The sequence below is a fragment of the Oryza brachyantha genome, chromosome 6 (assembly GCF_000231095.2).
Source record: "Oryza brachyantha chromosome 6, ObraRS2, whole genome shotgun sequence".
Taxonomy (NCBI): domain Eukaryota; kingdom Viridiplantae; phylum Streptophyta; class Magnoliopsida; order Poales; family Poaceae; genus Oryza; species Oryza brachyantha.
In genome coordinates, this window is record NC_023168.2 from 9,509,659 (window position 1) to 9,581,747 (window position 72,089).

Consider the following 72,089-nt stretch of genomic DNA (forward strand, 5'->3'; position numbering starts at 1 on the left):
TACTACAATATACAGCCACCACACGTCCATACTGAAGCACAAAATACACTACATCGGCTGGCACCGTCAAGTTCTAACCAACACATGAACCTGAAGCAAACTACTTGGAACAACCAGCAGGTACCAGCATACAGGACCATCGCCACAGCCAGGATCTCCACCAAAAGCAAGCAGACCTGGCACAAAAACCAACCAGAGCAACTTGCCAAAAAAAACATTCACAAGTTTCTGCTATCACAAAAAGAACGCAGCTACCAGATCCTTCAATAAGTATGAGTAATTTTCAAACATTCATGCCACACGCAGACCACTGGCACCAGCAACGAAGTCAACCTGCTCTGTGATATTTGGTTCATGGACCATTCTCTCACTACCGACAATTGGGTTTCCAGTTGACGCTTCATCAGATCCAGATGTTGCCTGCATAAACAATATATGTTAGAAGACCAACATCCATTTTTTACTAATTATATGCTAACACGTCTCTCGTGCATAAAACTCACCAGATGAGTAAGTGAAGGTGGACATGGAGGCAAAAAGTCTATGTTGAGGTTGCTTTGAAGCGCCTACAATTTGTTCATGCAGCCTCCTCCCGAGTAATATCTTGTTTGAGAATCTTCTTATGGTAGTTAATCACAGCCCACATACGAGTTTCATAGAAAATATTTGTGAAGAGTTGCTTCACACAGTTGTGCACAACCATTCTAGCCTCTTTTTCTTTGCCCTCTGCCCATCTAAAGTAACGCTACAGCAAACAAAAAGTTAAGCAAAGAATATGCACATGATCGTTGTAACATGAAAGACACATCGCTAGTATGAAATACCCAAAATTCTTCTTCAACGCGATGAAGAAGGCTTGGTAAGCTAGTTTGATTCTCTTTGGGATTATCTGTTAGTAGACTGTAATGTTCAGCAGACCATGCAGGCTCATCTCTGCCATTGAACTTCGGCCTTGTTTCTTTCGGCTTAAGATTATTATAATCTAGATTATTGAGTCACATTACTATAAGCTAGATTGTTATAATCTGTACTAGAATAAGTTATGAGTTATTTCTTTTCTAGATTATTAGAGTCTAGATTATTAGGTTTACAAGTCTAAAGAGAGAGTGTGGTGGCATGGTGGATAATTTTTCACCCAATAATTTGGAAAAAGCTCACAAAAATGAGCTTATCAGATTATAATAAGCTGGGCTACAGATTATAATAAGCTACTTCAATAAGTTCTCTGTTTTTTTAACTTACTCCTAATAATCTATATTATAATAATCCCAAGCTGAAAAAAACAGAGCCTTCACCACTCCAGGGAAATACTCTTTTATCAGCCTCTTCGGAGTAATTACTTATCCCTCTTCGGAGTAAGCCTGGGTTTATCCTCCTCTCGAGTAGGCCGTGTTGGCACTCGTGTGGGGCCGCGATACCAGAATTCACCATCTTGCTCCTCTTCTTGATCCAGATTGGTAAGTTGCTGAGAGGCAGATGAACCATTCAACCGGAGGCCCCTCGTGTTGGCACTAGCTGAACCATTTGCAAAACTGGAGGCCCCTCTAGAGCCTGAGCTTAATCGACGCATCCTCCTGCAAAACATATATTCATCATTCAATCTTTTTTATGCCTATTGCTGCAAAGGAAACAAGAATTACAACTAGTCATACACCTGCTAGGTTATGTTAGCAAATTAGGATCAGCTAGCTATATAGTTTACATGATAGTTGCAATTATATGTAAGTAGTACGTACAACACTAAACATATTTATTTACATCCAAAAAATACAACTGTATTTATTTGTCCTAAAAGAGGAGAGCCTCTGTATGTAACAACACAAACACAGATCCTAATCTTGCCATGAAAAACACACGAGCACAGATCCTAATAGCCAATAATAAACTATTTCCAAATCCAGTCAGGAAAACAACTTTACCATTCACAATCAGACATTAAAGACTAGTATCATTCCTCATCGACAACAGAAAGATTTAGGGCCAGATACCTTCTAGTCCGGCTGGCGGCACGAATGAGCAGAGGGACAGAGGATGAAGGTGATGCCGATGGATCGATCCTGGAGTGCAAGAGGGGAGGGGCTTGGAGCTCCGACGAGATGGAGCGGAGGCGGCGCGGAGGGGAGCGGAGGCGGCGAGGAGGGGGCAGAGGCGGCACGGTGCGCAGAGGGGAGCGGAGGGGATGGAGCTGAAGCGGCGACGAGGGGAGCAGTGGCGGCGGAGCGTACCGAACGAGCAGCAGGCAACGAGGGGATCGATCTGTTCTACTGCAGTGGGAGGGGAGCGATCTGTTTTGCAATGGATTTTTTTTCTTTAACGCCAATGTATATTGTTTTTTAACGCGACTGACATGTGGACCACACCCCTGTTGATTGCCGTGCTCGGAACAAACCCACGCACGGGATGCTTTGCCGCCCACCCTGCTCGCTGCGCGCCAACATTTTTTCTTTCACGCCGACGATAATTTTCATTCGCGCCAACGAAGGTGGACAACTGCAAACGGACCTTACGGCATCTAATAATACGTCACCGTGTGGTCTTTTTGGAGGGCACTGTATTTTGTAGCATTACCGTGTGACTCCTTGTAACGCACGGTATATTTTACGTATTATCGTGCGCTCTTCTAGACGCACGGTAACGAACCATAGCACATGGGAAGACATCCTACCTTTAGTAGGGCGGGCTTATCTATAAATTAAATAGTACGGAAATTTTAATGATCATAACCCATGTAACTATATCCACCAAACCAAACACTCCTAGGCATGGTCTAGACACGTGAGTAGCCAATGTTCTCCAGTTAAATCTTTCAAAGAATCTGTTGTATATGACTGACCTTATTTTAGTTTCACGTTTTGCTACCGATTTTGTTCAGTTATACAATATACAATTGTTTTTTACTTAACTTGTACAATTTACCATCATCGTTCAATTAGCCTATGCTACTACTGTTCATATTTTGTTTTAATGATCGAAATTCTCATAATAGCAAAAAACTTTAAATTTTTCCAAATATTTTGAAATTTTATAGTGTAAACATTATATTGTAAAACATCTAAAATTTGGCAGAAAATTTAGAATTTTATATCTCAGATTTTTCTCCGAATTTTGGAAGTTCTCGATCGAAGGGTATTTTGGTCATTATAAAAAACAAACATTAGTGAAGAAAAACTGGACGACCATGGTAAATTGTAGAAGTTAAGTAAAAATCCAGGATAAATTGGAGAAGTTAAATAAAAGTCGATGACGAATTATAGAGCTAAATGATAAATAATGAAATTAGACTAAAGGATCAGGATCGAGTATCAGGACCGAGTGACCGAATGGGGCACATGGGATATATTGGACCGAGCGAGCGATCGAGACAACTTGCTCCGTACTAATTAATTAACGTCAAGTCACTCACATGCCCTATGCCCCTATGGTCCTCGCAACTTGCTCTTTTATCGTCGAGCGCAAGGGTGAACATGGTAGGCTGAATGTACCCTGTCCTGCGCCCCCTACCTATAAACAAAGGCTCGCCGTTGAGCATGTTGATAAGCAGTACAGCTTCCGTCGTGGTGATTTTTAGCTCGTCCGACTCGTGATAAATTTGACTTGGCTCGGCTTATTTTATTTTTCTAATGAGCCGAACTGGTATTTCAGCTCTTTAGAGATAATGAGGCAGCTCGAGCTAGCGCGCGAGCTGCTCATGAGCCTTAACGAGCTAATTGGAAGACATGCGATTCATGGTCATTCGTCGATTACACCCCAGAATGCATGTGTTTATTGCTCTATTGGTTCATCATGTGATTTGTCGGTTCAAACTCTAATATTTACATATAATTTCATATGATTTACATGTTTGAACTAAACTTTGATGGTATAATTTATTGGAAAATGTTTAGGTTATTTTTCATGCACCGGATCGCGAGCCTAACGAGCCAGCTCAAGCTTTATAACGAGCCGAGCCGAGCTGGGTTTTTACCTCGTTACGATAATGAGCCGAGCCGAGCCAACTCATTATCTTAACGAGCTGGACCGAGCCGAACCGAGCTAGCTCGTTATCCACCCCTAGTCATCTGAATTCCCAATCATGTCAACGTTAGTTTAGGCCATGTTTAGTTCCTAATTTTTTTTTCAAAAACATCACATCGAATCTTTAGACACCTAAATAAAGCATGAAATATATATGAACATTAAAACTAATAACACAGCTATGGGAAAATCGTAAGACGAATCTTTTGAGCCTAATTAGTATATGATTCGCCATAAGTGCTACAGTAACCAACATGTGCTAATGACGGATTAATTACACATTGAAGATTTTTATAATACGTCGACTTCTCTCTCAAAAATTTTTGGTAACTAAACAGGGCGTTAGACCTTGTTTAGTTCCCAAAATTTTTTTCCAAAAACATCACATCGAATTTTTGGACACCTAAATAAAGCATTAAACATAGATGAATCAAAAAACTAATTGCACAATTGTGGAAGAAATCTTGAGACGAATCTTTTGAGCCGAATTAGTCTATTATTAGCCATAAGTGCTACAGTAACCAACATGTGCTAATGACAGATGAATTAGGCTCAAAAGATTCGTCTCGCGGTTTCTAGGCTAGCCGTGAAATTCGTTTTTTCATTCGTGTCCGAAAACCCTTTCTGACATTAGATCAAACGTTTGATGTGATGTTTTTTAGCAAAAAAAAATTTAGCTAACTAAACACCACCTTAGCATCTTGACTTACGTTGCCACCGGCCAAATATTATTTAGTACTAAAGTACAGCTTCCTCGTCACAACTTGCTCTTTTATTGTCGAGCGTAAGGGTGAGGATGGTAGGGTAGGTGGCCGAGGCCTGAGGGGGTGTTTAGTTAGACAAATCAAAATTTTTAGACATTACATCAGACGTTTTGACCAGATGTTAAAAGAAGTTTTTAACATGAATGAAAAACGAATTTCACGGCTCGCCTAGAAACCACGAGACGAATCTTTTGAGACTAATTAATCTATCATTAGCGAATATTTGTTACTGTAACACTTACGGCTAATCATAGACTAATTAGGCTCAAGATTCGTCTCACAATTCCTATAAATATGCAATTAGTTTTTCGTTTCATATAGGTTTAATACTCTATTTAGGTGTCTAAAGATTCGATGTGATGTTTTTACGGAAAAAATTTTGGAAACTAAACAGGGGCTAAGTTAACTTACCTTACTCGTTTTCCACACGCACGTTTCCAGAACCGCTAAATGGTGTATTTTTATAAAAAATTTCTATAAGAAAGTCATTTAAAAAAATCATATTAATTTATTTTATATTTTTCTAAAAATTAATAATTAATTAATTATTTACTAATCTATTACCATATTTTCCGTAAAAGGGCACTAGCCGAGCGGCCTGAATGTACGCTGCCCTGCCCCCTGCGTATAAACAAATGCACGCAGTTGATCAGCAATACAGATTCCTAACCCTACATGCTCTAGGTCACCCAAGCCTGTCAACGTTAGCATAGCATCTTGAAGTACGTACGTTGCCACTGGCCAAATATTATTTACTATTAAAGAGAATCATATTGTTGATCTTAGGTGGTGTTTAGTTGCCAAAACTTTTTGACAAAAACATCACATCGAACGTTTGTCCGGATGTCGGAAGGGGTTTTCGAACAAGAATGAAAAAACGAATTTTACGGCTAGCCTAGAAACCACGAGACGAATCTTTTGAGCCTAATTAATCTAGCATTAGCACATGTTGGTTACTGTAGCATTTATGGCTAATCATGAATTAATTAGGCTCAAAAGATTCGTCTTAAGATTTCTTACATAACTGTGCAATTAGTTTTTTGGTTCATCTATGTTTAATGTTTAGTTAGGTGTCTAAAAATTCAATGTGATATTTTTAAAAAAAAAATTTAGAAACTAAACAAGGCCTTAATACATGCGTGATATCGGCTGAAAAACCTATACATAATTATACTATAGAATACAAGTAGTACACTGTATGTACTGTTTGGTAACCCTCTGTTTTTTCCTTTGACATAATCAATTAACTTTTGAGGTTTACGTTTAACAATTTATATTATTTAAAAATTTTATATAATTATTCATTATTTTATTATGATTTGATTTGTTTTTTGAAAACTTTAAGAATAATTTACTAATTTTGTATGTTTATAAAATAATTAGATAAGACGATCATGATCCAAAAGTAAATGGCGTAAAATAAAAAAGTGGAACGAGTGTTATAAATAGAGCCACGCAGAAGTAGGGGGCTAATCAGCTAAACAATTAAAGTCTCTCTCGCTGGCTAGCTAGGCAGTGTGGTGAGGAGCTAAGATGTGGAGGCTAAAGATCGGAGGAGGAGGAGGGCCATGGATGCAAGTTAATTTTTTAGTTTCATGGATTAGACCAATTTTTTTATCTTACCATAACTATTACTGATTAGCAACAAAGTATACGAATTATTCATAATAGAAATTAATCATAATACGATAATCAGTCATTAATGACCAAAGACAGTAATTGCCACAAATTAGATTGGGCAATCATCATTATCAGCAAGGCTGGATGTCATCAAGACAAATTGTTTGGATACATCCATCTAGCACATTTAAAACATATTCACTTAGTTACCACCAAATCCACCCTATGTCCACGAACCAAACAATACAAAAAAATCTAATGACCACATCTCATGTAACTATATCCACCAAACCAAACACTCCTAGCCACGATCTGAACATGTGAGTAGCCCAACGTTCCCCTGTTAAATCTCGGAAAGGATCTACCGTAGACCATTGACTTTGTTGCAATTCCATGTTTTGCTTAACTTATACAATTTACCATCATCATCCAATTATCATGCATTAAGTTAGTACTATTCACTTTTGTTTTAATGACTGGAATATCCATAGCAAAAAACATTCAGAATTTTCCAAATATTTTGAAATGTCATATTGTAAACATTATATTGTAAAACATATAAAATTTGGCAGAAAGTTAGAATTTGATATCTTAGATATTTCTGTAAATTTTGAAAGTTTTCAACCAAGAGGTATTTTAGCCATTATAACAAAAACAAACATTAGTGAAGGAAAATTGAACGGCGATGGTACATTGTACAAATTAAACAAAAGTCGATGACAAATTAGAAGATAAATAAAAGTCGATGACATATTGCGCAACCAAACAAAGTCAGCAATAAATCGTGGAATTAGACTAAAATCGGTGGCACGGAAGATATTAATTTCTCTAAATCCTTTTACACAAACATACTCATTGGCGCGTGTCAGGACCGAGTGAATGAGAATGGAGCACATTGGATATATTGGACCGAGCGAGCGATCGAGAGTTCGAGACTATAAATTTATTTATTGGAGTATGGTGCATGCGTGCTCCTGCTCACAACTTGCTCTTTTATTGTCGAGCGTCGTATTATGAATGCTGAACATGATAGGTGTAGGTCGCTGATGTACCCCCCATACCTATATAAACAAAGGCACGCATTTGAGCATGCTGATGAGCAGTACAGCTTCCTACTTGCACTTGGTCATCTCGATCAATTCCCAAGCACGTGAACGTTAGCATAGGCTGCTTTCAATTCCAAAATTTTTTTTTTGACAGAAATGTCACGTCGATATATGCGGTTATATATTTAAAGTATTAATTAAGCGTAGTCTAATTACAAAATAAATTTTAGGTTCCGCCTAAAAACCGCGAGATGAATCTTTTGAGTCTAATTAATTCGTCATTAGCACATGTTGGTACTATAAGTGTGTAATTAGTTTTAATGTTCATGTATATTTAATGTTTCATTTAGGTGTCCAAAGATTCGATGTTTTTGGAAAAAGTTTTTAGGAACTAAACATGGCCTTAGCATCTTTACGTACTTTGCCACTCGCCAAATATTATTTACTATTTATATCGTATGACTTTCTAGTTTGTTTAAATTTATCTATTGATAAATGTATTTAATTTGTATATATGTCTAGATACATTTATATATGAATCTAAGCGAAAGTCGACTTACATGTAAATCATAGGGAGTATTAAAGATATCATATTCTTGATCCTAATACGTGCGTAATATCAGCTGAAAAACCTAAACACATGTATATTATAGAATTAATAGAAGTAGTACGCTGTATATACCGTTTGGTACTTGAGCCCTCTGTTTTTTTTCCTCTCGCATAATTGACTTTTGGAGTTAATTTGTGTTTGACAATTTGTATTATTTAAAAATGTTATATAATAATTAGTTATTTTATTATGATTTGATTTATTTTTAAAAAACTTTAAGAACAACTTACAATTTTTTATATTTATAAAAAATTAAAAAAGATGAATAAGATCTAAAAGTCAATAGCATCGAACAACAAAACCTAGAGAGTATTATAAATAGAGCCACGTAGAAGTAGGGGGCTAATCAGCTAAACAATTAAAGTCTCTCTCGCTGGCTAGCTAGGCAGTGTGGTGAGGAGCTAAGATGTGGAGGCTAAAGATCGGAGGAGGAGGAGGGCCATGGATGCAGACGACGAGCAACTTCCATGGCCGGCAGGTGTGGGAGTTCGACCCGGACGCCGGCACGCCTGAGGAGCGCGCCGTGGTGGAGAGGCTCCGCCACCACTTCACCAGCAATCGCTTCCTCAGGAGGGAACCACAGGACCTCCTCATGCGCATGCAGGTATAATAGTAGTAATAAGATATATATAGTACTAGTAAACTCCATCTTAATTTCCCATGCATATGTATCCATGCACCAACTTATTCTTTGGCTTCTATCCGCACCACTTAGAAATATTCGTCGTTTATAGCTAGATTTGATCGAACCTATAGAGTTTCGGTAAACGATTTTGTGTTACAACAAATTTATAAAATCTAATAAATATATGATATTCTGGCAGTAATTTACGTAACATTTGTACTATATCTGAATTAATCATTTAAGAAATATCAATGATCAGAATTTTACGAAATTGACCAAACCTCATGATAAATATTTTTGACCGGAGAGAGAGAGTAGTATATATATGCTCTTGGATTTCTTTCTCAAAAAGGCCGGTTTTCTATATATAGACACAAAATGGGGAAGGGCAATTAATTAATTAATTAATTAATTAATCCGCCAGCTCTGTCCGTACCCGTGCAGTTCGAGAAGCGAATTAGCACGAGTGATCATGCAGATACAGCAACGAGCGCAGCGCAAAAGTTGGACGACGGTGAGGAGGTGACGGAGAGCGTCGTGGTGGCGTCGCTGCGGCGAGCCCTTGGCCGGATGACCGTCCTGCAGGCCGAAGACGGCCACTGGCCCGGTGACTGCAGCGGGATCATGTACCTCCTGCCATTCTGGGTATGTACATACTAGCTACTACTCCATGTGTCATCGATCGATCGCCTGAATCGCATGCTCTGACCAACCGTTCCTGCAGATCTTCGCCCTACACATCACTGCCACCATCGACGCCGCCTTGTCGCCTGAGCATCAACGGGAGATATGCCGTCATATTTACAATCACCAGGCATGCATGGAATTGAATTAACTGTACACACACATATATATATATATATATATATATAATATAAACTAACATGTTGACCCCTAGAATAAGCTTTTCTGTGCCTCCCCTCTCATAAGACCCAAAATCAGCTCACACCACCTTCCAAGGGCCCAAAACCCCTACGGGCCTAGTCAAAACTCTCCCCCAACGGTCAAACCAGTCTTTTGACCTTGCTCTACATCTCACCTTTGTCGACTTCCGTCTACTTAAAAAGTAAGACAAAAGTATATTAATATGACGTATAAAATACAGCGACAGCAACAAAATATAGTTATGATGGATCTAGTTTTTTAAATCACATTTTCAACCATTGCAATGAAAATTGTTTTAGAAAATAATATAAGAGACATGAGATATTACTCTCTAAAGATTGTGAATACAATCTTTTAGCTCTCTCACATGCATTAGTTGTACTGTAGTAACAGTATGCAGTCACACCGCGTGTTACTACACTAACATCATGATGTTACTGTACTTATATCATGATGTTAGTGTAATTATGCAGTAACACCGCACATGTTACTGCACTTATATTGCTATGTTACTTTATACATATTTTGTAGCAACATGATGCATGTTATTGCTACATAGAATGTATAACGTTACTGTAGCTATTGTCATAGCATTAGTGTATACTAATATAAATCCTATAGATATTTTTTAAGATTTCAAACTTTAAACAACTTTATCTCTCATTTCATATATTATTTTTTAAAAATGTTTATACCACATTATTAGAAAAAAGTGCTTTAGAAATAGATCCCTCATGTATACGTTTGAACGTTGTTGCTACAAATTAGTTGTCGTGTTACTCCATGTTTGTCGTCTTGTTACTGCATAATTCATATGAGATGAGGGATGAGCTTAGATAGACATGAGGGTAAGCTCATAGGGATTGACCCACGGAAAAATACTTTGACCAACCTTTAAATAAAATGAAAATGACTGTGGTTTATGGGCCTTGGAGTGAGGGTGGGAGATGGGAGATGGGATAAGCCTTAGGGGTTCTGTGATGGAGGGATATACAATAGCTTATACACTAAATAGGTGCACATATTATTCCTGTTATATATATATATATATATATATATATATATATAAATATAAAATTGTGAAAGGTGGAGTACAGAACCGCGGAAGAACACAGAAAACTTTGCCGTCGGACTTTCTTTTTACATTATTTGATTAAATTAAATAGGTGTATCTCGTGGAACACCTCGATCATACTCGAACATGCACTACTACTAAAAGAAAAGGTAAAGTTTTGTGTACAGGTCAATCGATTTTCATTCTCTTTTTTATTTAATTTATTGCAGTAGGCGGCTCTCTTGTTATTTATCGTAAACACGATTTTTATAGACCGGTGAACAGCTTGCTTCTAGCTTAATTAAGGTGCGCGAAATTCTTCATTTTTGCAAGCTGTTTCCACAACCGCCTGTAAAAAATGGATTCCCTAGGAGACGGTTCTATAGAAATCAATTTGCATACGAAACCAGGGGTGATTAGTTGGCTTTTTATAAAAAAAATCAAAACAACATGTTTGGAAATAAAAAAATAACTTGTGAATAAAACTATTTTATTTGTTATTAGTGATCCAAAAGTCAGTGCTAAAAAATAAACTACGATAAAAAAATTTAATAATCTACTTTAAATTTAAGGGTGAAATTTTATTTATTTTTTGTATATAAGTATAAGCTTAAAAAGATAGGGCGGCAGCGTGACACCATGTGATCAAAATCAGGTAGCACATTGAGTGACCTTGTCCAGACATTTATATTGATGTTTAAAAAATTTGGATCCATGCTTACAAATGAGATATCACTACAATGCACGGGGACGACCATGTCTACCACTCCAGAGGCCACGGTCACAGACATGTGATTGACTCGATCTACTTGTTCAAAGGCCATTGGCACTGGATCCGCCAGTCACGAGGTCACCACCGGCAGATCAAATGCTCGAGAGGCCAATAACATCGTTACCATCAGACAAGCCCTATACACGACTGTCTAGTTCTTGTCACTAATTAATGTGAAAGATCAAGCCCCTTCACCATCCGTGGAGTGGCAGGTTGATGGCATCGAACACCCATAGCTCATGTGGTGCATCTCACACACAATCGCTGTTCATGTGAGAGGAGCACAGTAAACAAATGCCATGAGAAGCACCAAAATACTGTAGCCACACTGATTTTAGGTACTGCAGCAAATAGTGTTTGATCTGGTCCGTCCGGTTTAATCCAATGGCAAAAGGATGCTCCAAATTCCGGTTACCGTAGCCCTTTGTAGTAGCACATCCTACTGCAGATGATCCGAACTATAAGATAGCTAAGGGGAGGGAGGTGTGGTGAGTGGCAGTGAAATGTGGATGGAGGAGGAAACTGAGGGATGTGAGACTTGATTGATCAAGGGCATTGTGGTCATTGCTCTTATGCCTTCTGTGGGATACCTATACCGGGGGTATCCGGAGATTACACGAATACGTACAGTCAACGGGGTACCGAATAGGCAGAAGAATATATCTGTATGGTATCGGTTAGGAGTCTGGTACGTACCGGATTGCATGCCGAGTACTTCGGACCTGAGCCGTAACCAAATTAGGATAGATCTTAGTCTTGATAGATTATGACTCTATTATATTCGTAACCCTTCCCCTCACTATATAAGGGGTACGGGGTGTCCCATTGACGGCAACAAAGATTCATCTGCGCAATACAATTGCCAAGCAGGAGTAAGGTATTATCTCGCCCCTTCGAGAGCCTAAAGTTTATTGCCGACATCAATCGTCACCCTATAAGTTTATTGCCGACATCAATCGTCGACAGTTGGCACGCCAGGTAGAGGGTGCGCTATCTTTTCTTTTTCAATTTAAAGCACTTTTGAGCGAAGTTCGATGGACTTCAACTCGGACATCATGAAGAGGAAATTCCCGCTGGGCTCGACCTTCAAGTTTGGCGGCATTAGGCTTCAGACCGACCGATTCGGTACGCTGTCGTACACAGAGTCGAGCTCCTCCGACTCCAACAAAGAGGTTTGCCCATTCCAGCCTAACGTGAAGGCATCAGGTCAGACCGAGATTCAATCCGGGTCACACGATACCAAGATGCTCTCCCCTGGGTTGGACAGGCAGGCAAGTCAAGGCGCGACCCCGATGGAGGTAGAGACCAATCTCGAGGCGGCGCCGACTCCTTTGGTCAACACTTCCGAGACTCGTAGCAGCACTAGAAGCTTCGTGCCGCCCCGAGAGGTCTTCGCCGCCGGTAAGCCGGTGTCGCCTTCTTTTGCAGCCAATCGGCAAGAGGAGGAGGCGGCCCGACTAGCAGAAGAGTGCCGACTCGAGGAAGAAAAAAAACGCTAGGAGGGGGATGAAAGGGAACGACAAGCAACGCAATCTCACGCCACGCTACGACTCCAATCTCGAAAGATGCAGCGCGACCTGCTCCAAACACAAGTTGATGGACACGACGTCTTCAAGACGCCCCAGCAGAACGTCCGTGCGGCCACGGATCTACTCGGCAACATCATCCAGCAACTCCCACAGCCAAATATACCTGCTGTAGAAACCATAAACAAGGTCAAGGCCATGGTGACTGCTGTTGCGATCCTACACTCCCTCTAGCGCACGACAGGTACCACAGCCGCTCGTTCGGAGGCTTAGTCGTCCAGATCTCCTAGATCTCGGGCGAACGTCTCCTGGCAACCGACTGGGTCCCAGCCACATAGCGAAAGCAGATCGCGTCGTTACTCTCCTGACTCGGCGCGGAAGAGGGACTCCATCGAAAGACAAGGCAGCATTGACGATGAGATTCACCGACTGGATCAGCAACGATAAGAGCTCAAGGCCGAGAAGCGGTGCCTTAATCAAGAGGACTTCGCTGACCTCCACCGCAAGCTCGAACGCCAACGCCACACCCGCCAGGAGGACCATCACCGCGATCGGGATCACCAAAGTCATAGCCAGGCGTCTAGGCATCGGTCACCCGAGAGCTCTGACACTGACATGACAGACGACGTCTTGGCCTTCACCAAGAACTTAAGTCAGTTGACTTGGCCGACTGGTTTCAAGCCCACTAGCATTAAGAAGTACGACGGCTCCACCGACCAGAAGGCATGGCTCATGGTATACTCCATGGCCATCCATGCCGTAGGAGGTGACACCAAAGCCATGGCCAACTATCTTCCGGTTGCCTTGGATGATTCGACCGAACATTGGTTGTCGGGGCTCCCCAAACGGTCCATTGACTCAATGGGACACCCCGTACCTCTTATATAGTGGGGGGAAGGGTTACGAATATAATAGAGTCCTAATCTATCAAGACTAAGATCTATTCCAATTTGGTTACGGCTCGAGTCCGAAGTACTCGGCATGCAATCCGGTACATACCAGACTCCTAACCGATACCATACAGATATAATCTCCTTCCTATTCGTACCCCTACGACTGTACGTATATATGTAGTCTATGGATACCCCTAGTATAGGTATTCCACATGACCCCTGTTATATTTTCATGGAGGAGTCTTGTTTATTTCTTCGGTAAAATACTAGTACACCTGATCACTCACTAGTACTATACCCATGCTAACACGCTAGTCTCTATTTAGCAATGTAAATAAGATATCCTAAACTCCATTAATTCCAATCCTATAAACTAAACATTCAAAGTTTTCTAACAACCAAGCATTTGATACTTTAGTTATCTAAACAAATTCTAATAACAATGTAGCAAACTAACTATTAATAGTGACTATTATAGCTTCAAAAAACTAATTATAGGTTAGCACACACTGTAAGTACAAGTTTCGAACGATGGATAGCAAGACCAAGTTCATACATAAATTTCTGAAACATTGCAGCAAGTTTAGACACTAATTTCAGAATCAATGCAAAATAGAGTTCACACGGTACATTGATAATTGCAATTAAACAATTTATTTATATCATCTAGTCTTAGCACAAAACTTAAACTTGTAAAGCTAAGTTTAATGGAAAGTTACTTTATGTCTCCTTAAATTAAATTAAAAATTATTGATTTATGTATATGTTAAATGAACAAAACAGTTGTGCAAGTCTCAAAAACACGTAATTCAATATCTATTGTTGAGCTTAAAAACAAATATCAATGTTTCTCCTCATAATGCATAAAAGATTTAATCACATGTTAATTGAATGTATAATACATAGCAAATATTTCTCACATGAGCTCTAACAAAGTGAAATTACCTGTGACACTTTCACTGGTTGTGTTTTCCGTTCACTATTATCTAGATAGGCGCAAACTTCCCATTCAATGATTTAATGATTAAAAAAATATCCTACAGTGATGCATCATTTGACAGCAAGGTGTTCGCTTATTTAACCTAAACTATGTTGTCAACACAATATTTCTAAAACTGCTCATACTATTTGGTGTCATTGTTAGTGATTTGGTTATTTGGGTGTCTAGAAACAATGGTGTAGAGCCTTGATCGATCAAACGATGAGCATAGCTACGTTGTGTTAATGAGTACAAAATTCGTTGTCTTGGCCATCGTTGCTTGCATTTTAATGGTGTGTCTGGTTGGCTTGTGCTACTGCGTCAGCCGCTCTAGGGCTGAGGTTGAACTTTAATTACGAAGGTATATAGTGTATATTTATGGGAACTTTATAATTAACCAGTTTATATCCTTATATCTATATAAATTCTCTGATATAGTTAATAAAATACATATAGAAAATGATTGGTTGATGGTTTTTTCTTTAGCTAAATTAAGATTGAATTATACAGAAATAAAACTGAGGCAATATATTGATTCATAAATAAATTATGTTCTTAACCCTTTAAACATTGCTGAAAGTATACTTTTCTTCATGAACTACAAAATCGACTCCATATCACCTGCAGTCTTTAAAACCAAATTAAAAAACACTATCAAACATATTTTTAGTGCTTTTATTTAAACTTTGCTCAAAGTATACTTTTTATACAGAGGAATCCAATGACAACTTGCTAATTTGTCATAGTTAAGTACTATTATGAATTGTGATGGAAAAATAATTTGTCATTAATTATAATATGTGCTACAAAGAGCTATACTACTAAAATATCCCTTGTGAGCAGTACGTATGTTAAGCCAGATGGCACCCATACATGTATAATACTCAAATGTTACCCTACATTGCCTTAATAATAGTTGTCACTTTTCAATATAACTACTTGGACACCGAGAGAAATATAAAGGCGATAAACACAAACAGGCTTGCCACTGTCACGCCCAGAAATTTCTTACATGAATTTCTGAACTTTATTGTTTAATAAAATCCCTATGCAGGACCAGCCGGGGTACACCAATAGACATCACCATTGTTCTTAAAAACAACAATAAATGGTAAACAAAGTCTAGCGACATGCAGCGAAAAGTAAAACAAAGGGCTTGTGGCTCCAGCGTAGCTTGGCTCCAATCCACAGGCAGCACCTCGACGGCGGACAAGCATCAAACCCTAGAATCGCCTCTATCTGAACAGTACTTTATCTCTAAAGGGGAAAATACGTAAGGCTGAGTACAACCACATACTCAACACCACACTGCTCAACGTTACACCATGTTACAACAGGCCCAATCCACTACTCAACGTTACACCACGTTGCAGTAGGCCCAAGTAAAAGCCAGTTACCCAAGTCATTAAAGGTTTACTAATCACAGTGAATCTGGGAGTCCGCCCGTGACCGTGTGCACGGCTATTCGAATAGATTATACTCTGATCAGAGGTGTACTATTGTACCCACAAGACACGACTCCACTGCATTTGAACGTGCACTGACATGTCACCACGACACGGTGGATAGGAGCTGTGATAGGACCCGTTACATAGCTATCTCTATTTAATCACACCGCACTTCAGGTTTCACCCCTCCTTTACACCAAGTCGGGCAGTCCCCTCTTGTGCCTTGGTGAATCCAAAAGCAGCATAGGCCATCGTTACACCACGACTCTCATACATACTCCATCACGTCCACCCTTGCCTTGGTACATCAAATAGTTCGAAGCCATGCTTTAAATCCCACCTAACCCATTTTGGCATGTGGTTAGCACTAGATTACTTCTAGGGCATCCCGTGAACTGGTCCTTAATTATCATGGGTGCATCTCTCAAAACCATGCACCCACGACCCACCATTATCAGTATTTTAGTTGGAATTAACCCTGTCGGGTAATGAATCATTAAACTAAATCAGTTTACAGGTGATTATAGTTTTCCATGTGCTACTTGGTCTAAGCAGGGCTAAGCATGGCTTAGTCCTAATACTACTTCAGTTACCCCAGGTTCATCAGGAATAGAGAATGGATAAACAACGGCATAATACAATAGGTTAAACCCAGAAAATAACATAAAGTAAAATACTAAATAATGCATGTTTGAATTAAATAAGCGGGAACTTTACAATAAATGGGATCAATATGGTCAAAAGGAGTGCCACTTGCCTTCCTCAGCTTTAGGAGGGATCTCTACGACGATGTCGAAGTACACGGGCGCTTCGGTGGGCTCCGAATCTAGGCAACAAAGCATAAAAATAAATAAACAGGTACAATCTCTACTGAAGCAGAAAAAGAAACTATTTTTAATGGATTCTTGATATTTTTCTGGATTAATGAAATTTGAATAGGCCTAAACGGAGACTAGATGAATTAGTTATGAATTTTAGAAGTTTTCTGGGTTTTTAATCTAAACAGGAAAAACCTTAATTTGATTTATTGCATAATAATGAGGCTCGCTGACGTTAGCCCGAGGAGAGGGTGGCACCAACAGGTGGACCCCACCTATCGGTAAGAGGGGGAGGCCGAGGAGGCTGACGGGTGGAGACCCGAGGGGAGAGAGAGGGAGGAGGAGGCAGGGCGGCTGACCAGTAGGCCCGACCGAAAGGGAGAGGCTGGCGGGTGGGGCACACGACGAACAACGCACATGGTCGACAACGGCGTGCGGTTCGGCGGCCACCAGCCAGAGATAAAAAAAAGAGGGCGGAAGGGGGGAGGGGCGCTCACCAGCGGTTGGAAGGCGGCGGTCACGTTGGCGAGGCGGCGGGACACGCGGTGACGGGGTCCGGTGGGGTCAGTCGTCGGTGGACAGCGTACTTGGGTTTTATAGGGGAGCCGACCGAGGGCGGCGGCGAGGGTTTTATAGGGGAAAAGGGTGCAGGGGTTTGGAAAGGGCACGGCGATGGAAGGTGGCGGGCGGAGGATATGGCGGCAGTGACGGCGGAGGCCATGTCAGACGCGAGGAAGGGGCAGCTGATAGGCGGGGCCCGCCTGTCAGCAGGCACGGCGGAGAGGGAGGAGGCCAAGCAGACCTCTCGGTGCGGTGGGAGCGAGCTGGGATGACAACCCAGTGGGGAGGGAGGGCACGCGCGGGAGGGAAAGGAAAGGTGTTGTGCTGCAGCCACGGCTGGGCTTGCCCGGGGAGAGGAGGAGAAGAAAGGAAGAAAGGAAAAGAGGGATTTGGGCTGCAGCCCAAACCTGGAAAAAAAAGGAGAAAAAGAGAAAAAGAGAGGGAGCCTCAACTTGCCAATTTTTAAATTAAATTTTGGGGTAAATTTTATAATTTAAATTTTAACTTTAAATCCAGTTAATGATTTTGCGGACTTCGATTTATATAAATTAATTCTTTTGAGGGGTATTTTCCTATGCTTTAGTTAGGCCAATTATTATTTAATAATTTCTTTATTTGAGTTGGCTTAGGATAGAAACTTGGGGTGTGAAAGCCACTCAGCCCCAATCATATATGTGTCCAATACAGAAAGATGTTGATTAACACGTAGCACATTAATGACTCGAACTAAGGACCTATCGGTTTCTTTCAGCTATACTCCACTGATACTTAATTTTAGCAAATAATTATTAGCAAAAGAAATTCTAACCATTCACGTTCATTTTAGCAAATAATATTAGAACAGAAGGGGTATTCAACTTGATTAAACACATAAACAAGTACAAATACACAATATTTAGAGTTTAGAACTATGTTAGAGTCCTTTAGAAGTATGAAACTATCCAAAATCCTCATGCAAACCGACTAGGGGCAAACCCCTCAGTTAGGACCTTCATCTATATCTTGTATGTTCACCCTCAAACCATTGAACGGTGTCGATCCATCCATCAAGATCTAAGAAAACAAGTACAGAAAGAAAGGATGACTCAGAACATAAAGTATTGGCAATGCCATTATGGTATTTTCTAACCTAAATGAAGGCTAGAAGCAAGGCATAGACATGGTTAAAGGATAGAGTTAGCATAAAGCAGATTTCATTTGCAATATTTCAACTTCAATAGGCATGGTAAAATTGAAGCTTAAGTAATAACATGGCATAGAAGTAATTTTCAAATCCATACTACAACTCATATGCACCATCTTCAAAGTCATCTCATCCTTAATTTCTCTTTAAACAATGTTCCCAACCTTCCCATTTATAAACAAAATCAATACATAAACCTACACTCAATGGACATAATCATGCCACCCATGACCATGAGTACGGCTAATCGACTAGATTTACTCTAAGTTCGTCTACTAACCCACATGATGGAAAGGAGTAATCATGCAACACATGACATATGATACTAAGAGTTCCTGATTTATTATCCATGACATAGTCTTCACATTACCCACCATTTAACCTTGCCCAACATGTAATGCGTTAAGCTAGATCGAGAGGCACTAGTGTCGTTAGGTGGCAGGTCCATGGTCGAACCTAACGCCACGGAAATAAGGGGTTGTTTAGATGGAGCTAAAAAATTTAGCCCCATGTCACATCGGATGTTTGGACATTAATTTAAAGTATTAAATATAGACTAATAAAAAAACTAATTTCATAAATGAGAGCTAATCCGTGAGACGAATTTTTTGAGCCTAATTAATCCATAATTAGCAAATATTTACGGTAGCATCACATAGACTAATTATGGATTAATTAGGCTTATTAGATTCGTCTCGTGAATTAGTCCAAGATTATGGATGAGTTTTATTAATAATCTACGTTTACTATTTATAATAAATTTCTAAACATCTGATATGACTAGGGCTAAAGTTTAGCCCCTAGAAACAAACACCCGCTAAGTATGCCTAACTTCTCATGAGGCACATTAAATTGTATTAAACAAACATAGACACCAATTCTGTTATGGGACATAGGTATCTCATCCGTATAGCATCTATCCATACTACCCAAACTACCTAAATGCAAGGTGAAATAATGAATAACATATTCAACTATGGATATCCAACAGTAGTAGATGTGGATGTACCAATTAACACAATATAAATGACCAAGTTCAGTCCTTAATTAACTTATACAAGTACTGCCCATGTCGGAAAAAAACTACACCATATTTGTGCCACTTGCTCGCCTGAGTGTGAAATCATGTCACTTCAGTTTTAGTTCACACTAGTTTTCATTGTTCCTCCTATACCTAATTACCAAAAATCCATTTAATCAAAGTTATAGAAGCGAGGGCTAAGCATATACATGTAAATAACAAAATCTGGATAGTTTGCAAGTTCTAATACCCAACCTAAGGTTACAAGTGGGAGCATGATAACATTTCAAGGGTAAATGTACAAAACTTAGCTGTAACGACCATTTAACCGGTTTTAAGTATTTTCCAAACATACATAGCATCCATATATGTCAAAACATAGGAAATAGAAATGTTCAAAGCCAGTGAGACTATTGGCTTCGGAGATGGATTCAGCTGTGTGTTCAACCTCTTCCACTACTTCAACTCCTATTGGCTCCTCTTCTAATTATTTAACGAGAATAAACTACATTCAATAAATATGCAAAAAATATAAAATGCTCTATTATGCATTATATTTATGATCAAGTGCGTTCATACTGATTTTATATGATTATTGGGGAAGAAATTTCCATTTTATCATTTACCAACTAAAATATATGAATTTTAAAAGTTCAATATGAAATTTGTAGAAATATTTAATTGATTGGTTAATTTTGGGTTGGACAAGGGTAACTTAAATTAAGGAACACAAATATTACCATTTTTAGGAACAATGAAATTCAATTCACATTTTTTATGTTAGGAGAATTTTCTGTGAATTTTTTAACAAGGAAATCTATTTAAACCAAAATGAGAGATAAATTCCTATGGTTTTACCAGAGGCTAGACGATAACTTGGTTTGGATGGAACATAAATATTTTACGTGGAATTGATTATATTCACTAATTGGCAAAACGGCTGAGTAGGCAATCCAAGATAAGTTGATATTTAAAATTTTAATGGTTGTTTTTTTGGTTACTTAACTCCACCTGGGACTTAATTATAGTGACTAATTGAAAACAAAAATCAGAGGTGTTGTTAACACTGTTAAGTCCACCTCAAAATTTTTATAGAATTCCGGTTAAGCCAAACTTAAAATTTTAATGTTTTTGTCCCATTTAAATGTATGAATGCACCCATGGTGGTCACCACAAATGCTGAAAATGGATGTGATGAAATGATGCACTTAAGGAGAGTTGTTTTAATTAATTTGTAATTTTATAACACCATGAATTTGGGTCTGTTACATATAAAGGCAATAACGATTGCATGCTTGTCCGTCAATATGAACCCATCACTGCTGTAATATAATCTGATGGCAAAATAATGTGTGACAAAATTCTAAATGAAATTGTAACAGTATGCTAATTCATCACTATTTAATTGTCACTGCTGATTATTTTTTATGATGATAATATTTTTTTGTCACAACCTATAAGGTAAGTTTTCTCAAATATTTTCTCATCACATCTGACTAGTCACCGATAACAAAATTTGTGAAGATGTGGTATTTTGGCAGTAGATGCAATGGAAATAGTGAGAAAAGTTTAATTCGCCACAGTTCACCCATCACTACTTGCATTTTTTGTCATGAGAAAATAGTTTACGACTGTTTGCTTATATATGAAACAGTGACAACAAGAATACATTTAAGTATTTACCACCTGCTACAGTACCTTATTTAATGACTTGCCACTCTCGTCTATGGCATATGGGTTTTGGACCTACCTGTCATACACACACAGATTAAGTGTCACTTCTAAGAGCGAAAATTTCTTTAAAATCCCACAAAAAAGAGGATCCCGCTACAGTTCATATTTGAATGTCCTTGGGTTTCATTAGTTAATTTCAAGAACTAATCTAATGTTTAAAAAATTGACATTATATTCAACCCTAAACTATAAAAACATTCACTTTTCAATTAACCTTGTACATGACATGTGGTTGTTTTGGATGACGTGGCGGAATCGTATACCAGTATTGTACTACTCGTTTCAAGTTTTTTTAGGGCGTCATTGATTTTTAGCTTACGTTTGATCATTTATCGTATTAAAAAAATTATATAATTATTAGTCATTTTGTTATAATTTAATTTATTATTATAAAACTTCAAGTATGACTTATAATATAGTATAAAACTTTTGAATAAGACGAATGGTCAAATATAAACATAAAAGTTAACGCTGTCCTGTAAAAAACATGGAGGGAGTATCATTTTTTTTTTGGTGCTAGGGTGTATTTAAAATAAATAGTACATAGAAAACAAACTATAATGATTGACTAAATAATATTTGTGTAGAACGAGGACGGTGGATGGGGCTTTCAGATCGTGGGGCCAAGCACCATGTTTGGCACTTGTTTGAACTACACCACATTAAGGCTTCTCGGTGAGGTGAACAAGACTGGTGATGGTGATCCACTGGCAAGAGGCCGGGCTTGGATTTTATCCAACGGAACTGCAACTGCAGCTCCGCAGTGGGCCAAGATATTACTCTCGGTACGGAGACTTTATCCGAATTTTTTGGATTTTTGGTTTTATTTATTAAATAATTCACAAATTTGATTTTGTATTTGAAAAAATCGTACTTCTAACCTCCTGCCGCCCTCTGGAAGGGCGAAAAGCCTACTTGGCTAACATCTCGGTGGACAGCAGTGGAGGAGATGACGGCGGGGTAAGAAGAATTGCGTTTAGGCCCTTGCCGCCCGGGTTTTTTTTGCAAAACGTGCAGCCTTAGCCGGGAGGGGAGGCTAGGGGCTAGAAAATTTGTAAAAAGGCCCGACAAGGGCGTAAACGTAATTTTTCTTGTCCCGCCGTCATCTTCTTCACTCTTGTCCACCGAGACGTTAGCCACATAGGCTTTCCGCCCTCTCAGAGGACAGCAGGAGGTTAGAAGTATGATTTTTCAAAATACAAAATCATATTTGTGAATTATTTAATAAATAAAATCCAAAATCCAGAAAGTTCGACTTTATTCTACTTACCTAAATGAATATACTCCCTCCTCCATGTTTTTGGCTTTTGCTAGATTAATCTGTATATGTTCTACATATATATATAATATATAGATGTTTTGATTCTTAATTATTGATATAAATTTAGTGCACGCTAAAATATCTTATGATCTGGAACGGAAAGATTATAATTGTTAGATTGTCAGCATATATTGTATAACAACAAATGATTGTTTGATGTACGGAATACTATGTGTATTATTAAGCAATTCATTTATCTGTACTAATTAAATTGCAGTAATGAACATTATATTTATTAACCCCCTCAGGTTATTGGTGTTTATGATTGGTCCGGAAATAATCCAATGATCCCAGAACTTTGGTTGCTTCCACGTTTACTGCCAATTCATCCAGGTACATTATTTTCGTAGCTCCTTCAAATGAGTAATATCAAAAGTCACTATCTGGTTTCACATCACAAGACATGAGTTCAAACTTTTCCAAATCCTGGCCTTTAGGCCTTGTAATAGTTCCCAAAACTTTTTTCCAAAAACATCACATCGAATTTTTAGACACCTAAATAAAGCATTAAACATAAATGAACCAAAAAACTAATTACACAGTTATGGAAGAAATCTGGAGACGAATCTTTTGAGCCTAATTAACCCATGATTAGCCATAAGTGCTACAGTAACCAACATGTGCTAATGACCGATTAATTAGGCTCAAAAGATTCGTCTCGCGGTTTCTAGGCTAGCCGTAAAATTCGTTTTTTCATTCGTGTCCGAAAACCCTTCCGACATCCGGACAAACATTTGACGTAACACTTCTCCCCAAAATTTTCTCAATCTGAACACCGCCTTAATTTATTTGCCATCGCCATACCTTAACACTAGTACCGTAGACAATCACCGAGAAACTTTTGGGATCATTAATTAACATAATGATGTAAATAGCAGTGCTATAGCGTATAATCGACCCGACGGCTTTGTCCACAACTATATTGCCCAGTTGATTAAGACCAATTTTACAGTTCGTACCAAATTTTTAGGGTAAAATTTAGTATCTCCCGTTATCTTCCCAACACCGTAAAATTGCTCACTACCGGTTCACATTTAGAAATTAGAACACATTATCACTTAATTGCAAAAGAAAGAAATTGTGATTTTTTTTAACATTTATAAAGTGATACTAATTTAGGATTTGCATAGGTTCGTGGAAACCAATTTGGTACTTGGAGAGGTGATGTTCAGTTGTTAATGCTATATCTGTATTGCTAAATTTATGTTTAACATGCCCCCGATATAAGTTCTTCTCATATGCATATATATGTAAATCTTCAGAATTTATGGTATATTTGTATTGCTAAATTTATGTATTGGGGTACGAACACAATTTTCTGGTTACCCACAACCTGAGATATCGACAAGGGTTCAGTATGATTAATTAACTGATTTGGTTTTGGATGGCAATGATACGACAACAGGAGTAGATGTTCAGAATATTTTTTTTATCTGGTAACAATAATATTGGGTGAAAGCAAGTATCATCATTAATTTTGGCTGAAGGTGATTTTTTTCATTTTTTTATAGGGCGATTCTGGAACTTCACGCGGACCGTTTATATGTCGATTTCTTATCTTTATGCGAAGAAATTCGTTGGGCCAGCTACTCCAACAATATTATCATTAAGGGATGAACTGTACGATACACCATACGCTGAGATCGATTGGAACAAGGCTCGTGGCAGTTGTGCGAAGGTTTGTTAATTGATTTTCTTTATCGATCTTGAAAAGGTATATAGAGGTTTTTCTCGTGTAAAAACGTACGTGTTACCTTTAGACACTAGCTAACGATACGTCATAGAATGTATAGTAAAAATAGTTGTGCCATAATTCCGTACAATCAAAGGAAATTATTGTCGATAACATGATCTTGCTCTGCTTGGATCCCCATATTTCTAAGTATTAAATGGCACTCAATCTGACTGCTGATATCAATTTGTTTCGACCGACATGTCAACTTTTTTAATTCAAAAGTCAAATTTTCTGTTCCGGATCAATGTAGAATTGCAAAATTCAATCGGTCGTAGCAAGAAACCAGAAGTTCTGCAAAATCAAAAAGAAAAAAAAAAGCAGGAGTTCGAGATGCACAGCCCACCGGATCAGGGGAAAGAAAGCCGAGATAGAATCTTCAAATTATTTTTTTTCCGTAAAAAAATTGAGGTAGTTATGAGGTGGACCTATGGAATTGCATTTAGATTTCGTGATTTGAATCGACATGGTCAGAAAAAACAACCCTATCTCTAGAATCTATTTTAATTTCTCAATTCTTGTTCCAATTCATATGATTCAAACTGGTCGAAGACATCAAAATCAGGCATTAGACATGGTCCAGAAATTGCCAACACGTACCCTATGTCTTCGTTTTAACTTTAATGCAAATTTAATATTGGTATTGTGACAAAGGGCGCATTCTAAATAGGAGCTAGTTTGAGCTGATTAGCTGCACGAAAAACAGCATGTTATTTGGGAAGATTTCACATAAAGAATGAAATAATTAAGAAACTAGATAAACTCATGATGTAAAATATTGTAATTGGGCCATAGAATAGGTTAAAAAATTAAATAAAACTACCACCCAATCTTTTACCCTATGTTTACGGTTACCAATCAAAAATTTTATTTTCAATCTTAAATTTGGGGTATATTTTGGTATTCTTTTAAGATAATTTCTTTTCCACTTTTAACTTTTATATCGCTAATTACATATATATATATATATATTATTTATAATTTTTTATTTGCAATTATGCCGTTTGACCTGAATAAGCCAATATATCACCCTCTGTATTGATTTTTTTCCTTCAACATCACGATTCCACAAATTTCTTGCACAAAAGTTTGGATAAGCAGTGATTCTGTAGGGGTATTACTGTGGACCATTTAATTAAATGACAAAAAAAGGACCATTAAAAGGACAGAAGTGTGAAAAGAAAATTTGTATTCACTGAACTTATATACTCCTCTGTTACAGATTATATACTTGTCACTCTAACTTGGTCCTAAGTCAAGCATTTATATCTTTCAATTTTCAGAAATTCATACGGTTTAACAACATATGAATTATATATTATGAAAGTATTTTTCATGGTGAATCTAGAAATTTAAATCTTATTATGTTAAGCTATATCAATTTCTAGAAATTGTTGGTAAAAGATACAAATATGTGACCTAGGAGAAATCTAAAATGACATGTAATTTGAGACTGGCACTAGATTTGTCTTGATCAGCAACAGATGATTTTCTTTACCGCTGTAAGTTTCTTTTTGGTAACGCACTGTTTATTCGACTTTCTGGATTGCACTCTCTGATTACTTCATTTGCAATTTTGTTAGGCGGACATCAGATACCCACCTTCAGTAATGTATAAAATTATTTCAACCTGTCTGAACAAGTTCGTGGATCCAGTCTTGAATTTTTGGCCAGTCTGCAAACTAAGACAACGAGCTTTACAACACATAATGGAACATATCCACTATGAAGATGAGCATACTCAGTTCGTTGGTCTTTGTCCTGTAACCAAGGTAATGTCTAAAATCGTTGAACTTCCCGTGAGTGACGAATTTATTTATTAGATTTAATTAATCAGATGTGTTTTTTTTTATTTTGCATGTTGGGGCAACATTTGCAACAAATTAAATTGCGTAAGCTCAGTGGTTAATATTATACTTTGACCAATCAAACCAAGTATTCTTTTATTTTGAATCCAAACATAACATCTAACTGATCAAATTAATCTATTCATTGAATATGAGTATTTAGTTGGTTATAAATAAGGAATTGATGTTGTAATAGGAGTTAGGATAGAGTTAAAGTCAGATTCTGTCCTAGACTCTGTTTAAATAGAGGGATACGTCTGTTACAACAACTTCATAGCAACTCCTCGTAGGTGAGAAAACGACTTGCCGATGGGCATAGGTGAGGGAACGACTTTTCAGTGGTGTCATCCGTCAAGGGTCATTCATACTTTGATACAATATAATTAATGGATCGGGGAGGAGCGATCATAATTAGTAACATGGAGATGCAGACAAGGTAATAAATAACTGCCAGAGGACATCTCCTCTAGCAAGACCCCTCTTCTAGAGTTCGGTCTAGGGGACGCGGTCGAAGAAGAACTAGTTGAAAAATATGAAGATGGTGGATGAATGATTTTATAGTTTTGAGTCGCACGAAGACGTAATACATACTCCTATAACGAGGTTGATGGTATGAGAAAGTGTTTTCTCTGTCCCTCCCTCAAGCTCGGCCCTCCTTTTAAAATTAAGCGTCGCACGAAGGCGTAATATATACTTCTATAACGAGGTTGATGGTATGAGAAAGTATTTTCTCTGTCCCTCCCTCAAGCTCGGTCCTCCTTTTAAAATTACTCAGGGTCACCACAATACATGGGGGAGGAATAGCGACAGCAAAGCAATAAATATCAACCGATATACTAAATGCTTCTTTTGGCCTACCCGTTAGCCATTTAATGTTCCCATGTTGCTCCTGCTGACGCACAGTGTCATGGTTTCCACACATAGCCTAGTATTGATTTTCCATTTTGGTTCCTGGTAGTTATCATAGCTCCCAAGTCTGGCGACTGTATCCTATCGCTTGTCTTAGATAGCACAAACATCATGCTGATCCTTTTGAAAATAGGCACACACATAGCCATTAAATGCTCCGACAAGGGGGCACATAGGGGATTTGAGGGCAGCTCTAGTGTTTGTTCAGAGGAATGAAGCTAAAGTCTGCCACGCTAATTTATGTTTTTTCTCTCCAATGTACTAGCACCATCTGGCGGGAACTAGGAGGTATAAAGAAGTTTATTTCAGTGATTCACTCCCCCATCTCTCCTTGTAGGTAGGTAGACTAGGAGCAAACAAATAATTTTCTAACCCTTAGCTTGGGTGCTAAATCTAGCACCGGTGCCAAAACATTTCTAACTTAGCACCACCCCTCCAATGTATGGCACCTCAACTGGTTCTCTCTCTCTCCCCTCTTGGCATCCTCTTAGAACTAACACTGGAGCTGCCCTGACACCACAGGAGTAAGTAATCAGTTTAGACACCCACCCGTCTAGGGCAGGTGATGGTAGGTGTCAGGCGCTAACTGGCCCGACGCCGTCCTACTGATTTGGCTGGATCGGGCATCAAGCTATCTAGATGCCCCATCTCATAGGGAATCATTCAAGAGGTCCCATCTCACAAGGAATCCTTCGGAGGCTATTTTTTCTAGAGTGGTTACCCTGATTCCCATATTATGGACGACAACAAATAATGGGTTAGTAGCGGATAGGTATCTACGTAGCAGATTATTGATAACAGGCACTATAGTAGGCGCTAAATTCCAATAGCGGTATTGAATTAGCACACATGATTTGGATTTTACATATAAAAATAATGGCTTTCCAACACATTAACAAAACAATTTGAGAAACAAATTCCTGACAAATATAACTTAAGGGCATGAATAGAGATTTAATTGCACTCAAAAGAGTTGGTTTCTATGGCTTAACTCTATTAGCAAATATGGTGTACTAGTGTCCTTACTAATATTGGAACATTTAGAGACTGGGATTAGAGCAAAGCAAGCAATCAATAACGGTAGCAGTCACCTATGGAAGTACTGTAAAGCTATATCAAAACAAGTGATTGACAAGAGTGATCGGTTTTTGTTCCGACCCCCCATTTGAAGAATGAAGTCTACAAAATGTGAATTATATATACCCTTGAGTCCAGCTAGGTTCACTTTCTTGGGAGCAATACTACACCCTTTTTACAATGCTGCAACTGCCTCATGTAAAAGTTAAAAGTATTCATTCAGAGGCTCTAATATAATAATGTGCGTATATAATAGGAACAATATGAAATGAGTGCACCATGGTGCGTGGTCTCCAGAAATTTATGTCACCTATTGAGTAGACCAGTGCAAATATACCAAAAATGCCCCATCTCTTCATACCTCTCCCAAATTTTGTTGAAGGTTTGTTTGTAAGGTTAGAAAGGACATAGCATCACATCCGTGCTAGCTGTAGGTGTGAGGCGTTGTTGATACCGCAGCATTGTCGAGTGTTGGCCCTAGGCTCTAGGGGAGCTCAAGCAGAAAGCAGTATAGCCATATAATTTATGCATGAATAGCCTAGGTGGTGAGAGCTCATCCACCACCAACAAAGTCAACTAATTATATATATGCACATTATCGCCCTAGTATTGATGTAGGTAGATGGCCTTGAGTAAAGGGCTCAATGACATATGCATCAGCGGTAGTAGACGATGCAAATGCTAGCAAAACATGGAGTGAAGATAGGCAGGGAGTGTGGTGTATAGCAGATGATGGCTTGGACATTGAGGAGCTAATTATGAATGCACTATGTCGGAACCCCTCATCTGTGACCGATCAAATCCGTTATCTCTAAAGGGGATAGCCACTCATTACTGGTTAGGGGTCCCTAGTAAGAAATCTTACCTGTTACGGGTAGACGCCCATCAGGGATGGATAAATCACCTGTGATGGGTGATACCATGTATGATGGGTCATCTCTAATAAGTCATAACTTACATTGTCAGATTATGTCACACTTGTAATCGGATAGTTGAGACTCCACATTAGGAAGGTTCGGCCGCAAGGTTAGTGAAGGCCAAGTTTTTCGTAACGAAGTGAACATAGAGGTTTATACAAGTTCGAGCCACTCAATCATGTAACACCCTACTTGTTTGGTTTTGGAGTTGGCAATGCAAATGTGTGGCCTGTTTCTTAGTAGTACTTCCTTTGGTAGGGTTTTCTCTATTCTTTGATAAAACTTCGTTTATCAATCGGTATTACATGGCTTGACCCCTCCTTTTTGTAGTCCAAGCGGCTTCTATAGTGCCACTATCATCTAGGGAAAAGTAACAAGGAGTCCTATCAATGTCCCCTCTGACATCATAGGGACATCACGTGGCTCATCGACTCTTGTTGTCACCGTTATGCCCCAGAAACCCTGACCAGACGTCACAGGTTCAGTAGACCCCTTTGTTGATGACATCTATCCATAGGTATCCCTAATGGAGCCAGGCGTTGCCGACGTGTAAGCAGTGCAAGCATCCTTGATAACCAATATATGTGGGACATGTGCCCCTCTCTAGGTCTTGCCACATCCCCAAGTTCCAAAAATTCCAAGAGAGGTGGCGTCATAGACAACCCTAGGTCTTGACACCTCCTGGTTGCATTTAGTTGTCCAGTCACTTAAAACCACAACTCCTCCATGTCGCCCCCTATTATTGATGGGGCGCTGTTATTCCCGAACAAGTTGTAAGTCCTACCATCAGACACATCCCATTGGTGGCACCTTTAGGCCTTACCTACACATTATGCCCCCCTTGTAGGGATTGTCAAGAAAGAACCCTAGGACAATGTGTGTGTAGGGCACCTGGGCCCCTGGTGTTACCTCGGGCTCTTGACACCTAACATTTTTTATATGAGTTTGTATTGTGTTGAACAAGATTCTCAAAGATTTCTCCGAAGACAGTGCCCTTGGTACATCTAAGAGCTACTCAAAGATGTCCTTGGTGAAGGATTTCATGACTGACAGGGCCTTGAGCAACTTACCGTCTAAGTAGCTATATCCGACGTATTTTACATATGTAGATTTTGTAGGTCACAACACTCTTCTTAGGCATAAGAAGATAAATGACTAAGATAAAGGAGAGCAACCATGCCCCTAGCGATGTGCAGTTGAAGTTATATTGGCACATACCTTATATATTGATGTATATCTTGTATGTCTCCACACTATTCTTGAAAATTTAAGCATGAAACATCATGTGGGGGGGGGGGGGGGGGAGGGGGGAGGTGCCTCGGGCATATATTGCAGGCATTGGCCCCTATGCACTACCAACTGTTTTTTGTATTGCATATCACCCTGCTGACATTTGTGTTATTGCGATGAGATGACAACCAAAGTAACTAAACCCAGGAGGAAGAGGAACCCTAGTCCCCATTTGACTAACATACATAGTTTTAGATATTACTATGTTGTACAACTTTCATATAATGAATATCTCCATCCCATGTTATTTAAAGATTTCAAAATTTGGTTTTTCAAAATAAATCTCACGTTATAATGATATATAGGAGCGTAATTCGTCTCAAAAGAAAATACTGTGAATTGTAAAGTTGTAGATCTAGTTATGATATACAACTTTGCTATCGGATATGTCTCCATCCGAGGTCATTTAAAAATTTTAAAAATTCATATTTGAAATTAGATCTCGTCTCATATAATGCAAATTTGAGCATGTAAAAGATCTTGGATGAAAATATTTTCAGCTATAAAGTTCTATATCATGATGGGATATTAAATTTTCATATATGGCATATTTTCGTTCGAGACTGTTTCAAACATTCAAAATTTTAATTTTTATTTATCTATGACAGGTTGTAACTAACACCCATCAGAGGTAACATTACTTGTGATGAATGGTATTTTATGACCTATCAGAGATGATTGCTCTCATCTATTATAGTTTCTTCCACTACACCCGTCACTGATAATGTGACTTCTTTAACGGGTCATGTGACCCATTATAGATCGTCTTTGATAGGTTTGAACTACAACCTACCATAGATTCCCTTGTACATGCGATGGGTCATCTTAAATAGCTCTATCTCAAACGGGTTACATTTTAATCCTTAAAAGCTGAGTCATTTGTATCATACGTACAGATCTGTTACAGATGTCGTGTCATGGGTCACTGGATTTGTAGTAACTTTATTTAATTATCAGACAACACAAATAATATACGCAAACTAGAATATTTCAGTAACCTATGAATTATAAGTCCAAACTATAAGGTTTTTCTTAACTGAAATTAAAGATAGTCATACTTATGATACATCCAAATATCGTTGCTCCCAAGTAATGCCACTAGTATTTTTATATCTAACATTATATATTTGTTCATCAACATCATCAGGCATTAAATATGATTTGCTGCTGGGTAGAAAATCCAAAGTCTGATACAATAAAACGACATCTTCCAAGAATACATGATTATTTATGGATGGCAGAAGATGGCATGAAGACCAAGGTATTGTTATATAATCTCTCATGTCTAAAATATTTTTCATTTAAGATAAGATTTGATCAAACTTCTAAAATTCCGATAAACAATTTTGTGTTGAAATAAATTTATAAACTCTAATATGTTTATGATACAATGATAATGCTTTTTGAGTATAATCTACGTGTATCTCATTTATTTTATAATTAAACTAAACATTTAAAAATTATCGATGGTAGAAGCTTGACAAAATCTTATCATTGACGACAAATATTTTTGACCGTAATATTTAGTCTGTTTTTCTTGTATTTACAATTTGTGGTAACAGTCGCATTGATCTAGAATTATCCTTGTAAACATTCCGTGCAAATAACTTGTGTCTTTTGTTACATATCAAGTCGGCTTGAACTCTTATACAATAGAATATAGGTTCAATGAGTAATTAGAGTACCTTCTTAATTAGTCCCTACTAATTGATTATACGCTTGACTTCGAAATATAAACATAGCATATGTACTCAACCTTGATGTATTGTATACTATTGAGTCAGATAGAAGATGGTACCCATAATTGGGAGATAGCACTTGTCGTTCAGTCCTTGTGCTCAACCGATCTCATCAATGAATATGGTCCAACTATAGAGAGAGCTCACAGCTATATAAAAAGAGCACAGGTCTGCTGCACGTGATCTTCAGATTGTTTTCAACTAATTTTGATTACGAGATGTATATTATCTCAGAATTAACTTAAAACAATTTCTTGCAATTTAATTGTAAGCAGATTAGGAGAAATCATCCTGGCGATCAAAGTTACTGGTTTCGCCATACAGCAAAGGGTTCATGGACACTATCAACTGCAGATCAAGGCTGGGGCTCGAGCGATTGTTCTGCCGAAGCACTTAAGGTCAGTAGAGGCCGGCTTGGTAATATAGATGACTGACGATAATTCTTTTAATCCATATAGCTAGCTGCTTCATAAACTCAAACAAATTTTTTTACCATCCTTAAAAATATACCTCAACGTATTTTTTAGTGTAAAAATTTAGTATCTTGAGGTACAATGTATCTTAAGATACCAAAATTTTGCAGCAAAATTTTTGGTATCTCAGGTTATTTTTTTAAGAATGGTAAAAAAGCCTAAACCCAAAAGCACAGCTATGTATTTCTCTTGTCTGATGACAATGTGTTGACTTTTGTTATTTTCATTTACTTTAGGTAATACTGATGTTATCAAAATTCTCTCCGAGCGTTGTTGGCCAACCAATGGAAAAGGAGAGGATTTATGACACAATCGATTTCCTTCTTTCACTCAAGGTATGCTTTTTTACATTTAAACACCTATATTGTCTGTCCAAGAATAAACCTATTCCTAGCATCTTAATGCAACTTTAGTAGCATACAGAAAAGACCAAACATCCCCTAATTAACAGGGAAGTGGCACACTGTTAGGTAGGTAAGGGATATTTAAACAGATGAACTCCTCGATTTGCAGATAAAGATAGGTAAGGAAGTAGTAATTGATTTATTTTGGAACAAAGTTAAACTTTAGGATTTGATTTATTTTGGGATGGAGGAAATATATTCTTCAGAGTTTTTCTAGTCCTTTGACAGGTACCGTGCTTTTTATACCACAAGAAATATCGACTATACAATAATGCACACCACTCATTTTATGGAGAGATCCAGAAATAAATAACATTCATGTACTGGTAATAATCTGTAGAAAAGCTTTCATCTATTTGGGCATAAGAACAATTAAATGTCATACCAGTCATAAACCATTGCCTTCGCACAGGAAAATTAAATATTTTACTTGGAAAGATACATTTTAGTTTTGTGAATATCAAATTTAGGTATAAATTTGTTGTAATGAGAATCTTTTTTGTAACATTCACATTAAAAATTTAATTGATTTAGGTTTAGTTCAATAAATCTGTTGTATAAGATTGTCTTAATTATTTTAACTGGAGAATTTATGCAAGGACATTTACATGGCTAGCACGAAAATAATCAAAGGGAAACCTAATAAGGGGGGAAATATCACACGTTGTTTGGTAGCAAACAAGTAATGCATGCACGCATGGTTCGTATCGTACACGGTATATGCCAATATTTTATTTAAATTTGATACGGCAATGCAAAGTGAATTACTCCTTTTTGTTCACTTTTATAAGATGTCTTTGTATTTCACCAAGCCAAACTTTAAAATTTTTGACAAATAATTAGTTTAATTGACCTACAAACATATTTAGCGTGTAATCATTATTCCAACAGAGATTCGATCATAATTGAAAGTACTTCCAAACAATTAATGTGGTAACAGTTTAGTCCTAAAGACTTCCTGACATTGAAATATGCCATATAAAAGTGAGCCAAAAGAAGCAAACAAAATGTTTCGTCTCAGTAGCACGTTAAATAAGTAGATAGGAGTAGTTGGGATTTTGCTATTTTTTCAAATTTTCTCAGCTTCAATCAAATCGCTGCCAGTTACAAATTAATCAAAATCTGAGAATAAATTATCGTAATTACTGAAAGTATTCCTCATTTTTGTCCAATTTATTAATTAATGACGGAACTTCTAGCATTTTCGATTAATTTGAGGACTTTAGCCATTTTGACTAGCATGGATCCTTATTGGAGACCTTGCAATCGTTATAAACAGATATGGTAATAACCGACCTTGCTGAACTTGGAGACATATTATATGAGATATCTAGAATATATTTATGTTTTTTATTTTACAAATGTTTAAGCTCTATTTCGGGAGGGAAGATAAGCTATATTTCTGAAAAAGTTTGATCTCTTTCTTAAAATGTACTTATTAGTCCATCTATAGTTTTTGTATTCAAAAGCGCAAAATGAAATATGTGAGCAGAATTAACAAAACCAGAAAGGTCTATGAAGCCATGCATCTCAGTTCCAACAGACGAAATAGTGAAACAACTTATTTTAGATTAAATAATGAGAGGTCATTCCACCCATTAATTAGTTTGCAATTATTGGTGGTAACATATTTTTTCTCACAAGAGAGTTAATTTATTGGATATAATTAAAATATTTTGGCATCGCTGGAAAGTACATTTGATTAACAATAGATTGTTACTCTCTGAAGAACAATGATGGTTCCTTCTCGACATTTGAACGGCAAAGATCTTACTCTTGGATAGAGGTGAGCAGCTTAACTATTATCTGGTCACTAAGATTTGCTGTTTATATAAAATGATTTTAACATTTTTTGATTAAATAAATTAACAATCGATTTCATTTATAGGTTGTGTTTTTGCAACAGTCCAGTATTGAAATAAGTTTTCGCAAAGGGTCACAGAGTGAAATTTTTAGTGAAAACTAGTCGATGGTTCATGATATTCAAAGGGAATACTTGATGGTACATGTGCATAGTGATCCCTTAGAAGAAACACAGAGCAATTTAAATATATAGCAAGCTAGCATTGTAAAGAAGACTAAATAGTTATTCCACAGCTAAGCTACAAGCCTGCACTTTATTGGCGACAATTAATAGCTGATCTAAATAAAACCAGTGAAACTCCAAATCCAGCGACTATCCAAAAATATCTTTTACTTATATGTGCAGCCACCTACAATAAGTGAACTCACAATATTTTGTTTGACACCCAGATTTTGAATCCATCCGAAAGTTTCAGAAACATTGTTGCCGATTATCCGTAAGAAATTATACTGTTCTTCAAACTCTCAGCACCTATATCTCTTTTGCATATACGAATAACTAACTCATTTGTATGAAACGCATTGACAGGACTGTTGAATGTACGGCGTCTGTGATAATGACTCTAATACTGTTTAGAGAGCTCTATCATGAATACCGCACTGAAGAGATAAATAAATGCATCAATCAAGCTTCCAGATATATCGAGAGTAATCAGAACAGGGATGGCTCATGGTTCGTCCAGAAATTAATACATCAAATTTATTATGTTTTTTTATCTGGATGTATGGCATCTTTTTTTTTTTGTGTCTGTGTGTGTATGCAACCTTTTTTTTTTTTTCTGTCATCTGGCAGGTATGGCACTTGGGCCATATGCTATATATATGGGACTATGTTCGCGGTAAAAGGTTTGGTTTCTTCAGGAAGAACATATGACAACAGTATTTGCATCAGGAAAGCTTGTGAGTTTTTGCTATCAAAACAACTAGAAACAGGTGGCTGGGGAGAGAGCTATCAGTCATGTGAAAACGAGGTGAATAATATTAGTGCGTACTATATATATTATTTTTTCATGTATAGTACGTTACATATTTCAAAATATTGATGTACTAGCTACCAAAATTTTAAAGATAGGAAGACTGTTACATGTTTCAAAAACTTAATGCAAAAAACTGAGTATAAATTTGGATCCAAATTAAAGTGCACGGCTTCTATTGTCGTGGCTAGCGACATTTATCTATGTTCTTATTGGTTGTTTAAAATCTTTATCAGGTTTACGTAGAGGGTAGTTGTACTCATGCAGTACACACAGCTTGGGCGATGCTAGCACTCATTTCTGCCGGGCAGGTTAGTTTTTCTTTCCTTTTTTTTCATTTTACATGTGGAACACTGCGAATACAAACAGATTATTTTTTTCATAGGCTATTTTCATATATCGGTATGTTTGTCTCGTATTTAGATGGAACGTGACAGAACACCACTACATCGTGCTGCAAAAGTGTTAATCAATATGCAGCTAGAGACAGGCGACTTTCCTCAACAAGTGAGTTATTCTGAACTAGCAATATATATATGGCTATACCCTCCTTCTCATATCACAAGATGTTTACTTTTTTTAATATATTATGAGATTAAATTTATTTATGTTGACAATGCTGCTCTATATTTGCCTATAAACTTCATCAAACTCGAAGAAACTTTATTTTAGAAAAAAAGATCAAAAAATCTTATACTATACCTCCGTTTTATATTCCAAGACTTTCTAGCCTTGGCTAAATTCATCAATTAATAAATGTACATTATTTATATATATGTCTAGATTCATTAGCAACCATATGAATTTAGACAAGACTAGAAAGTTTTACATGGAGTAATAAAAATAAGAGTATAGGCTATTAGTCTTAACTACGTACTTGACCTCAACTCTTGAAAATCCATGTTATTTGTAAATAGTTTTTTAGCCTGACAAGTTTACTGGACGTACGTACCTTGTATTTCCCACCATTTTGAAGAAAGCAAATACAAATAAATTGATTTATTTCGTTTGGAATATACTGAGCGGGTATTTTCGTCCAGAAGCTAAGGGCCTGGTTGGCAACTCTGAATTTTTTTTTTCACCGGTAGCAGAAAAATACCCGTAATTACCGGTGACACGTAATTTCCCGTGAAATAAAAGAACCTGCTGCCAATCTGTTTGGAAAAATATACGAGAACTTTCTTTCAGAAGTGGACATGACAGACAGATTGTAAATCCATGGATCAATAAATATTTTGGACGAGAAGATCGAATTTGCTCCATAGCAATTGAAATTATGAATTATGTAATCCAAATTTAACTAGAATTATATTCATATCAGTCTCCTAGTAGGATTTCTCTCAGTTATTTCCTATTTAGAGTAGGATTGGTTTCCTAATAGGATTCTCCCTATCTTTTCACATTAAGACTCTTGGATTTTTCCTTATATATCTCTTCTAAACTACATGGAAAATATACGACCGTACATTGCATTCTCCTGCATCGTAATCATTCTCTCATAGTAGTTATTGCCGGACAACGTCCATGGTTTTTTCTCATAAGATTTTTTATGTTAAATATGAGGCTCTGTTATGCCTTTTTTTTTTATAACAAGTGGTATTAGAATAGTCATTGGTAGACGCACGGCCATTTCGTATGTTTATGTTTCTCCAAAAAAGCAACTTCACGCATGACCTGAATAGTCATTGGTAAGCTCGGTGGTGCACATGGTTGTTGTTGAGGTGCCACGATTCCATGAGATTACAGTGTTCTTGACCACCATAAAACTCACGTGTTTTGACAAGTTGGTTTTCATGTTCTTGGTAGCAAGCTAAACATAGAAATTATCGTCCACTACCAGTAAAGCTATTAACAGTGTCATATGTCTCCATTTGAGCCTTACCATCAACAAGCACAAACTGATCAGGGCCACTAGTTTGTAAAGCACAAACTGATTAGTCAATCATGGTTTGTTCTGGTGGGCCCAACTGCAATGAGGCCAGAATTATCTGCATCCCCTAATAGCTCAATTCCCCAAATTATCCATGAAAATTTCACCCAAATTGAACTATAAGAAGAGAAATGTTTGTTGTACCTACATGAAAATTAGAGGTTGAGATAGTAGAAATAAGGTACATAATTAATTTCTCTTATTGCCAAACTGTAATACTTTGTATGCTTTGTATTAATTGCGCCCATGATTATCTATCCACAGCTTGCAGATAATTTGCATGTACTGTATGCATTGATGAGAGAAGTTTTATAGTTTGCACAATAGATTAAACAACCCAAAACTATAAATAACTCTAGGGCTGCGTTCGGCACCTTGACAAGAAATCTAACTCCCCTCGTTTTTTACGCGCACGCTTCCCGAGCTACTAAATAGTGTATATTTTATAAAAATTTTCTATAGGAAAGTTGTTTAAAAAAATCATATTAATCTATTTTATATTTTTTAATAATTAATAATTAAGTAATCATGTATTAATCTATTACTATATTTTTTACGTCAGATAACTAACCCACTCCCCCCTCTAAGTTGAACGCGGCCTAGATGATTTGAAGAGAAGAGAGAAATAGTATTCACCAAACTTAGTTTGGGGTGGCCATACAAAAAGTAGGAGTCTTACTATAAATTTTTACATCAAACTCTGCTAAGACGTGAAGTGAGGATAAAAGTACAATTAACGAGTTATGAATTAACGAGTTATGAATAGGTAGGCATGTCACCTATAAAGGGGGAGTATTTAGAATTTCAGTTTGAGAGCTATGTTTCATTAAGTTAATGCCATAAGATTTTGAGAACGGAATTAGAAATGAATAAAAATAATCAATCATGATGGTATAGATCTTGATGTAAATAATTTGATCACCTGGAATAGGGCATGAACAAACGCAGCTTGAGTTTCAATAGAAGTTTTCCTTTGCTGTCCTTTGTTATGAGATTAACTTTTGACTTTTCCCCATCACATGAAAACTAATTCTCCTCGGATGCCACGTACTCATTTTTTCATTTTTACAACAGGAACACATTGGGTCCTTCAACTCTTCAGTTTACTTTAACTACCCCAACTACCGCAATTTATTCCCAATATGGGCTCTTGGAGAATATCGCCGTACACTCATATGAAGATATCCGTTGATGTCATGCTAGCACATATTGTTTATATAACTTTGCTTGTCATTGCTCCTAGTTATAAGAGTCATGGTATATTGAAGACATGCAGTTGCATTGGAATTAATATTTTAGTCATTGCCAATTATAATTAGTTTCCTATCACTACTACAGAACCGGTTATTTGTGACGGGTCTAAATCCTTATTTGTGACGGACAATGGTCTGGTCAGTGATGAGTGGTCAGTGATAAGAAAAACCTATCATTGACAAGCCAAAATTCGTCACCGATGGACATAACCTTTAACGGGCCAAAAGTAAAACCCATCACCGATATGCTCATAGCCCGTCACGGATGACTCATCTTCGACGGGCTAAAATTACGGCCCGTCACAGATGAGTCATCTGTGACGGGCCATGAGATACGACCTGTCACGGATGACTCATCCGTGACGAGCGCTTATTACGGCCCTTCACGGATAGTGAAATACACAACAAAAAAATAATTTGATTTATTTCGTGGCCTCATGATGTTGCTCGCTATGCCCTCAAAAAAAGAATGAAGCAATATATATATTCCAAGAACCCCCACACATATATATCCATCCATACATTATTTTAGTTTCAACACTAAAATAAAAACTATAGCCTGTGGAAATTTTTCTGATTAGTAGTGCACTAAAAAAACTACAGCCAAGCAATTAGTAGTGTACTAAAACTACATTCAATTATAACTACACTAAAATAATTTCTACTCCAAGCCGCCGTCGGATCCCTGCTCCCAACACCGGTCGCCCTCACTCCCACCGCCCACTCCCACCTACAGGTCCGGGCAGGACGGGGCCCGCGTCGCCGTCTACTCATCATCGTCGTCGGGTCAGCGTCGCCTCCACCACCCATGTCGTCGTCGTCACCCACTCGTTGTCGTCGCCGCCCATCGTCAGGGTCGGCGCCACCATGGAGGGGGCAGCCCGAGCGACAGGGGCGACATGCTAGCCGCCACGCGCATGCCACCCCCTTGAGCTCGGTGCCGAGAGAGGAAGAGAAAGAGAGGGAGAAGAGAGAAAGAGTGAGAGATGAAGAGAACGGGTGAGGAGAAGGGAAGTATATCAGGGGGAGGAGGAAGAGACGAGGGGGAAAGATAAAAATTTTGAAGTGGTGAGGAGGAAAAATTTTCATTAGAAGTCTTTCATGTCATCTTTGACGGGCCATAATTATGCCCCGTCACGGATGACTCGTCCGTGACGGGCACTAATTTTGGCCCTTCACGGATGACTCATTTCATCTTTGACGGGCTATAGTTATGGCCCGTCACGGATGACTCATCCGTGACCGGCCTTCATTTTGGCCCTTCACGGATAAGTGTCATCGGTGACGGGCGCTGATTTTGGCCCTTCACGGATAAGTCGTGTCAGGCGTAAATTTTGGCCCAATACAGATGATATGTCATCGGTGACGGGCCAAACTGAATAGAGTCATCTACAACGGGCCTTATTTTGGCTTGTCACAGATGAGTGTGGGTGTGACGGGCTGTTAGGTTCCGTCACGGATGACCCATCAAATTTGCTAGGTTCTGTTGTAGTGTATAGGAATTATATGGTTTGGGAAAACAACTGAAATTAATATGCTACACTTGTTCTTTATTTATTTTATTTGGTATGTTGGTTCTATGTAATGAAACTTGATATGTACTAGAACATTGTGTGATGCAAGATCACACATGTGTGTGGTTGTGATATTGAAGTCATTATTTTTCTTTTGCTAATCGAATGCTCCCATGTGAGAATCCCACATTAATACTAGTAGATCAAAAGAGTAGAGATTCCCATATTACTCACTATAGAGTAAAATACATGGTCGGTCCTTAAACTTGGTAGAAGATGTCATTTAGGTCTGTAAACTTTAAAAATGCACATCTAGGTCCTTAACATGAGAGCAGATGTCTTTAGATTCATAAACATAAAAATTGCACATTTAGATCCACCATCTTGGTTTAATGAATCATAGTCGATCCAAACCTCATTTGACTAAAGCTGACCGCTGACGTGGCATTTCACTTAGGTAGCACGTTTGCAAACGATGTCCTCCATGATAAAAAAGATGTGTTGAAATAATTGTAATTTACACCTTCATGCGACATTATGTCCCTGAAATCTAGAAGAATCCCTAAATCCCTCGTCTCCTACGGAGGCTAGGGTTTCTGGCTAGCTAGGAGGTGAATTGCGGGATTTGGGAACCAGCCAGAGACGATGAGGTTGTTGTGGTAAGCGCAAAGCATGGCTTCAATAGCATAACACCATGGCGTCTCCAAGCTCTGGCTTGTTTAGTAGTCGCCATAACCTCGCTTTCTCTAGTCCCTCTCTCGTCACTATTCCATTCCTCACCACCAATCCTATTCATTGAGGGAGGCAAGAGATTTGGGGATTTTTGTGGATTCCAGGGAACTAGTATAGCACGAAGGGGTAAATTACAATTATTTCTATACTTTTCATTGTGAAGGGGGTTGTTTACAAACGTGCTACCTACTTTTCATCAACGGTCAGCTTCAGTAAAATGAGATTTGGATTAACTATGATTCATTAAACCAAGACGATGGACCTAGATGTGTAATTTTTCAGTTTATGGATCTAAATGACATCTGCTCTCAAGTTTAAAGACATAGATGGGCATTTTTAAAGTTTACGGACCTAAATGACATCTCCTCATAAGTTTAAGGACCGTCTATGCATTTTACTCTTAATTATAAATCTTAAAATTATCACAATAATTGAATAAAATAACGATCTTGGTTGTCCAACATACATAAAATATGTAAACAACAGATATGGCTGCATTAGATAAAGAGTTTAATGCTATGAATGGTGTGTAGTTGTCATGCTACTATTAATCTATAATCTATAGACCATTTGGGTAATGGAGGGTAATGGACAGTAACAAGCATCTAGAATGAAGAAGATTGCTGAGAAGCAGAGATGCACGAATCAGAATCTATGCATGGAAATAGTGAAGGATGCATTATGTTGCAGTCAAAATAATGCTTTATATTACTGAAAACTAGTAATCATGCACGTGGAATCCACGTGACATAGTATTTGATAAATAAATAATTGGAATATAAGTCACACTATGTGATATAATAGTTTTAAGTATGTATTTCTTTAGAATGAAATAAGAATAATAATCAAATTGTTTTCTTACATGATAAGAAATATGATATGCAGATGAATAGCTGAAAAAACTGACAGTGCGATGCATACATTAAAAGATAATAGCGAATCAGCTAGCCGCATGACATTTGGAAGCTCTTTGACCTTCCTGACAATGTTCTCATATGTAAAGGCTTACATTTTTAATAGCACAATGGTGTGACTATTTTCCTCAATTCTTTCTTGACAATACGTCAGGATAGATTTATAGTATCCTAAACGTGTGACTATAACCCTGAAAATGTGTTACTAGGGTCTCAAATAACAATGTTGTGTACTTTTACTATAGCCTATGTTACTATAGCTAGATGTATTGTAACACATGTAGGTCGACACCCCGAGTATTATATCATTTAGTGTCCAAATTAAAGCGACTACCAAATACTATTGGAGGAGTGGGATCCATACACCCAAAAATAGCCACCCGTCTTAAATGCTCTATGATCGCGATTGACAACCTTCAGTTATAATAACCGGAGTGTCTAGTAGTGAGTGCAAGACATAACCGTAAGATAGCTTGCTAGTCCACTCTGTCATATGCCCGTCAACCACACGAAAGCGGCGACCAAAAGCATACCCTAGTAACTCGAACCAAAGTGGTATCCCCAATTATCTCAAGCGATCAAAACTCGTTACTCATGCTTGGCTAGTCCCAAGGAATGCGACTAGCCTTACACTTTTATCGCAAGCAATTGGAACATCATCACAAGTGCATAAATAGGTGTAAAATACAGCAAGGTACAAGATACATAATATTGTCCGAGGTCCCTGCCTACAACACATAAGATAATAGCGGAAGTTTCAAATAAGATAGAAAAGCATAAAGCAAAAACAGGTGGCACCATAACCCCACTAGGGCAAACCGACCGGGCAAGAGCCAAGCTGCAAGATAGATGGATCACTCACTGCCCTCGCTACGCTCGGGAGAGCAGTGACCACACAGAAAACAAAGCTCAATGCTAGAATTCTCTCCTGAAATGCAGGCATCGGGTTAAGTACAAAATTGTACTCGCAAGACGTACCCAAAGATATATATACACAAAGGAGAGAGAAATATGCAAACATTTACTTTCACCTAAGCCATCTAGGTTTATGAATTGCATAAAGCCAATTTTATTGAGCAAATACTGAGTAAAATAATTGAAGACAAGTGGGACTAGCATCATTTTAATTTTTGGACAGCAAGCATAATAATCTGAAATGAATGTACAAATAAGCCCAAACGGCACTCATAACACCAAAAATGGACCACCAAAATCCATACTAACATGACACAACATGTCAATATCACCATCAAACATACACCCATCCATATTAATCCAAGTTGGATACTAACGAAACTAAGATACACATCAAGTGTCGTCCGTAACCATGGACACGGCTAATCGAATAGATTTATACTCTGATCAGAGGTGTACAACTAGACCCACACCCAATGAACAAGGATCAAGTGCTACCAACTACACAGGTGCGGTCCGTCAAGTGATTCAACCTCATCACATGTCTTTTCTTAGCCCAACCCCAACCACCTATACCACGCCGGGATTCCCAACAACTCAGTCACGTGCGTGTGGTGTGACCATGGCGGGCGCGCCACGCGGGAGGCATCCCCGGCCAACATAGGCACCCAGGGCCCTCCAAAGGGCTACCTGCCCTCACGTCTCTCTAACATGGTATAAATGATCACAGTAGAATCAGTAATAGGACAAGCCGGTTCCTATATACGGCATATGGTAAGTACGTAGGGTGCTTGAATAGATGTCAAAATGTTCGGTTATTAATGACCCAGACGGGGCTACTTGCATCAAGGAAAACCAACCTTCCATCATCGCCCTATCACCGTCGAAGTTCAACATATTTCATCAATCGTTATCTAGTGTAAGTGATCAAGTTTTATGCCCATTAACGCAAGTTGTCCACATACCACAGTTAATAGTTTTGCCCATCCATATAATTCATTAGCACTAAGCATGGCTAAGCATTGATGAATAAAACAACCCAAACACTCCTATACAGTGGTGACAAGGTATAAGGTCAGCAAAATAACAGGGAATAAATGCATAAATAGGATTTACCCATTCACCAAAAACCGACATTTTAACATCTAGACAACACATGCATATATATAGGTATAGTTTTGCAACCAAAATATTTATAGAGAAAGCATAGGTTCTATATGCTTAGGTGCTTGCGTTGCTACTGCATTTGGTCACTTTCAACCTCTGGATGTGGCCCGTTACTCTCTGGATTCTCCGAATCTACCAAAAAGAAGCAATATGCGAGAATAAGAGCCAAATAAACATGCACATGCAAAATGATCAATAAATCATGAAATAAATATAGTGAGTAGAGCACATGTTAACTTGAATTTAGGTGAAAGAAATATCACAACACCATTTTTGGTTTAGGAGCTAAAAAGTAAATCCTACAAGCTAAAAAGTGTAGTTTTCAGCAATTAAACTGGTATCACTGTTAACACCAAAATTTGGTAAATTCCCGTATTGGATTCGAATAAGGAAAGGTGCAATCGCCGATAGAAATTTTATCCGAAAGAGTTTGAATCCGATAGGGAATCTTTAAGACCAAGGCTTGGCGGCATAAATTTATCTATTAATTAGAGTTAGTTAGGATTTTATTTTATCTCTAAGAGATTAGAGTCTGATCAGGACTTGTGTGTGTTTTATCTAGTAGGAGTTACAGATAGAGTCCGCATAGGACTAGTTTGTTATTTCTTTTTATCTATTAGGAGTTGTATGTCGTGTCCAACACGGCCTAGCCTTAACCCGAGGGTATAAATATGTATGCCCGGGGTCATTGTTTTTCATCTACCAATCAATTAGATCAACTTCTTTCGGCGCATCGCCACCCTCCTAACCGAGGTTTCAACTCCGGTGGAACTTGGCACCTAACGTGGGGCTGCATCGTCTTGATCTCCGACGGAGGGGTAAGTCCTGCGTTCCCCCGGGCCACGGTAATCGTTCGACTAGATTAGAACTGTCTCGGTTCAGTCTAATCTTCTAATCTAGTTGCGCGATTGCTAGTTATCGTATCAGTTTCAACTTAGATCATTTTCGTGTTTTGAGTTGATCTGGTCGACCACTTTAGACGATCTATGTTGGTTTGATATTCGTTATTTGACATATTCAATCTAGTACTGTCTCGGTTAGGTCTGATCTAGTAGATTGCGTTTATCAAATGGTTTATATCAGATTGAGGTATTTTACTCATTCTTTTATCGGAGTACCAGCCGATAACTTACCAGTCATCGACTCATTGGCTTGATAGCAATCTAGATCTGTTTAGTATCTATCCTGACATTGCTAGGTTTAATATTGAACTGTCTCGATTGGGTCCGATCTTCTATAATTATTCTTAGCAATCTGGGCTAGGTATTTTATAGATCTTAGTTGTTTGGCCGCTGTCCATAGCCGATGATTTGTGCTGATCCACATGCTTATCACATTTACATCAGTAGAGCAGCCGATTGTCTTACTGCATTGTTTTTATATCAATCGGCTTGATTTAGTTAGATCGGCAGTTATTTATGTTGCATCGGCTTATGAGAATTACATGCAAATTGGTTTTAGCCCATCGTAACATATGATTCATTGTTTATTCCAATTAATTTGTCGGTTTATTTATTAGCCTTATTGATATTCATGTTTCCTATAATCATATCGTGCTTGACTGCATACTGTCTTGGTTAAGTCCAATCTCTGTATGTCTAGTTTGATCTGGTTATGTGGGCTTGTCCGATCGAATATGATGAAGAAGTGACTTAGGCGGATTATGTTGGTCTAATATTTAATTCAAATCTATTTCTATCGAGTCTCTAGCCGATCCATGCTTTTTACAGCCGATTGCTTTGCCTATCAGCTAACCGTTGCAGCGTCAATACCCGATCCGTTGGATTATTAGTCACCTATCGGCTCGATAGCCGATCGGCTCTCTTTACTGTTTATCTTGTCAGTTGCAGGATCAAACTAACTAGCACGCCCGCGCATCTTCTATATTTAGGTCATGCACTGGAGCTATCTAAGAGTGACTCGCAGGCCTTCGTGTGTGACACATCGGATCGCATTTTCGACGTCAATACATTTTTGGCACGCCCAGTGGGACCCGTGTGATATTTTACTCACAAACAATCGTCTGATCAGAAGTTGAAGATGTCTTCCGAAGAAGTCAATGTCAACAACTCAGTTACAATGGAAGATTTGACGGGAGAACAAAAGCAACTGGTGGAGCAATCTGTGGCAGATTTTCAACGGTGTTGTCTTCAATCTTTTGTCATGACACCAGAGGGGCTAGTTCAGAAGATTCAACTCCCTAAGCCGATGGTCAAGACACTTCAAGATACAGTTGATGAATCGGTTTGTCGTGCCTTGTTCGATCAGTCTAGAGTTTTGATGAATACGTTGCAAGATTTGATCAAGACAACACTCAATGAATACACCCACTACAAGAGATATGTGGTTTTTTAACGTCGTACTTATGTCATAATACATAAAATTTATATCACAAAATAAACTTTATGACATCTAGTTGACGAAAATCATAACAACAAAAAAACCACCGTCACAAATTTGTTTTGTGACATCCATATAATTTTATGTCATAAGTGTATGACAATATATTTAAATGTCATAGAAATTTATGACACTTATTAACCGTCATAAAACGAGTTTGGGCTCATACAGTCCAGCCCAGACCCAACCTTTGTGACAAAATTAAACATCACAAATAGTTATCACATAGCTGCCAACATGGCAGCTGACATGTTCGTTGGCACATGTGTAATGGCATGTCGCCGATGACGTGGCAGATAATGTTAGCAAATATTTTTAAATGACCTATAATTTTTTAACTGTCTATTATTTTTTTAACAGGCCATTAATTTTTTAACAGTGGTCCATTATTTTTTTACAACTACCCATTTTATCAACCCAACTATCAAATCAAAGTCTACTAAACAGACCCATTAAATTTGAGCCCACAAATTCAATCCAAATTCTCATAACATCATAGATTCAAACCTAATGACAAATACCATCTCAGATTCAACTAATAACAAATACAATCACAATACAACAAAATTCAAATAATAGTTCATCTCAGATTTAACCTAATAAACTATAGAATCTCATATTCAAAAGAATTCATCTTTGCTTCCACAGAAACCAAGCTATTTGAGAAATTGATCTTCCATATCTGCAAAGTAAACAAAAGATTTTGTTAGCAAGTGGAGTGCAAAATGAGAGTTCATTATCAAAGAATGGAAGATTGTAGTTTTTTTTTTCAGGTCTTTCACATTTTTCACTAATATACATGCGGTAAGATCTCAAAAAGATCTAAATGTGGACTGCAACTTTCAAAGCAGAAAGAATGATTCCATCTATTGCAATTCCAGATGCTCTTTAGACATAAAAGCCACAAAAACTAGCATGTACACAAAGTTATGAATTTGGATTATATAATATTTGACAGGAAAATAGTCATCTCAAAACACAAATTTTATTTCAAATCCAAGTGGTAATCTAGATATGTGATTAATGTTTTTCTACTCTTTTTTATATATAAATCTCGCTACTGTGTATAGCTAGTTCGATGGAACTTGGTGTGAATTGACATGCCATAGTATACAGCAAGGCAAAGCAGGATACAACACATACAAAGTGGTACGCATCAGGATTTGACAGCAATACAGAACATGCTCTGAATGTGTAAAATCTGAAATTTCATTTCTAGTACTTATCTATTTTTTGCTTGTTTAATTCATATGGTCTACTATTATTATTTAACAGTGCTATATGAGCAGAATAACATATATAGGAGATCCAATTGATAAGGAACTAACCTCCTTAGATTAGACAAACCGCGGAAGCAAAATCAGGTGAAACCAACTCATTGTAGATTCATATGTATTTTATTTATCTTAAAATAATTACAATAGGGAAACCCTATTGTTTCTGTTAAAAGGAAAAGATATACATAGAATTCTAAGCCACCAATAATAAAGGGCTCAAACTTATATTTCATAATTAATTAAAAAGAATCTGGAAGGCCAACCATCAGGCAAACGCATGTTTTTTCATTAATAAAAAAGCATCTGGCAAGTCAACCATGAGGCAAACGCATATCTAGACTTTAGAACTCATGCTTAAGCTTATTTAAGTTTCATTCTTTGAGTGGGAATAAGAAAATCTGGACGTTGGTTGATAAGGTGACTGATGATTGGTACTGAACTACTGGGGCAGCAGCATGATACTAAGTTCATGGTTAATTTGTCCTCTTGTCAGGTTCCTTTTTCTATGTAAATATACAATTAATTATGTGTTCGATTGGTAGCAACCCATCTCATGTTTGAACAAGAACATGTAAGTGCTAAAAAAAATACATGTGAAACCTTCAATATTGTGAAGCAAACAAAAGAAAGGGAGAAAGGAACAAAACAGGAAAGGAATAATGAAAAAGAGAGCAGCTAGCGTGCAGATTCTTTCACCATGGATCTACCTTGCACGATGTCCAGTTGCTGCCTTGTCTGTGTCACAGAACACACACTTCACGGATTCAGAATTCATCCATCACAGCTGAAGGAATCAAGAACATTGCATCAACACAAAATCTAAGTTACTTTCTAGAAGAGTAAGCTAGGCAGCAGAATAGTACAGTAGCATTGCAATTGAATAAGCAGGCCTCCCCGGTGTCGAGCCGCAGCAGCACCTCCTCCTTCTCCACCGAGTCTTGATCAAAAATCAATCAAACTAACCTTGAACCGGTCAATGGAAGTTGCTGCTCGTGGGGAAACCAACTGGATCCTCCCCTTCCCGCGCCGCTGCCCAGATCCACACCGCTGCGCCCGCTCCGTGCTGTGCGCCCGCCGTCGTCCGCCTACACGGTGGGTTAGGGTTAGGGAAGGGAACGAGTGAGAGGGAGAGGAGAGGGAGAGGGGAGAACGTATGGGAGGCCAGGGTTAGTGAGAGAGAGGGGAGAAGGTATGCCGCGCCCCGCGCCCTGCGCCGCCGGACGCCGCGACGCCGCGCCCGCGCCGCCGCCGCACCGAGAGAGGAAGAGAAAGAGAGGGAGAGGAGAGAAAGAGTGAGAGTGGAAGACAAAGAGTGAGTAGAGGGGTAAAATACCAGGGCGGTGAGAGGGACAGGGCGGTGAGAGGAAGGACTGATAAAAATTTTGAAACGGTGAGTAGGGAAATTTTTATTGAAAATTTTGAATTGATTTTTATAGCATTAAATCAACTCGTATGAAAAATAGTAAAAAAAAAGTTGTAGAACTCATTTGGACCAACCATTTTTTCTTTCTTATTTCTCCATCGAGTTTGACTGAACTATATAAAATTTAAATTTTAAATTAGAAAAGGTTTAAAAACACATTTTTAAATATTAAATGATTCCAACTAAAAAGTCATCAATAACAAAGTTGTATAAATCAACAATATCTACAACTTTTGTTTTAGTCATTTTGCTGTACGACTCTGTTTCAATAATTTGAATTTGAATTTCAAATTATGACAACTTCAAACAATATTTTCAAATACTAAATAATTTCAACTGAAAAAGTCATCAACATCAAAGTTATATAATTCATCAAGATCTATAACTTTTATTTAAATCATTTCGTCATCCGACAAAGTGGTTTTTAACACTGTTCACAAAATATATATTTATTTAGAGTTACAAGAAAGTACAGTAAAGATGTATCAATTCATGAATAATGTATGATCCCACTTTACTAAAACCAACTAATTTTTTTATGGAAAGCTTATTGACCAAAAATTTGTTGTCATGTCAGTTCGTAAAATTTTTAGACCAAATTTATGTATTATTGTAATTATTATGTGGTAATTTGGGAATAGAAAAGTGAATTATCCACAGAATATAATTTTATTTTCCATCTGTCTCTAGGACATGAGCTAGACCATATGATCATAAATATTATTTTTCTGCAATTTTCTATACATCATATGAATTTCTATACATTAAATAAATTTCTACATGATTACCCAAATTAATTTAAAATTAAACTATGTGTGCATCTTATAAGATAAAAAGAATTGCAAAAAAATATATTTAGGCTTATGTGTTCCATTCTAGCCTACATCCTAGAGATAGAGATAGATGAAAAATTAAATTATCTTATAAGGACAATTCAAATTTTTGTCCCTAAATTACCACAAGTAATATCTATATTTGGTCAGAAAATTATGCAAACTGATATGACACCTTATTTTTGGTCCACGAGCTTACCATAAAAAACTTAAATCTTTTAATGAAATCGGAGCACATATTGTTCAGAAATTGATAGATCTCTCGTGTTGTTTGTTATAAGTGAAGATAAATGTATCTATTTGTGATGGTCCCACTTTATTAAAATCATTTAAGTTTTTTATGGTAAGCTTATGAACCAAAAATATGTTATCATGTCATTTTGCATAATTTTCTGCCCAAATATACATATTGTTCTAATTATTATGTGTTTATTAAGGGATAAAAATTGAATTGTACTTTCAAGACAAATTATTTTTTCATCTATATCAAGCACATGGGCTATAATGTAACATATGAGCCTAAATATTATTTTTCTGTATTTTTGGAATTTTATTAGATGCACTTGTAGTTTAATTTTGAATTAATTTCCATAATCATGTAGAAATTCAATTAACATATAGAAAATAGTAAATCAACTCTAAAATTCTTGAAACTTATAAGAGACAACTTATACGTAGTCTATTACATATGAAAAATAAAATGATATATATATATATTATATATAAGATAAAAATTTTTATGTGTTATTCATATAATGTGCAATAACCAGAAAGGAAAACAAGAGAGGGGCGAGAAATAGACTTTCTTTTGGCTGAAACCAAGGAAAAGGGAGGGGAGTTGGGCTCCAGTGACCAGGACAAAAGAGGGGAGAGGGGGAGAGTTGTTGGGCTGAAAATGGCCCAAAGAAATGGGAGAGTTTTTAAATATTTTAGATTTAATTTAAACATTGAAATGATGTTTTATTTATTAACAATACTTCACATGCTCAAATAATTCCAACAAAAATCTAGAACATAGATGAGCACACAAAGTATTTAACAAAATTTTATATTGACTATTTTCATGTGAAAAATTTTCCATAAATTTTAACCTATTCTTGCTTTTGCATTTTAAACTTATTCTAAAGAAAATATTAAACAAATAAATTTTTAATTAATATTTTTCTGTGTCATGACATATTAATTTTATAAATATTATATTATATTATCATTTTATAAATTTATTGTTATTTACAAAAAATAAATCCAACCATAATTGTCTTTCGAAAAATATATTTTTTGTATTTACTTCATTTGTTAATTCTTTTAACCTTTAGTATAAATTCTAGATTTAAATTATCATTTAATTTTTTGATCCGCGTTGTGGTGGATGTCGTCCCATTAACTTCTCATGTGGTTGAACATTGTAGGTGTTAACGAAGTTGGGCTGAAATAAATAAAAGAAACAAAGAAAAAAACAACTTCTAATGTGGCAATAGTGATGCCAACCTGGACTAAAATATAACAATAATTCATTAAGTATTTTGTAACACGCAACCTTTGTCATATATTTATGACATTATAAAATAGGCGTTATGACAAGCAAATATCGTCACCGGGTAACATTGCAATATATATATGACATTTGTTGTGACATATGACATTTTATTGTCATTGAATTGAAATGTGTATTACATAATGCCATAAAACAAATGATATAATGACATTTTATCCTTTTGTCATACCAAATACGTCAAAAAAACATATATTTCTTGTAGTGACCGCTCAAAGAATTCGACTCAGGGGGTAGTATCCGCCAGAGGAATCTCATCGGTATTGGCGCAATGAAGACAATGCAAAGGAAGATGAGTTGGTCGATAGAGTTGTTGAGGTAATGAGGGAACAATTTGGAATCAGACCAAAAAAACAAATAGATCTGTATCAGTTACCGTATCCTGGGTGGTTCGATAGGGTTCCATTGCCACGTCGATATAGGATACTAGAATTCTCCTTATTTTTAGGGCAAGATGATGTTTCTACAATTGAGCATGTCAGCCGATTCCTAGCACAACGTAGAGACGCATCGGCTCATGATACCCTGAAGGTTAGGTTGTTCCCTCTGTCACTTTCTGGATCGGCATTCACATGGTTTTCATCGTTACCTCCAAATTCTAACAAAAGTTGGGTCGATCTAGAGAAACAGTTTCATAGATACTTCTTTGATGGCACGGATGAGATGAGACTTACGGATTTAATTCTGGTTAAGCAACATGAAGGAGAATCGGCTATGGAATACATACAAAGGTTTCGTAATGTTTGCAGTCGATGCTATAATTTGAGCTTAAATGATAAACAGTTGGCACAACTTGCATTTGGAGGGCTGCTAGAACCAATCGAGGACAAATTCTTTTGCCTTGAGTTTGCAACTTTGGCCCATCTCATTCAAGCAGTATCGGTTCACGAAAGCCGATTACGAAAACAAGAGGATTTTTGGAGTCGCCAAAGCTGGAGCAGAGAATATAATTTTGAAGCATGAGTTCTCATACTTCAAAACTGGGGGGCATGTGTTAACACCAAAATTTGGTAAATTCCCGTATTGGATTCGGATAAAGAAAGGTGCAATTGCCAATAAAAATTTTATCTGGAAGAGTTCGAATCCGACAGGGAATCTTGAAGACCAAGGCTTGGCGGTGTAAATTTATTTGTTAATTAGAGTTAGTTAGGATTTTGTTTTATCTCTAAGAGATTAGAGTCCGATCAGGACTTGTGTGTGTTTTATCTAGTAGGAGTTACAGATAGAGTCCGCATAGGACTAGTTTGTTATTTCTTTTTATCTATTAGGAGTTGTATGTCGTGTCCAACACGACCTAGCCTCAACCCGAGGGTATAAATATGTATGTCCGGGGTCATTGTTTTTCATCTACCAATCAATTAGATCAACTTCTTTCGGCGCATCGCCACCCTCCTAACCGAGGTTTCAACTCCGGCGGAACTTGGCACCTAACGTGGGGCTGCATCGTCTCGATCTCCGACGGAGGGGTAAGTCCTAGGTTCCCCCGGGCCACGGTAATCGTTCGACTAGATTAGAACTGTCTCGGTTCAGTCTGATCTTCTAATCTAGTTGCGCGATTGCTAGTTATCGTATCAGTTTCAACTTAGATCACTTTCGTGTTTTGAGTTGATCTGGTCGACCACTTTGGGCGATCTATGTTGGTTTTATATTCGTTATTTGACATATTCAATCTAGTACTGTCTCGGTTAGGTCTGATCTAGTAGATTGCGTTTGTCAAATGGTTTATATTAGATTGATGTATTTTACTCATTGTTTTGATAGCAATCTAGATAGCAATCAATTCACAAAAGGTACCAGTCATTGGCTCATTGGCTTGATAGCAATCTAGACCTGTTTAGTATCTATCTTGACATTGCTAGGTTTAATCTTGAACTGTCTCGGTTGGGTCCGATCTTTTATGATTATTCTTAGCAATCTGGGCTACGTATTTTACAGATCTTGGTTGTTTGTCCGCCGTCCATAGCCGATGATTTGTACCGATCCACATGCTTATCATATTTACATCAATAGAGTAGTCGATTGCCTTACTGTATTGTTTTTATACCAACCGGCTTGATTTAGTTAGATCGGTAGTTATTTATGTCGCATCGGCTTATGAGAATTAGATGCAAATTGGTTTTAGCCGATCGTAACATATGATTCATTGTTTATTCCAAGTAATTCGTCGGTTTATTTATTCTCCTTATTGTTCTTCATGTTTCCTATAATCATATCGTGCTTAACTACATACTGTCTTGGTTAAGTCCAATCTCTATATGTCTAGTTTAATATGGTTATAGGGGTTTGTTCGATCGACTAAGATTAATAAGTGACTTAGGCGGATTATGTTGGTCTAATATTTAATTCAAGTCTATTTCTATCGAGTCTCTAGCCGATCCAAGCTTTTTACAGCCGATTGCTTTACCTATCGGCTAACCGTTGTAGCATCAACACCCGATCGGTTGGATTATTAGTCTCCTATCGGCTCGATAGCCGATCGGCTTGCTTTACTGTTTATCTTGTCATTTGCAGGATCAAACTGACTGGCACGTCTGCGCATCTTCTAATATTTAGGTCCTGCACTAGAGCTGTCTAAGATTGACTCCGAGGCCTTCGTGTGTGACACGTCGGATCGCATTTTTGACGTCAACAACCACCTAGGGCATTAGAACCAACATGCAAATTAAACAAATATTTTGCCAAAGAGATTACTTTTAGATGAAAGTAAATTACACACTAGTCCTAAGAAAAATTATTTCATAGCCATATGTATTGGTATACTTTGGTTATGAATTTTCCAAGTTTAAACATCATGAGGGTTTTTTAATAGTGTACATAGAGCTATTCCCATTTTTAGAGGTATTAGCAGCCCAAAAGTTAGTATTTTTTATTTCCCAACATTAAAGAGCTTTGTTTTATGGAACTATAGAAATTTGGTTCACTGAATTTGGACTTCATATGAATTAGTTATGGATTTTCAAAGTTCATACCTCTTTCAGCTCAAAAGCTATTTCAGAAATCGATTTCTACTTTCACACCCATTTTCTCCAACTTCCACCAGACTTCACTCATATGGCAGCAACCTAGATGTAGGGTCGTGTGAGGCTAAGGCCTCGGGCTGATGGCAAGAGACGCAGCAAAGCCTCGGGCTAACGGCAAGAGACGTTGCCTAGGGCTGCTTCAACCAAAATCAAAAGAGATGAACTCAGGGTGAGTTGTAGCCACCTTCTAGCTGCAGCAATGGAGTAGACAACATATGGAACATTGCTTTGATGTTCAACATGGAGAAAATTGAAAAATAGGCACCATGAATGGCAAGGAAGCTCACCAAATGGACGGAAGCAATCTTATGCTACTGCTGCAGCCATGCCGGCTGAAACCATCACTCTCTTATTCCTTCTCGATCTCTCTCAACTCTCCATGCATCTGCAAGATGTTGGGATGGATGGAAAGCTTGGATGATGGGGATTGTTGTGGTGTAACATGCAGCGATTGATCTTGGGCTATTTGTCACACCCGGAGTTTCGTCCTAAGCCTAAGTCGTAAAAAGAAATCCGTAAATAACAATTGGCTTAATTAACTCAGGAAAAATCCCTCTAAAAGGATTAATTCACTTAAATCGAGGCTCGCAAATCGACTAACAGGATTTAAATTCAAATTGCAGAAGTATAAAATTTGGCCAAACAAATTAATTTAAAACTCGGCAAAAGTGGGGTTTTCCTTTTTCCCTCCTTTTTCCTTTCTTTTTCCCTTCCTTCTCAAATTGGGCGGAAGTCCAATTTTCCTCCCTCTCTCTTTTTCCTTTTTCTTTCTCTTTTTCTTTTCCTTCCCGGGCCGGCCCAGCCGAGCCGGCCCATCCTCCTCCTCGGCCGGCCCAGCCGACCGGCCTCCCTCCGCCCGCCACCGCGCGCTCCGCCTGGGCCGCCGCTCGGCCCAGCTAGCCGCTCGCCCGCGCCGCGAGTCCGCGTCGCCTCCCTCCTCTCTCCCGCGCCACTGACAGGTGGGGCCCACCCGTCAGTGACTGTTCCGCGCCCGCGCCCGCGACGCGCCGCGTCCGAGCCGAACTCCGCCGCCGCGCCGCAACCACCGCCGCCGCATCTGCCGCCGCCGGGACCGCGTCGTCGCCGACTCGGTCTCCAACCTCCGCCCGCCCTAGCCGGTCGCCGCCACCCTATAAATCCCGAGTCGCCGCGCGCCGTCGCTCGCTTTCCATCGTCGCTCGAGTCGCCGCCGCGCTGCCGCCGTTCGTCGCCACCGCGCAATCTCGTCGCCCGTCGCCGGTCGTCGCCGCTCTGTTGCGTCACCACCTCCGTCCCTCTGTCGTCGACTTGTTGCCGCTCTCGCCGTCACCAGGGAGCCTCCTCGGCGCCGCGCGTTCCCTCGTCGCCCGGCCGCCGCCGCGTCTCGCCCGTCGCTGCCGCCGATCGATCTCCACCGCCACCACCGATCTCCCGCACCCGCCCGCGTCGCCACCTTCGCCTCGGTCTCGCCGACCCGTCCGCGCCCTCGCCGTCGCCGGTGAGCCACCGCACCCTCCTCCCCTCTTTCTCCCCCTTTCCGGCCGACCGCCGCCGAGTCGCGTGCCGTCGCCGGACGAGGCCGAAGCCCGCCGCTCCCGTCGGTCACCGTGGTCGTCGTCGCCTCCGCGTCGCCGACGTCTGGCCGCCGTCTCTTGCGCCCGCGCGTGCCGCGCTGCCGCCGCTCGCCAGCCGCCGTCTCTTGCGCCCGTGCGTCGCCGCCCCGGCCGTCGTTGCCGTCGCGCCGTCACCGCTCGCCGGTCGTCGCCGTCGCCGTCGCCGTGCGCCGCCGCCGCCGCGTCGCCCGCCGCTCCCGCCGGTCGCCGCCGTCCGCCGAGCCGCGCGTTCGGTCCCCAGCTCTCTGTTCCCTCTCGCTGACGAGTGGGTCCCACTCGTCAGTCACTCCCCGCGCCCGCTCTCTCTCTCTCCTCCCGGGTCCCGCATGTCAGTCTCTCCCTTCCCCCTCTCTCTCACCGACAGGTGGTCCCCACCTGTCAGCCGTCAGCTTCCTCTCTCCTCGCTGACGTCAGCAGCCCCATTAATTGCGCAATAATTGATTTAGGACTTTTCTGTTTAGTTAAAAAACCGAGAAAACTTCTAAAATTCATAAGTAATTCATCTAGTCTCCGTTTAGGTCCATTCAAATTTCATTAAATTCATAAAATTATCAAGAATCCATTAAAAATAGTTTCTTTTGCTGTTTCAGTAGAGTTTGTGCCTGTTTTATTTATTTTTGTGCTTTGTCGCTTAGATTCGGACCCCGCCGAAGAGCCGGTTTACTTCGAGATCGTCGCCGAAGTTGCCCAAGGGCCAGAGCAAGGCAAGTGACACTCATCCTTGAACATATTGAACCCATTATTGCAAATTCCCCGCTTTATTATTTCAAATATGCATTGTTTTAATTAAAGTACTTACTTTATGCTATTTTCGGGTAAACCTTATTATTATGCCGTTGTTTATCCAACTTTGTTCATTGCTGGACCAGGGGTAACTTGATTAGAGTCAGGCCTAGGTTAATGCTTAGCCATGCTTAGAACAAGTAGCTCATGGGATCACATTTAATTGTGCTTAGTTCTGAATAGCCGAGATAATGATTCACTACCCGGTTCGGGTTAATGTCAACTAAAATATTGATAATGGTGGGCTGTGGGTGCATGGTTTTGAGAGTCGCACCCATGGCGATTAAGGACCGGTTCACGGGAAACCCTGGAAGTCGATAAGTGCTAACCACATGCCGAAATGGGTAAGGTGGGATTTGGAGCATGACTTCGAACTATTTGACGTACCCAGGCAAGGGTAGGCGTGATGGAGTATGGACGGGCAATCGTGGTGTAACGAAAGCTTCTCCTGCTTCCGGATCTACCGAGGCGCAAGAGGGGACTGCCCGACTTGGTGTAAAGGAGGGGGTGAAACCTGAAGTGTGGTACGATTAAATAGGGAGGGTTGTGTAACGGGTCCTATCACGGTCTCCTTTCCGGTATGCCGTGGTGGTATGTCGGCGCACGTTCAAGTGTAGTGGAGTCGTGTCTTGTGGGTACAGTAGTACACCTCTGATCAGAGTATAAACTATTCGAATAGCCGTGCCCACGGTTACGGGCGAACTCCCAGCTTCACTGTGATTAGTGAACCCTAATAACTTGAGTAAAATCTGTTGTCACTTGGGACTACTGCAGCGTGGGGTAACGTTGAGTAGTGGTTGGGCCTGTTGCAACGTGGTGTAACGTTGGACAGTGTTGTGGTATTTTACAACTGCTTATTTTATTTATGCTTTACTGTATTTTAATTACCTTTATTTCTTTCAGTCTCTGTTATTTATTTAAATTGCTGCTTTGTCGCAACTAACCCGAGCCTGTCCTTGTTAATCCCATTGCATCATTTGTTTCCCCCTTGTCCGTGTTACTTGTTGAGTACGGTGGTTTGTACTCAGCCTTGCTTACCTTTCCCAACCCAGAGCTAGAAGCAGAGTCCGATGGAGGTGCCTCTCAGGAGTGAGCTGTTCCGCCGTCGAAGTGTTGCCTGTGGACTAGAGCCGTACCCGCTGGAGCTAGTCTGCCCCTTTGTTTTTCTTTCCGCTGCATTTCCGCTAGAATAAGTGTTTTTTTTTTCAGTTGTTTATAAGAACGATGGTTATGTAATCAACATTGTCTTTTTGTGTACCCTGGCTGGTCCTGGACAGGGATTCAATACACAATTAAGTTCAGAAATTCGTGTGAGTAATTTCTGGGCGTGACAAGTTGGTATCAGAGCCTCCTTTGACCGTAGGATCAGCCCAATGGAAACCCTAAGAGCCCTCTGCTTTTCATGTTTGTGCATAGTTTGCGAAAGTGGGAGTGTTTTTCAAAAGCGTGAGTGATTTAAAAAGACAAAACCCCTTTTGTTGAAAAGCGTGAGTAAATCGATTTACGGGTAAAACTTTATTTACTTTTTTTTTCTTTTATGATTTATTTATCTTGAAATAAAATTTTGCATCTATTGATTCCAAATCCTTGTGCTCTTTAGATGGCTGACCACCCCTTGTACCATCGTGGAAACGGAATGGCTGGATTCGTGGCAGAGTTGGCAAGAGTCTCATTCACCGCAGGATACCCCTATGAGCCGGAGTACACCACGATCCATCCTCTTGAAGGCGAGTTTCCCCACCGAGTAAGATTGGAGCTACATGGAATCCCCGGTTTCCTCCCTAACTTGGAAGCAGAAGGAGCTGGAGGTTCGCATGAGCATGCCTGCCAGGAAGCTGCCTACAGTCTGATGACAACGCTCAGGGCCAGGCATGACCTGACGTTTCGGCATTCGGCTTATCGGTATCACCCTGGTCGTGGATCCAATTCCATGGTCAGTAGGTTTCGGTCTGCCCGAAGTGAGCAAGACCCTACCTTCGGTAGGATGTGCACGGTGCTGCAGGGCCTCGACCAGATGCATCACGACCTCCACGAAGCGTCCAAGGCTCTAAACGACGCCAAGCTCACTCAGATCGCTCGTCTGCAAGATGAGGTCGACCGCTTGAAGAAGGAGAATGCCAGGCTCAAAGGACTCCCAGAGCCCGAAGGTGCAAGGTGTCGCACGACGGCAAGGAAGCGAACCCGTGGACCGCCCAGAGTTCAGTCCTACCCCGGTGCCCCGGATGGATCAGGACCCCTGATGCAGATAGTGCCAACCTCTCCGACCCCAGTGCCCGAGGAAGGTGTCTCCCCGTTCAACGCAACAAGGAACCGCAACAGGGTCGTCACGGTCTCGAGCAGCAGCGAGTCCGCTTCTGGTGAAGGTGAAGATGGCCTCCCCAGCAACTCAAGAAGCCGCTCTGAAGACGAGGAAGAAGATCCGTCCCCTGTCGTCGATCGTCGCTCTCCTTCCGTGCCCTAGACGCCGCCCTTAGCTTCGTTTTAGTCGTTGTGTGCTAGTTTTGGTGTGTTAGGTTTGCTTCGCTTGGGGCTAGTGGTGAACCATAGCAGTAGTGGGGTTATGGTTGTGCCGCCAGGAGTTGTGTGGTTTTTAAGTGTGTTTCTTAAGCAAGACAATTACAGTTCACTAATTAAATAAAGCCCCTGTTTGCTTAGTCGTTTCTTTTTCTTCTTTCTCTTTCTGTCCTCCCGCCCCGCAGATGGTGAACACCCGCCACGGCAACCGCGACACCGACCAGTCCAGCACCGGAGGACCGCCCCCGCCGCCCCCGCCGCCCCCACCAGAGAACCCGTCGCTTGCCCAGGTTCTTGCTAACCAGACGCAGATGCTCTCTTGGATGATGCAGCAGATGCAACAGCAACAGCAGCAACACCAACAACTGCTACAACAGCTTCTAAATCAAAGTCAGAATAACCAGCAACAGCAGGGACCACCCCCAGTGCAGTCCAAGTTGCCGGAGTTCCTCCGCGTCCGTCCCCCAACTTTCTCAAGCACCACCAACCCCATGGAGGCAAGTGATTGGCTCCATGCTATCGAGAAGAAGCTCAACTTATTGCAGTGCACTGACCAAGAGAAGGTTTCCTTCGCCGCACATCAACTGATGGGTCCCGCCTCCGCTTGGTGGGATAATTTCCTGGCTACCCGCACTGCTACCACAGAAGTGACTTGGGCGGAGTTCTGTCTTAACTTCCGCAAGGCCCATATCCCTGACGGGATAGTCACCCAGAAGAAGCGTGAGTTCCGCGCTCTGCAGCAAGGTACCAAGACAGTGACAGAGTACCTTCATGAGTTCAATCGCCTAGCGCGATACGCTCCCGAGGATGTCCGCACCGACGCCGAAAGGCAAGAAAAGTTCCTCGGAGGCTTGGATGATGAACTGAAGAAGCAGTTGCTTTCGGGCGACTATGCTGATTTTGAGAAACTAGTGGACAAGGCCATCCGTCAAGAGGACCAGCACCTCCAGATGGACAAGAAGAGGAAGGCTTCGCAGTTCAGGTCTAACCAGCCGCCTCCTCAGAAGCCCCGATTCCACACCGGTCCCTATCCTCAGAATCAACAACACGGGCAATCAACCTTCATTGTCCGCCAACATCGTCCTTACAACCCCAACAACTTCTCCAGTGCTTCGTCCCAGCGTGCTCCACCTCAACGCGCTCTTCCTGCCCTAGCTCCCCGGCAACAGAATGCTCCTCCACCGACAGCTCAACCTCCTCCAGCCAGGAAGGATGCGGGTGCAAAGCCTGGGGTGTGCTACAACTGTGGCGACCCAGGTCACTTTGCTGACAAGTGCCCGAAGCCGAAGCGCAGTGGGCAAAGGTTTGTGCAAGCTCGCGTGAATCACGTCACCGCCGAAGAAGCACAGGCTGCGCCAGAAGTAATACTGGGTACGTTTCCTGTCAACTCCGTACCTGCTACAATACTTTTTGATTCTGGTGCTACACACTCTTTTATTTCAAGGAAGTTTGTGGGAATGCTTGGGTTAAAAAGGGAAAAGTTAAGAGATCCGATGCGGGTTAACACTCCAGGGCATAGTATGTTTTCGGACCTTTATAGCCCTGTTGTGCCCATAGAAATCCAAGGGACACCCTTTCTAGCCAATCTCATCCTTCTCGAATCTAAAGACCTAGATGTCATTTTGGGAATGGACTGGCTTACCAAGCATCAAGGAGTGATTGATTGTGCCAAGCGTACAGTCACCTTGACCAGTGAAGAAGGTAAAGTGGTGACTTATCAGTCGCTGGAGTCAGTGTCAACCAGGACTTGTTTGAATCAGATGGAAGCCGAAGAGCAGCCCTCGGAAAAAGACAAAGACCCAAAGAAGTTGGAAGACATACCAGTGGTTTGTGAGTATCCGGAGGTGTTTCCAGATGATCTCACAACGATGCCGCCAGAAAGAGAGATCGAGTTCCGTATCGACTTGGTACCCGGAACCGCACCGATCTATAAGAGACCCTACAGGATGGCCGCCAATGAGATGGCAGAAGTGAAGAAGCAAGTGGATGAACAGCTTCAGAAAGGTTACATCCGCCCGAGTACCTCGCCTTGGGGTGCCCCGGTTATTTTTGTTGAGAAGAAGGACAAAACTAAGAGAATGTGTGTGGACTATCGTGCTTTGAACGATGTCACTATCAAGAATAAGTATCCTCTGCCAAGGATTGATGACCTATTTGATCAGTTGAAGGGAGCCAGAGTTTTCTCCAAGATCGATTTGAGATCAGGGTATCACCAGTTGAGAATTCGGGAAGAAGATATCCCTAAGACGGCATTCATTACTCGCTATGGCTTGTATGAGTGTACGGTAATGTCGTTTGGACTTACCAATGCCCCGGCATTCTTCATGAATCTCATGAATAAGGTGTTCATGGAATACCTGGATAAGTTTGTGGTTGTCTTCATCGACGACATTCTTGTCTACTCCAAGTCAGAAGAAGAGCACGAGCAACATTTGCGGATTGTGCTAGAAAAGCTAAGGGAACACCAGTTGTACGCCAAGTTCAGCAAGTGTGATTTTTGGCTGCATGAAGTGAAGTTCCTTGGCCATGTGATCAATGCCCAAGGTGTAGCCGTAGACCCCAGTAATGTGGAGTCAGTGATCAAGTGGACCCCGCCTAAGACGGTTTCCCAAATCAGGAGTTTCTTAGGACTTGCGGGCTATTACCGCCGGTTCATTGAGAATTTCTCAAAGATAGCCAAGCCAATGACACAGTTGTTGAAAAAGGAAGAGAAGTTCAAGTGGTCAAGAGAGTGCGATAGGAGTTTTGAAGAGCTCAAGCAAAGGTTGGTTTCGGCACCCGTGTTGGTTTTGCCGGATCAAACGAAGGACTTCCAGGTTTACTGTGACGCATCCAGATCAGGACTGGGATGTGTGCTAATGCAAGAAGGAAAGGTGGTTGCTTACGCCTCTCGTCAGTTGAGACCACATGAGGGTAACTACCCGACTCACGACTTGGAATTAGCAGCTGTGGTGCATGCCCTAAAGATTTGGCGACACTACTTGATCGGTAACAAGTGTGAAGTGTATACGGATCATAAGAGTTTAAAGTATATCTTTACACAACCGGATTTGAATCTCCGTCAGCGAAGATGGTTGGAATTGATCAAGGATTATGATCTAAGTATCCACTACCATCCAGGCAAAGCGAATGTAGTTGCAGATGCCTTGAGCCGGAAGAATTACTGCAACGCTGCGATGTCAACAGAAGTTTGTGAGCAGTTGCAACAGGAGTTTGAACGACTAAATTTGGGTTTAGTCGACGAAGGTTTTGTGGCAGCCCTAGAAGCGCAGCCCACTTTGGTGGATCAAGTACGCCAATCCCAAGCAAATGATCCGGAGATAGCCGAACTAAAGAAAAACATGCGAGTTGGTAAGGCTCGAGATTTTTCAGAAGATGAACATGGAACAATCTGGATGGGAAACAGGTTGTGCGTACCAGATAACAAGGAGTTGAAGGAGTTGATACTCCAAGAAGCTCATCAAACCCAGTACTCTATTCACCCCGGGAGTACTAAGATGTATCAGGACCTCAAAGAAAAGTTTTGGTGGGTTAGTATGAAGAGAGAGATTGCAGAATACGTCGCCTTGTGCGATGTTTGTCAACGAGTCAAAGCAGAACACCAAAGGCCAGCAGGACTATTGCAACCTCTCCAGATTCCAGAATGGAAATGGGAAGAAATCGGGATGGATTTCATCACTGGTTTACCAAGGACTGCTGCTGGTCATGACTCGATTTGGGTAATTGTTGATCGATTGACAAAGGTCGCTCATTTCATACCAGTTCACACTACCTACTCAGGGAAAAGATTAGCCGAGATTTACTTGGCTAGGATCATGTGTCTACATGGAGTACCGAAGAAGATCGTTTCTGACCGTGGGAGTCAGTTTACTTCAAAGTTTTGGCAGAAGCTACAGGAAGAATTGGGAACCCGACTGAACTTCAGTACGGCTTATCATCCCCAGACAGATGGTCAGACAGAGAGGGTAAATCAGATTCTTGAAGATATGCTCAGAGCTTGCGCTCTCGACTTTGGTGGAACTTGGGATAAGAATCTACCGTATGCAGAGTTCTCATACAACAACAGTTATCAAGCCAGTCTGCAGATGGCACCTTTTGAAGCATTGTATGGGCGAAAGTGTCGTACACCCCTCTTCTGGGATCAAACAGGAGAACGTCAAGTTTTTGGGACTGAAGTTTTAAGCCAAGCGGAAGAAAAGGTCAGAATAATCCGTGAAAGGTTGAAAACGGCCCAAACCAGACAGAAGAGTTATGCGGATAATCGTCGAAGGGACTTAGCCTTCGAAGCAGGAGACTATGTGTACCTCCGCGTCACACCTTTGCGAGGAGCGCACCGGTTTCAGACCAAAGGAAAATTGGCACCACGTTTCGTGGGACCATACCGGATAGTGGAACGCAGGGGAGAGGTTGCGTATCAGTTGGAACTCCCCGCTAACATGGCCGGAATCCATGACGTGTTCCATGTGTCGCAGCTCAAGAAGTGTCTCCGTGTGCCTGAGGAACAGGCCAACTCCGAGCACATCGATCTGCAGGAAGATCTAACTTATGTGGAGAAGCCAGCACGGATTCTAGAAACCAGTGAAAGGAAAACTCGGAACCGTGTGATCAGATTCTGCAGGGTTCAGTGGAGTCACCACTCAGAAGAAGAAGCAACATGGGAAAGAGAAGATGAGCTCAAGGCCGCCCATCCGCACCTCTTCGCCAGTGCCTCCGAATCTCGGGGTCGAGATTCCGTTTAAGGGGGGTAGGTTTGTCACACCCGGAGTTTCGTCCTAAGCCTAAGTCGTAAAAAGAAATCCGTAAATAACAATTGGCTTAATTAACTCAGGAAAAATCCCTCTAAAAGGATTAATTCACTTAAATCGAGGCTCGCAAATCGACTAACAGGATTTAAATTCAAATTGCAGAAGTATAAAATTTGGCCAAACAAATTAATTTAAAACTCGGCAAAAGTGGGGTTTTCCTTTTTCCCTCCTTTTTCCTTTCTTTTTCCCTTCCTTCTCAAATTGGGCGGAAGTCCAATTTTCCTCCCTCTCTCTTTTTCCTTTTTCTTTCTCTTTTTCTTTTCCTTCCCGGGCCGGCCCAGCCGAGCCGGCCCATCCTCCTCCTCGGCCGGCCCAGCCGACCGGCCTCCCTCCGCCCGCCACCGCGCGCTCCGCCTGGGCCGCCGCTCGGCCCAGCTAGCCGCTCGCCCGCGCCGCGAGTCCGCGTCGCCTCCCTCCTCTCTCCCGCGCCACTGACAGGTGGGGCCCACCCGTCAGTGACTGTTCCGCGCCCGCGCCCGCGACGCGCCGCGTCCGAGCCGAACTCCGCCGCCGCGCCGCAACCACCGCCGCCGCATCTGCCGCCGCCGGGACCGCGTCGTCGCCGACTCGGTCTCCAACCTCCGCCCGCCCTAGCCGGTCGCCGCCACCCTATAAATCCCGAGTCGCCGCGCGCCGTCGCTCGCTTTCCATCGTCGCTCGAGTCGCCGCCGCGCTGCCGCCGTTCGTCGCCACCGCGCAATCTCGTCGCCCGTCGCCGGTCGTCGCCGCTCTGTTGCGTCACCACCTCCGTCCCTCTGTCGTCGACTTGTTGCCGCTCTCGCCGTCACCAGGGAGCCTCCTCGGCGCCGCGCGTTCCCTCGTCGCCCGGCCGCCGCCGCGTCTCGCCCGTCGCTGCCGCCGATCGATCTCCACCGCCACCACCGATCTCCCGCACCCGCCCGCGTCGCCACCTTCGCCTCGGTCTCGCCGACCCGTCCGCGCCCTCGCCGTCGCCGGTGAGCCACCGCACCCTCCTCCCCTCTTTCTCCCCCTTTCCGGCCGACCGCCGCCGAGTCGCGTGCCGTCGCCGGACGAGGCCGAAGCCCGCCGCTCCCGTCGGTCACCGTGGTCGTCGTCGCCTCCGCGTCGCCGACGTCTGGCCGCCGTCTCTTGCGCCCGCGCGTGCCGCGCTGCCGCCGCTCGCCAGCCGCCGTCTCTTGCGCCCGTGCGTCGCCGCCCCGGCCGTCGTTGCCGTCGCGCCGTCACCGCTCGCCGGTCGTCGCCGTCGCCGTCGCCGTGCGCCGCCGCCGCCGCGTCGCCCGCCGCTCCCGCCGGTCGCCGCCGTCCGCCGAGCCGCGCGTTCGGTCCCCAGCTCTCTGTTCCCTCTCGCTGACGAGTGGGTCCCACTCGTCAGTCACTCCCCGCGCCCGCTCTCTCTCTCTCCTCCCGGGTCCCGCATGTCAGTCTCTCCCTTCCCCCTCTCTCTCACCGACAGGTGGTCCCCACCTGTCAGCCGTCAGCTTCCTCTCTCCTCGCTGACGTCAGCAGCCCCATTAATTGCGCAATAATTGATTTAGGACTTTTCTGTTTAGTTAAAAAACCGAGAAAACTTCTAAAATTCATAAGTAATTCATCTAGTCTCCGTTTAGGTCCATTCAAATTTCATTAAATTCATAAAATTATCAAGAATCCATTAAAAATAGTTTCTTTTGCTGTTTCAGTAGAGTTTGTGCCTGTTTTATTTATTTTTGTGCTTTGTCGCTTAGATTCGGACCCCGCCGAAGAGCCGGTTTACTTCGAGATCGTCGCCGAAGTTGCCCAAGGGCCAGAGCAAGGCAAGTGACACTCATCCTTGAACATATTGAACCCATTATTGCAAATTCCCCGCTTTATTATTTCAAATATGCATTGTTTTAATTAAAGTACTTACTTTATGCTATTTTCGGGTAAACCTTATTATTATGCCGTTGTTTATCCAACTTTGTTCATTGCTGGACCAGGGGTAACTTGATTAGAGTCAGGCCTAGGTTAATGCTTAGCCATGCTTAGAACAAGTAGCTCATGGGATCACATTTAATTGTGCTTAGTTCTGAATAGCCGAGATAATGATTCACTACCCGGTTCGGGTTAATGTCAACTAAAATATTGATAATGGTGGGCTGTGGGTGCATGGTTTTGAGAGTCGCACCCATGGCGATTAAGGACCGGTTCACGGGAAACCCTGGAAGTCGATAAGTGCTAACCACATGCCGAAATGGGTAAGGTGGGATTTGGAGCATGACTTCGAACTATTTGACGTACCCAGGCAAGGGTAGGCGTGATGGAGTATGGACGGGCAATCGTGGTGTAACGAAAGCTTCTCCTGCTTCCGGATCTACCGAGGCGCAAGAGGGGACTGCCCGACTTGGTGTAAAGGAGGGGGTGAAACCTGAAGTGTGGTACGATTAAATAGGGAGGGTTGTGTAACGGGTCCTATCACGGTCTCCTTTCCGGTATGCCGTGGTGGTATGTCGGCGCACGTTCAAGTGTAGTGGAGTCGTGTCTTGTGGGTACAGTAGTACACCTCTGATCAGAGTATAAACTATTCGAATAGCCGTGCCCACGGTTACGGGCGAACTCCCAGCTTCACTGTGATTAGTGAACCCTAATAACTTGAGTAAAATCTGTTGTCACTTGGGACTACTGCAGCGTGGGGTAACGTTGAGTAGTGGTTGGGCCTGTTGCAACGTGGTGTAACGTTGGACAGTGTTGTGGTATTTTACAACTGCTTATTTTATTTATGCTTTACTGTATTTTAATTACCTTTATTTCTTTCAGTCTCTGTTATTTATTTAAATTGCTGCTTTGTCGCAACTAACCCGAGCCTGTCCTTGTTAATCCCATTGCATCATTTGTTTCCCCCTTGTCCGTGTTACTTGTTGAGTACGGTGGTTTGTACTCAGCCTTGCTTACCTTTCCCAACCCAGAGCTAGAAGCAGAGTCCGATGGAGGTGCCTCTCAGGAGTGAGCTGTTCCGCCGTCGAAGTGTTGCCTGTGGACTAGAGCCGTACCCGCTGGAGCTAGTCTGCCCCTTTGTTTTTCTTTCCGCTGCATTTCCGCTAGAATAAGTGTTTTTTTTTCAGTTGTTTATAAGAACGATGGTTATGTAATCAACATTGTCTTTTTGTGTACCCTGGCTGGTCCTGGACAGGGATTCAATACACAATTAAGTTCAGAAATTCGTGTGAGTAATTTCTGGGCGTGACACTATTGGATGGGATTTGGGGGGAAGTGAGATGGGAGCTCAGCTTGAGAAAGAAGAGAAAGAACAAGCAGTGAAAATGAAAGGGAAAGAAGAGGAAGGGGTTTTCTCTGCCACCTTTAGTCCTGAGGTGGTAGCATGGCCAATGGTGTGTTTTGGGGCTAAAGAGTCACCCAAGGTCAGTGACAAGTGAGCCCAAGTGTGGTTGTCTATGAGGGTGGGAGAGGTGGGTGAAAACTGAGTATGGATTTGTTCTTGCAATCTCTAGGATTTATTTTAGTATTTATTTTGTTTCCCTCTCTTAGTAAATTCGATTTGACTAGGTAGAACTTGTTCAACAATTATGCAACTTGGTATGCTGATTGATGTTGGTTTCTAGGTTCCATTTTTCAAAGTTTCACAGATAAATTCCAAGTATTTTTAATCTATTGAAAAGATGAAATTGGTTAGGCTGAAAGTTGGTTTGTATTTTTAGGAGGCCCAAACAGAGAGCTAAAATTTCACAAAATTTATACTTAGTGAAGATAAAAAAACTAATAATTGAATAAAATATTAAGCATGTATACTTATGTTCAAGTTATTGTTCAAATAGAAGTGGTTTCAATTTTACCGATTAGAGTTAATTTTGTTATCACATATGAGCAAAGTGCAATATAGTAAATATGCAATCTAAAGGAGAACAAATGCATTTATAAATACCTTCTTATGAGCCTAGGGCTGTTACAATGTAGATGTTCTTAATAAGAAGAAAATGTGTTAGCAAAAAGTTATTGTAACTTATGTTATTGTGTTACAATAGATCATCTTAACACCTTTGTGTACTTATAGCAACACTGTTAGTAACATGTTTTTTCTAGTTGTAGCAAACTTGTAACATATTTCTATATACTGCAACATAGTAATAATATATGACTAATGGTGCCTTTAATTATATATTATTATAATTGTAAACTGCTCCAAATTATATTCATAAACTTTGGAAAAGGAATTAGTAAGGCATAACATGAGGACAATGACCAAAAATGAGTAGATAGGGTACTCAATTTCAATAAGAAAATTTAAATATAGCTACTATTTACATCATAAATTCTATAACATCCATAATAAATTTGAAGGTTATTTTTCAAAAAAGAGTACGTATTTTAGGCAACTAGCTGAATGAAAATACAAAATATATTTATGCCTATCATAATCTAATTTCCATATGCTTCTTGATTAGATCTTGGGTCGGTCACTGAATGATGATAATTCAACCATGGATCTTTTGAATCTACACAAAAAAGAATAACTTGTCATAATATGATATCAATGATTTATCAAAGTGTAGAAAGATATTGTATATGCATGCATGCTTACAAAAATTGAAGGGCAAGCAATTGATCACATTCCTTTAGCATGAACATCACCAATTGTCTTGCAATGCTTCATAGGCCACACAAGCTCCTTGTTTTCTTGAACATGATGATTAACAATCACTTTTGTGAATTGATTACCTATCCCAACACTACCCACTCTCTCTTCGATTACTACAAAGAAAAGTAGCATATGCCACATGTTCTTTGTTAGGATATTTTACAGTCATTAAAATTATTGTGGCACCGGGCTACAATAAGATTGAATAAGATCACTACTTAGTTACGTAAAAAGGATCCAACTGTACTATTTGAGTACATAGTTTTAATCCATCTTCAGCATAGAAGAATGGATCCTGTTTGAACCCATGGGATATGTAGTTTTGTTAAGTCTGCCATTTTTCTCTCTACTCTTCATATTCTTTTGTACCTTTTGCAACTTTTGTTTATTCACCTACGGAGTGACAAGTTTTGTTACATCCTATGATTTTGCTAGCTAAAAACTATACTATTTTTTCTAAAATCAAATATATATAGATTGAAAAATGCTAAATTTGGCATCCCTTTTAGTTTCTAATTTTGAACACAATTTCACTTAGAGCAATTGAATAGTCAATAAAATACAAAGTTGGAGCAACAATGGGGAAGAAAACATGAGAAAGATGGACATACCTTACTTTACTACAATCTAATTAATATTCTTTACTATAAGACAATCAAAATTAAATGATGTATCAATGGTCTAAAATCATATTTGAACATTACCTGAAAGCATGGCATCCATACTAAAACTATTACTAGTACTAGATTTTTAGTGGTGAGAAATGTTAGCATCCTCTATCTTAGCATGTATACATTACACAAATATCTCACACATTGGCAAAGACATAACAGATTAATTATCCAGGAAATTTATTAGTGGGTAAGAATTACCTCCTGTGCCTTTTTTTGTTCTATGTTGAATGGTGAAACACAAACAAAAATGTATGTTAGGATATCCAGAAAGCGTTTTAAGAGAAATTAACAATTAGTTGACATATACCATTGGTGTAATTCGTTGTTCACTCTCAGATTCATCATGTTCACAAGCATTGCACCGAATTCTTTGCATAATTCTACAAATTTAAATGCTAATGTACATAATTTGGTGATAAAAACACTAAGGGTTAAATATTGACACTACCTTTCTTTTAGCGCTTATTGCTTGTTCTTGAACATTACCGTCATAAGCTCTTTGATAATTTACCTACATAAAAAAATTGATGATTGAGTAAAAGTTATACGTGAAGGATAGATAAATAACTAATATTTACCTTAGTTCGTCCACTTTTCCCGTTGCACTTCTCCTTGGTCCGCTGCTCTTCAATTACTTTATCATGTTTTTTAAACTATTCCTTTGACTGCCTTAGTTCCTGTCTAACATCCATGTCTTCGTCTAATGAGTGGTCCATTGTAGTAATATTTATGTTCTTTAGATGATGTGATGTGTGGCCATAAACTTATTTAGTAACAGGAAGCAATCCCAACCCATGCACTTGGCTAGGTTTTTTTTCACCTTTATGTAGAGTGTCAAAGTTTCTATGCAACTCTTTCATCATTATTTTGTACCAATTCTAGTTGTTCTTCAACAAGGTTATCCAATTTAGCATGGAAGTAAATAATGCACGCATTCTGATAGGTACATATAGACCTGACCCGATACTAAATAAAGGATTCTGTGTATGTAGCATACCACATTTTCACCGATACTAAATAAAGGATTCTGTGTATGTAGCATACCACATTTTCATCTTTATCATTGCCTTTTTTGTGAGTTACTATGTAAACCTGCACTTTGTGTGGTTGCTTCTAATTTGGATCATCTTGTCTCTGAACATGGAAGGTGTTGAAAAAGTAAATCAATGCAGGGGTTCTTTGGATCTTCTATTTTACTAGAACGAGATATACAAAGGTAAATATAGCATATTCAGAGGCATAGGTATCCATCATGGATTCCATCCTAATTAGGATTGCTTTGGCATGTTAATTAAGCCTATGATCTACAAGTTAAAACTAGCAGAAGCCAACACTATAGCAAATTCATAAGCGGTAACTACTAGCAATCAAATATGCATCAGCATCTCCGAATATGACACATGGATAGATAAGAGAGGTTAATTCATCAAAATAATCATTCTAAATTTTAGTAAAAGTATCCTTCTAATGTGTTTTAAATAAAAAGTAATCTCTTATTTACCTCATCTAGACAACCATATGGAATAGAATATAACATAATAAACTCATCAAGTCCATAGACCAGTGAGCAACTCTTTGTTCCTATTGAGTGGGCATTCTTCAACATTGTACAACTTCTTTTATTCTTCTCATTAATGATCTATTATAAAAAAATACGTCTTATCGATGAATTCACAGTTCCTCGATTCTTCAACACTAGCACAATATGTAAGTGAATGAGGTGATATTATAAATATTTTTGTAGAATTATTACCTTTCCTTTCTTTGACTTCCAATAATTGACAAGTGTTTCCCATCGGTCTTTCTGTATATTCTCTGGACAAAGCCAAGAGTGCTTCATCTTAGAATTAAACCATTTTTTCTTCAGTGCTACCTAACTTGAATCGCCTCCAATCTCTTCCAATTGATTTTAGTATCCATTTCTCACACAAATTTGGGTGCAAGAACTTTGTCTAAAATTTTATAGGAACAATGAATTGAATAAAATGTCAAATCATATCAATAAAACATAAATGTTTTGTTAGGAGCAGAATATGATGACTAGAAAGTGACTACTAATTAAGCAAGCTTAGCACATTTTATTTATACAAACTTGAGC

At 39.9% G+C, this 72,089-nt stretch overlaps 1 protein-coding gene and 2 long non-coding RNA genes across 3 annotated transcripts; 1 reads left to right on the forward strand and 2 right to left on the reverse strand.

Annotated features, from left to right (window-relative positions):
- Positions 1-242: 242 nt before the first annotated feature.
- Positions 243-2,280, reverse strand: LOC102721371. Its single transcript, XR_423598.3, has 4 exons — positions 1,989-2,280; positions 825-1,574; positions 504-745; positions 243-420 (listed from the first exon to the last, which is right to left on the reverse strand). It is a non-coding gene; the product is annotated as an uncharacterized LOC102721371 (long non-coding RNA).
- A 6,180-nt stretch (positions 2,281-8,460) lies between these two features.
- Positions 8,461-39,208, forward strand: LOC102721561 (achilleol B synthase-like). Its single transcript, XM_006656026.2, has 18 exons — positions 8,461-8,658; positions 9,124-9,324; positions 9,404-9,493; positions 22,141-22,338; positions 23,123-23,207; positions 24,386-24,552; positions 26,190-26,378; positions 31,794-31,907; positions 32,431-32,553; positions 32,661-32,783; positions 33,095-33,193; positions 34,992-35,048; positions 35,516-35,562; positions 35,655-35,798; positions 35,919-36,096; positions 36,336-36,410; positions 36,523-36,606; positions 39,104-39,208. Exons 1-18 carry the CDS (start codon positions 8,461-8,463, stop codon positions 39,206-39,208), a joined length of 2,277 nt encoding a protein of 758 aa, XP_006656089.2.
- Positions 39,209-47,291: 8,083 nt separating this feature from the next.
- Positions 47,292-49,444, reverse strand: LOC102721847. The gene is made up of 3 exons (XR_423599.3): positions 49,065-49,444; positions 48,909-48,985; positions 47,292-47,606 (listed from the first exon to the last, which is right to left on the reverse strand). It is a non-coding gene; the product is annotated as an uncharacterized LOC102721847 (long non-coding RNA).
- Between the last annotated feature and the right edge of the window lie 22,645 nt (positions 49,445-72,089).

What these genes read in the sequence shown, in the direction of transcription:
- LOC102721561 (XM_006656026.2), top strand. Translation starts at nt 8,461, where the DNA reads ATGTGGAGGCTAAAGATCGGAGGAGGAGGAGGGCCATGGATGCAGACG. An exon ending in ACCTCCTCATGCGCATGCAG is followed by an intron (nt 8,659 to 9,123) that starts GTATAATAGTAG and finishes GTACCCGTGCAG; the next exon opens with TTCGAGAAGCGAATTAGCAC. An exon ending in GTTCTGCCGAAGCACTTAAG is followed by an intron (nt 32,784 to 33,094) that starts GTCAGTAGAGGC and finishes CATTTACTTTAG; the next exon opens with GTAATACTGATGTTATCAAA.